The sequence below is a fragment of the Anabas testudineus genome, chromosome 9 (assembly GCF_900324465.2).
Source record: "Anabas testudineus chromosome 9, fAnaTes1.2, whole genome shotgun sequence".
Taxonomy (NCBI): Eukaryota; Metazoa; Chordata; class Actinopteri; order Anabantiformes; family Anabantidae; genus Anabas; species Anabas testudineus.
Window position 1 is genome coordinate 19302030 of NC_046618.1, and position 50971 is coordinate 19353000.

Below are 50971 nucleotides of genomic sequence, written 5' to 3' on the forward strand. Positions count from 1 at the left end.
CAGAGGGATCGCTGCTCAGGTGTTTCAGGAACAATGCTCGGCTTCAAAGTCCACCCTGAACTCCGAGGAGTCAGACTTTAATCAACGCCAGGGTGTGCTCGGAGCAGACTGTGCGGCACAGTGTGACGTTTATCTAATGATCAGTAAAATGGCAGCGTGCAGGTTCAATGAAAGGATGTTTGTAATCGTCTACAAGTTCCCCAAAACCAACAGACTCACATTGTGGTGCAGTAAAATTCCCGATTTGTGCCCATCATCCACGACAAACTACAGAATGCCGAGAGTTGTGCAAACTTGTTTTTATCCTCTATGTCTAATTAAACTTTATTGCTACATGTGCGTTAAAGGATTCAAAAGTTCTGCCAAATGTCCTAAAGTGACTGCTGCTTTTAAAGTACATCCGACTTTTGAAGACTCGGTTATACACAGGCTGACATTGGAAATACTGCTGTGCATCATTTCCCCCACAAAAACATTTACAGTGCATCCAGAAAGTACAGTGAACCTTTTGGACTTTTGTGGTTCTTCATCTAAGTCAAGAATGATAACAAATACAGTGTGCCTAAAGTAATCACACCAATCAAATTCTGATCTTTCATGTCTTTATTGAGAACAACCATAAAAACCTCACAGTGCAATGGAAAAAGTATGTGAACCCTTGGAATAATGAGCTAACCGAGTCAAAAAGATTACGCTTATGTGAGCAAAACCTCACCAAAAGGAGCTTTCAGAGGATCTATGATCAAGAATTGTTGATTTACATAAAGCTGGAAAGGGTCACAAAGTGATGTCAAAGACTAGAAATTCACCAGTCTACAATCAGGCCAACAACTGAGACCCTTTGGGACTGAGGCTACTCTACCAAGAAGTGGGCTGCCAGTCAAAATGACCCCAAGAGCACAACAAACACTCATTAATGAGGTAAAGAAACAACCCAGAGGGACAGCCAAAGATTTGAAAGCATCATTGGAACCGGCTAACATCTGTGTTCATGAATCTACAGTAGGTAAAACATTAAACAAGCAGGGTGTCTATGACAGAACACCACAAAGGAAGCTGCTGCTTACTAAAAAGTTTAAAAAGCATTGCTCAACACCTGAAGTTTGCCAAAGAGCACATTGACACTCAGTCTTGGCAAAATGTGTATGGCGGAGGAAACATGATTTGGGTCTGCTTTGGTGCATCCGGGCCTGGGCAGCTTGCAGAGATTGAAGGGATGATACGTTCCAAGGGTTCACTTACTTTTTCCACTATCACTATGACGTTTTTATGGTTAAAGACATGAAAGACCATCATTTGTTTTATGTCATTCATCAGATCAGATGAGATTTTGTGACAAATTAATGCAGAAAACCATGAAATTCCAAAGGGTTTAAATACTTTTTCTTGCAATTGTATTCCCATTAAATTAATTATTTCCTCAATATTCTACAAAAAAAAATCCTTTCAATGATAACATGATAGAGGTTTGTTTGAAATCTTTGCAAATTTAATAATATACTGCACCAAATTACTGCCACTGAAACTATTTCTCCGACAGTAGTCTACAGGCATGTGAAGAGCTGTTTACTTGTTCTGTCTGTCAGTGTGTGCGGGAAGGAGAAAAACATTGGCAAGTTTATGGCTGAGATACATGTGACAAACCAGATGTGGACCACAATAACAGCTCCAGTACATATGGATGAAGAAACACTTGGCAGGACACGGGGTGTTAAGAAATGTAAAAGCTGCTATCAAGGTTGCTTGAGAAAACAGGTCAAGACGGGTGTTAATGTTAATCCCACTGTTAATGTGATAAAATGCTTCCTTGCATCAATCATTTGTCATCAATAATGCAATATTGTGTTTATTGCGCAATACTGTACTGTGTTTAAGGTTGATTATACCATATGTGGTGTGCTAAATTCTCACCTAAATCTAGAAAAATAAAACCCAAAGACAAAAGCCACATTCATATTAAACTGTTTAACAATCAAATATCTAATGCACTGTCAAGTAATATCTAGGTAAGTAGTTTTACTTCAGTATTAGTACCTTATAAACTCTGTCATGAAGTGTAAAATACCCCTGGGACTTATTACTAACCAGGGACACTGGCTGAGGCGGCTGTAGCTGACCTTTTATTGTGTCAGTGAACCAAATCATCCCAGAGCACCAGTACTCCCTGTTTTCACTGCACATGCTCTTGTTTGTGTTTGTGACTCCTTTGCCTGCTCCGAACTTGCTCTGGCTGCCAGTAACTCATGTCATGATTTCTGGTGGGCACGTATTACGTTGCAGCTGCCTTCAAACATGAGTGAGCCATAAAAAATTTAGAACGGGAACAAAACATGTTTATACTTGTGACACAGCAAGGAACTGATCTTATTAGTTAAAGTTTATTTACTAGTTAATATTAAAGAAATCACCTGTGACTCTGTGTGTTTCAACACTATTAAAGCTCCACATTGTTTTCTGCTCTTGGCACTAATGTACTGACTAACAGGTCAAACCCGTTTACTGTACCTTTGACTTTTCCTATGTACTGGGGCAACTGAAAACAACCTGCAGCTACTTTTTATGCTGTTCATTCATCGGATTGTACCCATTACTGAACTGAACAACATCCAAAGAGTCAAATATAAAATGTTTTGTTTTTTGTTTAAACTTCTTGAAGCTTGGTTGAAATTAGGTCAAGGACAAGTTCTACAACCAGAAATCGTTTGAGTAAAGACACTTCCACAAAGTCATGCAGTCGTTTCTAGCAGTGCCCGAAATAGCTTTAAATCAGCACAGAACTCAATTGTAAAATGACGTGTATTGTTAAAATGTTTTTTCATTTTTCAGCTCGAATCAAACAAAAACTGTAGAATCATTGATATAAGGCCGGGTGCTGTGGCTTAGACCCTGCCACTATTTAAATTATCATCATCTGTATGTTGCAAAGGGTTTTTCAAGGTTTAGGAGAACATTTTTAAATGTTGTTTGCCTTCCCATGTGTTTTTTTTTTCCAAGAGTTTTTAAGAGTAATTGTTTAAACCTTCTTTCTATTGTTGTTTTTAAGCCACATAAATAAACCACAGCTGTAACTGAACTACTGCTGTAATTGTAAGGTTAGTCATTTTGGAACCAACTGTAGTAGAAGAAATATTCAGATCCTTGACTTAAAATTGAATCTTTGATCAGCCAAAAAGGGAACATGACACCCCAGGGTTTATGGGGCCAAAACGGAAACTTATTGTCTGTACTGATTAATCGTATGAGACTGATGATCGGACACTAGAGTTCCACATTTTATTCACGTGAGCAGCTTTTGGACGACAAATGGTCATCTTCAAGGCAAATTCCAGTGTCACACAATCTCTTACTGACAAATATCCTTACTGGCATAAAGTATTTTTTTAAAAAAAGTATTAAATAAGTAAAAACAAACGTCTGGATTTGCTGTACTTTATCTGCAAGCATCAAATTGGCATTTTGGTTGCTCCAGTTGCTGAACTATGGGTCAACAAACAGCTACCAGTACTGATAATGGTCAACAAAGGAAAAAAAACATTATCAGCACTATGTGATAATGATAAAGAAAAGGAATTACTGTCATGCAGATCACAGGTGGAATGGCAAAGACTGCCATCGTCCAGTCGCCAGGTAAAGCCAGTAGTATCTCACCTGTTAAATAAGAGGATCAGAACCAAACCTCCTGTCAGTCTCTTTGTTCCTTAGTCTGTGAAAACTGAATGTCAGTGATGGGTTTGTTCAACTGGCTGTGGGAGCAACACCAGTTTTTAATGCACCAGTGTTTTTCACTTCCATTTGCTTTTTTGTTTTATTTTCTTGTTAAATGGGGATATTTGTCCTTGACATACAGGTAAGTCATAAATTTATTTAGTGGTTTTATTATATACTAATCTACAATTTAAATGCGTCACGTAATTAGTGAGTACATCACAGTGTACTGGGAGTTCATCCAGGAGCCTTTATACTCCTTGATGGGTGGTGTGCCTGTATTTAAACATTCATTTCTGTCTACAGGTACCTGTTTGTTTCTGTCGGAGGATGTGTCCTGGCAGTTGTCACAATGGGCGTCTACAGCACGCTTCTGTTCGTCTCAGCGTTCGTCTTTGTTCTGCTCTTGTGCTCTGTGGATTCCAGCTGTATCCATGCCTGGGTGTTTGGTATGCAGATGTTGTGGCAAACCTTCTGGCACCTGTTCATACAGTACAGGGAAAATGACCTGCACGAGCCTGTCAGCATCAGGTGTGTCTACTGAGATCCTCAACAAAAGCGAAAAAGGTCAAACCAATAATGAATTGATTCTACAATATGAGGCTCCATTATTGTGTTTAACATGGACACTGTTTTTATTAATCAGTGACGTTAAAGAAAAGAAGAAAGATATGGTGTCATATCTCCAGGGCTGAGAATCAAGCTTAACAAGTTGGACGTTCTTCTAATGAGATTTGTTGACAGTAACAAAAATACAGCATAATCCCATGTGACAATCAGCTCAACATCTAAATAACCATTTGCATTTTTAGAATAAATCCATTTATTTTCAAACATTTAGAAAAGAGATTCAATTTCACAAAACAATCTCACCTCAAGCTGAGAAGTAGCAGCTTTTACCCATAATCGAGTGTTTTACGTGCATCATTCTGAGCAGTTCTGAGAATTAAACTGCTCAGAGACTTAACAGCTGTTGATTTTAACTTTTAACAATTAACTTTGATGATTTAATCAAAAACTCCAGAACGCTAACTGAACCCTAGTTATTGGGATGTTATTATGCTCTAGGTAAAAACATACAATAGATACAGCTCTTTAGACATTTATTCATCTCTTCTACTTTCAGATTGTTTTTGGCGGTTTCCTCTTTGATGCTACTCACTCAGAGAATCACCTCAGTGTCCATGGACGTTCAGGAGAAAAAGGTTACGTTAAAGCCAAAAGCTTCACACAGAAGAAGCGCCTGTGTGACGCCTCTGCCTCTCATCAGCTACATTTTCAGTTTCACCACTCTGCTTGGCGGCCCTTTGTGCTCATATGGTCGATTTGTGTCCCACATGGAGGGACTCACTCTCAACCCTCCACCCAGTCCATTGGGTGTGGTATTCCTAAAGCTGACACAGGTGTTACTGCTGGAGCTGGTAAAGTATTGTCTTGTCTGTTTTCTAAAACTATATATGTACGATCCCTATTCCTCTGCTGTTCTCTCCGGCATCCTGTGGCTCTGGAGTCTTGGATTAGTTCTGAGGATCCAGTACTACTCTCACTGGAGGATCAGTGAATGCCTGAGTAATGCAGCTGGGTTTGGCTTCTGGGGGAGTTCCTTAGGAGACACCCCAGACTGGAGTGGACTATCTGATGGAGACTTCTGGACCACTGAAGCCTCGACTCGCGTGTCAGAGTTTGCCCGTCGATGGAATGCCACAACAGCTTCTTGGCTGCGTAGACTGGTTTACGTGAGGTGCAAATGTTTCCCGTTGTTCATGACATTTGGTTTTTCACTGTGGTGGCATGGGTTACACTTTGGCCACTTTGTGGGGTTTTTGACTTGGGCAGCAACTGTGAAAGCAGACTACTATATACACAAGTATTTACAGCCAAAGCTTTCTTCTACATGGAGGAAGCTGCTAAACACTTGTTTATGCTGGATAAACACTCAAATGATCATTACTTGTATTGTTATAGCTGTAGAATTAAGAGATATATCCAGCCTGAGACTTTTGTGTGTAACATACATAGGTCTGTTCCCACTTTGTAATATAATTCTACTTCTTATCTTAATCAAGCTTGACACAGTTTGCTAAGGAAGACATGTGGACACACTCCGCATGTCCCACACTCTTATTTAATGTGAATAAATAGTATGATTTCTTCACTTATTAGCTTTAGGAAAAGCAGTAGCATACATAGTGCTGTGTGCTCTTGATTATAAGAGAATTTTTTTGTATGGCTTTTTTACACCACCAGATATTTACTGTAGAAAGTGTTTCTTGAATAATGATTTTTTTCATATTTTAAGTAAATGTATGCACAAGATTTGTTCTGTAATAGTAAAATATTAATTTGAAGACGTGTCCCTATTCCTAACATGAGTCATTGCATTTAACTTAAAAACTACCAACCTCTGCAGGCCTATGGAGTTTTTAGCCTCTTTATTAAATTGCTTTGGTTCCACAGCAGGTACTCAGAGAAAACTGACCAGTCCTACCAGTCCCTTATATCAAACTGCAGGCAGGTTCAAGTAAATAACTTCACACAAGGTGAGTGCATGCTACCTGGCCCACATGCAAAAGCATTTTAAACCAGTGACTCGTGAAGAAATAGTGACCTAGATATTTCGTTTTTTCTGATTAGGCCCAAACATTCATCTGGTGGTAAAGAGATCACACTGCCCCTAGTGGTAAAAGATTTGAAGCATGATACAAGACCACAGTACACCTTATTTCATTTAATCTCAAAATGTAACTGAGATTGTTTTTAGACTAATTTAATGTGCACAGTTTCCAGAACATCTAACTGTTCCACTCTTTAAAACGTCACCATGTGCAGCAATGTGTATGTAATGTCACATAAATGTAATAAAATACAGTGTGCACTGATTGTCTTATTTATCTGGAGGCTTCTGCATTTTGTAGCAACGTCTCTCGTCTTTCTTTCCACAAATTGCCAGCAATAATGCCTAAAAATAGCAATAGTCCAAGGTTTCGATTTGAGACAAATTTCTTCCAGCAGTCCTCTGGTTTGTTGATGTCTAATGTATAAATCTAAAACAAAGGAGATTAAACAAACCATGAATGACATTCAAGTTCATATTTACATCTGCACTTTGTTGGTGACTGTAACTACACTGTTACAACACTAGTTACTTACCTGCTGCATTAGGTGAATGGCTACTGTGGACACTACAGCGTAGTAAGGGACAGTCTGTTCAGCATTGACCCCAGCTACAATCAGTCCAGATATCATGGCCACTGTGAAACCACTCAGCCATGGTTTGGTTTGCTCCTGGAACCTTAGTGCTGTAGATTTCACTCCTACCTTGATGTCATCGTCCTTATCCTAATAATAAAAGTAAGAACAACGGAACCAATCTATTCTTATTATCCTACTTTAGAATATGAGACATTCCAAAATAGTACTGGTAACTGTAGTACAGTATACCACCACCTATGTAGTCCTATGATCAAAGTCAAAGCTTATAACGTACTCATATAGATATTTGATTTCCTTCAAAGGTTCATTATTCCATGTACAGTTCACAGACATTAAAGGGCTGAAACTCTATGTTGGTGTGTGCCAAAAATCCAGCAATCCACAGCCAAGATGCTACAGTATACAGTTTGCTATCGATAAGACATTATGTCTCCACTTCTTAGTTTAGAAATGCATCTGATGGTATTTGACTTTTTTTTTGTGTAAAATTAAATTTGGTGAATTCTAAACAGATTCCTTATTGTACATTCACTTCTGTATTTCATCAGTGTCCAAACATTCTGAAAATTTTCACGAGTTTCCAATTTTTCATGTCTAATAAGTAAGAACTCACCTGATGTGCATATATTGTGTCGTATATCAATGTCCACATCACCCCTGAGAAATACAGTGGTAGACACACGGACCAGTCACAGGATCCCTTAACAGCGGACCAGCCAAGCAGAGCTCCCCAGTTAAAGGTGAGGCCTAAATAGAATCACCAGATGAAACATGAGACACTGATGTTTGCTGATGTTTTGCTAACTGGAGAAAATAGTAGAATAATTGTATACAGATCATACCCAATACAAACTGTGGCCAATAAGTGATCCTCTTCATCAGCGGGTAGGTGACAACAAGGGATAGGGAAGCTGCACCCAAAGCAATGCTGTGAGAAGGAAGAAAACAGGAGTCAAACACATTAAAACCATAAAACCCAGAAACAACTCTACATCAAGCAATCAAATCTGTCTGCTGTAACATATTTCTTGCTATCGTACATATACACATTGTTATTGTTGTCTAAAGTACATTTTGCACTAAAAAGACTGGAAGAAATTCCCTTGATTGGATAACTCAGACTGCTGAAGCCTAATGTGGATGGAGTACTTTTTTTTACTTGGAAAGTAAACAAAAATTAATGGAAAATAGATCTCTTGCTTCTGTGAAATAATTACAGCAAGCAAAATACACACCTACACACTTAACTGTGTCTTAAACCAGTCACTATAGAAATCTAATATAAACATGAAGACCAAAAGGTACCTATAATAGTTGAGACACAAGAGAATCCCAAGTGCAAGTGAAAGCTGACCTCCCAGGAAGACAAGTGCCTGCCTTTGAGAAATTTCCCCTGAGGCAATTGGTCGAGTGGCCGTTCTGGATACCTGCACCAGAACTTTCAGTTAGTGCAGTAAGTATGGGACTATGTACTTCTAGCTGTAATACAGTAGTAGGTAAAGAGTTTTTGTGATTATGTGAGTAATGGTGATGGAGATAAAAACTGGGCACTGCAACACAATATTAAAAGCTACTTAGTGGGTGTTTGACTTTGACTTTGTAAATGCTGTATTTATGGTTCAATGAAGACATTGGGATCAGATAAGACCTAGACTATAAACTCGTTTAAAAGTTTATTATGCACAAAGTAAAACAGATACTGATACAAAAGCTCTGCAATAAATCCACTCTTCAGGGAAGGGAGACAAAATTCTTTACATTACACAAACTACTTGTCATTAGAGTGTTTATAGTTATAAATTAGTTTCATATACCTTTTTGTCAAAGTCCTTATCCCACATGTCATTGATGGTGCAGCCTGCTCCTCTCATCAGCAGAGCCCCTGTACCAAACAGAGTTAGCATGCCCAGATCTGGGAGGCATCCAGGGTCCGCAGCCAGAGCAATGCTCCATGTACATGGGAGGTACAAAAGCCATGTCCCTACAAACACACAGACACAGTAGGCCTCAAATAAATCAAACAAGACAAGATTATGTAAACTGCTGCTGATGATGATTACCACGTTAATGTTTGTATCTAAGACTATTTTTTACATATCGTAAAGGATTTCAGTAATCAGATATTTGCTTCTGCTTTAGACCAAACTATAAACCTTTCCATTTAATACCACCATCTTTTAAAACTGACCAATATACGGTTTACTATATAATATCTTCACATCATATATTAACTTAAAGATCTGATTTTCACTACAAACAAATGTACAAACCAATAGGTTTGTCAAGCCTCATCAGTCGAAGGTATGGCTGGACAGGCACTGGTGCTGCCTTCACAATCGTAGCAGCTGACAAACCAAATGATCTTCTCCCATAGTGCTGTACTTCATGTAGCCTGACTGATGGGTGGATTGCTCTGTGGCTGTAAAATACTGTCCCCAACATGTTGGTCTCTTTATGGATATCATGTCTAGTCCTTCTTCCTTCCTTGTGAAGGAAGCAGTTTGAGAGGGAGTAAACGCTGGGATACCAAGGTCCATGGTGAATCCTCCTCAGGACGTTCAGAGTAACCTGGTTAGTCAGCTTAGCTGAGAGCATGGTGTCTCTCTGAGGTCAGACTGACATCTTTTTCACTCACACAATGTCACCCTTGAACACACAAACAGAAACACATACATACACAATGGTCTGACAATGGCAGTACTGATTTGCAACAACAAGCAATTCTTTTGTGCTACACTGAAACACTGGCACACAAACAGTTATGTTCATGAATCGGAGTTGTGGCTCTTTCAGCTGTCTAACAGTATGTCTGATTAAGCCACATTGACAACGACACACACTTGTATTAAAATCTAACTTTATCCTCAAGGGTCCAGCTAAAAAATGTTAACGTTAGCAAGTAGCAATTTTGATCCATTCTCCAGTTAAACTTAGTAATTTCAACCTATTTGTATCGAAATTAACTTGTCGTTACTAGGATAGAGTGGTGTAACAACGAAACAACCTTACACTGCAGGTTACAATAGAGAAAAGATTATATTTAATGATACTCGGTTTCACACAGGAGGCTAACAGGTCACTGTTGCACTACTGTACCGCCTTCCTGTTGTGGTGCACCTGATATCATTCCGAGAGAAACAACGGCAGCACGGAACCAATGTTGAATGATGTTGACGACACAATCTAGTTTGACTTTAACATTATAAATATTGAATTTAATTGCCAATACTGCAGCTGAAATAAACGCCTAAAACTATTGCATATTTGGACAGGTAGTCTATATGGTTAATAATCATTGGAATAATCAAATATTAAGATAGTTGCATCCCCACTGGACTTTGTCTTAAGATGTGTGGTAGTGTACGCGTTTATTATTATAGGCGACATGATAAGGCTCTTGAAAAGTTGCCTCTTTGACGACATAATCACGTCGCACAGTGACATCTGGTGGTGCTTGTTGTATTTGTGGTCTCAAGTCAGCTATCTACATCAGATTCAATTAATATTTATTGAAAGTTCAGATGAGCAGTCTGTTTTAGCCATCCTGTTACAGATACTGTCTCTGTTAAGCACAAGCATATTCAGATCATTGTAATGACAACGAGGTTGCTAACTAGTTTATTTAAAAGAAACTGCATTGACAAAAATTTGTGCAAAAACGAATTCATTTATTTTAAAAGATAAATCCAACTGTGGTTCGTACGTCAACGTGATAGGTGGCGGTAATGCGCTTTAACGTTGACGAGCAGCCGTCATTAAAACAGTAGAAGAAGAAAAAGACCAGCCGGAGAGTCGCGGGAAAAATGGCGGAAATGTGTGGTTTCTTCAGGTTGTCACCGTCGGCGTTTCAAAACATTGCATCTTAAACAGCATCCTGTGCTTGTCTGCATGCGTGAGTATATAGAGTGTGTGCTTTGGCGATTTTATTAAGTTGTATATGTGCACTTTTTGTTTGGATTGTGCTGTTTAAAGAGTTTATTTGGCTTATTCGCCTATTTCCTGTTGAAGTTACCTGACTGAAAGTTAACGCTAAACCTCAATGTCGTAAGTAGTTCGTGTTGCGATTGTTGTATTTTTATTTAATACTCGAAGAGAACCGCATATGTCTGGTCTCTTATTCTGTGTAGAAACCTTCATTGGTGCAGATTACAATAGAGGTGACAGAAGTAATAATCAAACAGATAAATGGCGCAGGTATTATACTGGTTGTTTTCTGTCCTTTAGGAGAGTCACAGCTGTGTCTTCGTATGTGAGACTCAGGGTTTAGGAGGAATGCAAGATGCAAAAAGGTATTTACTTGTTTCAGTCAGTCAGTCAGTCAGTTATGACAACATTAACTGTTGTTCCAACGTAGTGCATTAAGTACTGTCTGTGACTTACTTTCTCAGAGTCAGAGTCCTGTTCAACCCCAGGCCACATGATGCACAATCAAGCAGTCACTGAAGAATCCAGTGTCATGTCTTTCCAGTGTAGTCACTGTCCGCTCATCTTCAAATCCAAGGTCTACCTTTTTGAACATCTTAACAATGTGCATGGCCTTGATGTCGATACTTCCCTCAGAGAAGCTGGTTTAAAACATGCTGGGATTAAGAACGTCAACCCTGACACCAACAGCAGCAGTTCAGGAAATGTTTTTCAATGCCAGCACTGTGATTTTAAAACTTGTAATCGGGATGTTTTAAATGAACATGAGAAACTGTGTCCTAAAAACGTGAAGGACCAAGAAAGTGTACATGTTTCCAAAAACCAGGAGTCAATAATAACTATAACTACAACAAACCAACACAAAGAAGGTGAAGGCTCAAAAGGGATTTCCTCATTTTTTTCAGTTACATCTGCCTCAAAAACAAAAGGCTCCCCTAATCCATCAAAGGATCTGAAAACATACAAGAGACCATTGCAAACCATCACAAAGTACTTCACAACATCATCTGGATCAAATGGAAAACTCCCAGTGAAGTTATCTGATAGCCCAAAGCTTCCAGAAAATACCAAAGGGACACTCATTTTGCAAGAATCTCCCTCCATCAGTAGTGGTGTGTTTAAAGTCACTGCAAAGTCCATGATTGATATCCACAGAAATGTTTCTGACCAGCTTCTGTTAAATGACCACCTTTTAATCCCAGACGTGAGATCGCAAAAGCCTAAGGAAGAGTCCAAAGAAACGGTTCCTAATAATTCCAAGAGGGCCAATAATGATAGCTCACAGGCCCCTCCTGCTAAAAAATCAAAGACATGTAAAGAAGAGACAAATGTCACAGACATCGAAAAAACAAGTAAACAGCAATTATCAAGCAATGAGTTTTCATTTGAAATTAGCGAAGATGATGAAGAAAGTCTTCGTGTCATTCATGGAGACACAGAAAGCCAGAGAGTTTATTTTTGTAAGCACTGTGACTACAGTGATGGGAGTGTCAGACATGTGTCGAATCATTACCTAAACAAACACCCTTATGTAAGATATACCTCTGTCTACATTCAGGATCCACATGATCAGACTGCTACTTTTCGTTGTCTGGAGTGTCCAGTTGAGTTTTTAAGTTTACCTGGGCTCAAGAGACATTATACGGAAAACCATCCAAAGGCTCCAGATGTATTCACGAAGCAATCTTGTGAACTCAATTTGGTTTTCAAATGTTTTCTGTGTCAGTTTAACACCAACGTATCTAAAGCTTTAAAAGAGCATTACAAGGAACAACACCCAACACATAAAATGGATAATTCCTTGTTGTACTGCAGATATTCAGTAACTCAATTGAATTCATGTGAAAAAGCACCTAGTCCAGAAAAATCGGCAAGGAGTTTTCCAGAGCAAGCCCATACACCATGTAAGGATATCAAAGATGCACCCTCACCCCAACACACCACCTCCAGAAAATCAGATATGGCTTTGTACCACTGCAACAACTGTAACTTTAGTCATAAATCAGTTGTTGTAATGCATGTCCACCATCAAAAAAAACATCCAGATCAACCTGTCACATTAGACAAAATAAAACAGTCACGGACAGCATCACAGATGACGCCTGAAAAATCTCCGGACTCTGTGACAATTATGGAAAACTGTACACCTGAAAAGAATACCTCAAAGTGTTCGAAAAAAGCAGAAGACAAAGCTGAGCTGTCGCAGCAGTTGTCTTTGAGCCCGAAGCACACACCGGAAACTTTTAAGACTCAGTCAAAGTCTCCCAAACCTAACAAAGTGGAATCTGCAGAGGACAGAAGCAAAGCAAGAAAGTCACCCAACAAATATGAATTGGAAGTGTCTACTGACATGGATAGTTCACCAACTAAAATGTTTTACTGCCAGCTTTGCAGTTATTCAAGTTCCAATGTCAGAAGCGTTATTGGTCATAATAACGCTAAACATTCTATGAATGGACCAACATCTGTTGAAGATGTCTTGTGCTTTAGTGCCATGTTGGAAAAAAAGAAACTTCAAAGTGAAGCTAAGGCCTCAGAAAGAACCTCACCTTCTGATTCCAAAAAGAGCAAACGAGTTGATGTACACACTAAAAAAGAACTTCAGTGTAAAGAAGATGACACAGGTGATGCTTCCGTGAAGAGAGTTAATGTTTATGAATGTGCAGAAAACTTGTTTTACTGTCAAAAGTGCAACTTTGGAAATCCGAGTCTGAAAGGAGTATTGAACCATCAAAGCAAAATTCACAGGCGCATCAATTCCAACTCTGAAGCAATTCTTGAACACACCGCACTGATGCGTGAAGAAATTAAAAAATCTAAATGTCACACAAAGGATTTGCCTTTTACTAGTCATCTACCTCTGCCAATTATAAATGAAGGTGATGAAAATGCCTTTTTCTGCCACTTTTGCAACTATAGGCACAGTACTATGGACTGGTTACTGAGGCATTATTTCAATAGCCATCGCGGATTTGAGGTCAAAGCTGAATATGTTCGTATGCACACTTCTCTGGTTCTTGAAAAAACACAAAAGATGCACCTGAAAACAGCTGAAGACAAAGACTTCAACCATGCAAACCATGGTGATATACAAAAGAAAAAGACAAAGAAACTTCAAAGCTATTCAGTTTCACTGCCACCTTCAGTGAGTGACTCGCAAACACAGAGGACCCTCAAGTGCCATAGATGCGCTTACACCACTCAGTATTTGTATATTCTGAGGAGGCATTTGTGGAAAAGCCACAGGTCAAATCGCTCATGCGGAGAGCTGCTAAGATTGTGTTTTAAACAAGGAAATGTACAATCGGGATATCACTGTGACATGTGTGTTTTCTCGCATAAGAATGCAGCAACAGTCTATAAACACTACCAAGAACAACACCCAGAACGTAAACAAAAGTTTGAGTATATAAGTACTCGGTTATATGTTGGACCTGACTCTTCCCCTCTTAAAAAGAAGAAACCCCAAATAAAAAGCTCTGATGGTATCTCACCATCACAAAGTCCTCTAGAAAACGAAACAAAGACTTATTCGTGCAAAGCGTGTTCATTTAAAGGCAGTTCAATGTCCGGTATCACACGACACTACCGTGCTGTTCACCCGTGGTCTGTGAAAGAAGATGGTTCAGTCCTGGGTGTCAAGATCAGTAAGAAGCGAACTACAAACAGCCAACTGAAAGACCGCAATGAAATATTGCCAACGTTTGACACCTACCAAATACCTCTTGAATCACCTGATTCACCTCATGAAGCAGAAGAATCTCCCAAAGAGTTCAAATGCTCTTTCTGCCCTGCAAGTTTTTTCACCGCGCGCAGCCTCAACGTTCACTGTGGAATGAAACACCAAGGTGCTGTAAGTGATAAGTCCAATGAACAGCAAGAGAAGCAAATCCAAGCACGTGTGCATGTCTTCAAGTGTTCACATTGTGACTACATCAACAGCAATTATCAAGGAGTTCTCACTCACTGCCAGATGAAGCATCCTGCCCTCACTGCCAGAGCAGACAGCGTTCATGTGGATAAAGCACGCTTTAAGAGTTTGGATGACAGCATGAAACAAAGTGGTCCTGGTGATACTGTGAAATACAGAGGGTACATGTGTAAAACCTGCCAACTGATCTATGCAACAGTGGAAAAGCTGAACAAGCACTGTGAGAAGTGCCATAAACGCACTGTGCTGAACCCTGCGTCAAACGTCCTCAAACCACCTCCTAAACCATCTATGAGTAAAATACAACAAGCAAATGCCTGCAGTGCTCAGGGATCACTATTGAATGCTTCTTTTTTACGTAAGAAAATATATGCAGTGGTTAGGTGCCAGCACTGCAATTATAGTTGCAGTACAAAAATTGCACTCAGTCGTCACTTGCGTGTTCATCACAGAAATCCATCCGGTTCAAAGGTTAAGGACTGTGCATACAAGTGTGCACTGTGTTCCCAGTTGTATTTTAGGAAAAAGCATCTTGCAAGCCATTATATTAAGAAACATGGAAAGGATGCCTTCTTCAGATACTATGTCCCACTGTACAAGCAGGTCTCACAGAAGTCAGCTCCCGACCGCACTTTAACTCCGCCTCCAGAAAGCCTGTCTGAGGCGTGCAAGTCTAGTACAACCACTGACCAAAACAAAATATTAGTCTACAAGTGTCCAGCGTGCCCCTATGTGAATGCGAGCTACCATGGAACTCTCACTCACTGTCAGATGTTGCATCCAGACCTCGTAGCAAGGGCGGATGAACTTCAAACGACTGAAATACTTGTAATCAATATGGTCAAATGCACAATGGGAAAAGGTTCCAATGAAAGAGGGTACATGTGTAGAAAATGTCCACAAATTTATCCATCGCTTGTAAAACTGAAAATCCACAGTGTGAGAGACCATGGCCAGGCTGAGCCAGCGGCTTCTGAGGATTCAGATGAAATAGAAACTGAAGAACAAGCTGATCACAGCTCTGTAAGTTCCTTATTGGAGGGTGACTCTGTAAAAATCGAAACAGCAGCGGCAAACGCCACAGAAACTGACCTCAGTCAAAAGCTGGGCAATCCTGATTCATATCCATCATATCCACTGTCAGTACAAAGCAAAGAACCACTGTACGAGTGCCACATGTGCACCTATACAGGCTCATGTCGTAAATACTTGTATTGCCACTACAAATATACTCACAAATTGGATGCACTTAGCATCTACAAGCGGCTGGAAAAGTATAACAAACGCAAACGCAAGTTTCCCAAGCTAATAAAAGCTAAATCTGAGGAGAGTGCACAGGTCAAATGTAAAAAGTGTCCGAATGTAACGTTTAACTCATGTCAGCTTCTTATTGCTCACTACAGTACTTTTCATAGGACAGATTGCAAATTGGACTTTACTGTGTTAGTACAAAGAACGAAGAGGAGCACGGGGAGTTACAAGTGTTCCAAATGCAAGAAACACATACATGGAATTAAGAACTTGTGTTGCCACCTTGATCGCCATAGAGCAAGGAGGATGAAGAAGGAAAAGGCTGCAGAGGCACAGGCGATCGTCCTTACAACAGCACAGGAGACCAAATCCAATGAAGTAAGCTGACTTTGCTCATTAACGTCCAGATGGCAAAAACAAATGTCTAATAATACATTGCAGGAAATTCTTACTTCATTAATGTGATAATGTATTTTTTGATAATTTTTGCACTAAACAGATGAGTTTGTATTTTTAGCATGGTCTTGATTATACAAATTATGTAGTAGTAATGCAGTATATTTAAACAGTACAACTGATATATATTATAGTTGAATCAACATCCCTGTGTAACAATTTCAACCAAAACTGAACTTTATCACCTTCATGAAGGGGATTTATTGCAGGACTGGTGTTGTAGAATGCGTTTGTTTCAGCTAGGTAAATCTGTGTAATGATATATACTCTTCATATTTTGCTACATGTTAAAAGTACAGTTGTGAGTTTAATATTTGATGATCGCATTTTTATTCGCAGCTGTGCAAGCAAGATGAATTGCCCTTGCTAGAAACCGTGGACGAGCTGGCCAAGTGGAATGTGACACCAGCAGGGACCTTCAATTTGCCAGCAAGTCCTCAGACATCGCCTTTAAAACCCACTGATGCAGAGCAACCCAAACTGGAATCAAGAGATGACAAACACAGCTGCAAACAGTGCAGGCGAACCTTCATGTCACTTGCGGGTTTGAGATCACATGAGAAGAGCCATGCAGCTCTGGCAGCCATCAAGAAACGGGACAGTCTGCCTCCATCAGCAATAAAGCACAAGTAAGAAGAAACTCTGATGATTTGTGGTTAACTAGGTTAGTCATTGCTTTACACCGTTTATAGCACCAGTGTGTTAAAATAAAAGTTGCTAATTTGTTTATGTAATAAACATATTAAAACATTTTATAATGGTTTACTTGTTCTTACATGTATGAGAGCTCTCTGATTGTCTTCAGTGTTTGCACAAGAATATGTAATATGTATAACAGCGATATGTACAACAATATTATCATTTGTATAGCATTATTATTAATTCTTTATCTAACAGTGATCTATCTATCCTATCGAACTCTAAATATATTTTTGCTATTTATCTCAACAGCATTAAACAATATGTTATTTACAAATCCGGGACTTTACGGCCTTTTCGATGTAGTTTCTGCTCTTATCAGACTACCGTCCTGGGCCTGGCAAAGAGTCATTTTATGAAAAAACATCAAGGTGAGTGACCTCTATTACCATTATCTAACTTTCAACAAATTGGTAACAGTGTCATGTTCCTGTGATGCTTTGTATGTTCTCTCATCTACCTGATGACATTTAACCCGATGGAATTCATGTGACGTTTTTTTTTTTCCCCTCAATCATTCAATTTGCATGCTGCTGCTGAATGCCCAGATGTCCTTATGGGAGCTGGTGAGACTATCAACCAAGTTGAGAAGACCACTCAGAGAGTCAGCAAGGAGCCTCTTTATTCAGCAGACGAAATGAACTGTTCGCCTGAACCTGATGAAGAACCTGAAGAAGCGGAAAGCAAGTTATCTGTCTCATGTTTATTAACTCTAACTCTAATCTACAGAACTGTTAAGATGTTTATCATTACAACAACATGAACAGTGCTAACAGACAAATGTGTTACACTTTGACAGAGTCACTGTACTTGGAACCTCCAGATGTGCAGCGGCAGTTGAACCAGTACAGTTTGATGGCACAGATTGGTGTGTCATCTAAGGCAAAAGTGCAAGGAACCATGTTACCTGAGAACAGTCTGATTCACTGTGAATTCTGTAACTTCAATAGTGGACACCTGTCCAGTATGCGAAGACACTACCTAAACCGCCATGGAAGGAAGATCCTCAGGTGCAAAGACTGTGACTTTTTCACGGGTATAAGGTACGCCACTGACACCATGATCATTTTGTTAATATAAAAAAAGGAATAGTTGTAGTATGTGAAATATTCTGTAATTAGAAATATATTGAATGTATTATACATAAATTAGATTCTGAAAACAGAAACATGCATACAAATGTTCTCCTGGAAGAAGACACCCGCAAATAAGGCAGCTCAGGACAACACCGCTAAAAACTATAAATTCAGATTTTGGGCACTTGGGGGCGTCAAGAGTATTAACAAATATAATGTGCCTAAAATAAAAACACAAAATGTCAATTTTGAGAAGAACCATAAACAAGAAGAAGACGCTTATGTGAGCCGTGCCTCACCAAATAAGCTTCAGTGTGTTATTAATTTCAAGGGTTCAGATACCCTCTTCAAAAGGACTGAGATTTTTATTTTTGTCCTTAATAAAGAAAATACTCTTGACTTAGATGAATATGAGATCACATTTTATGACAAATTAATGCAAAAATGGTTCACATACTTTTTAACATAACAGTGATTTTGGGCGTAACCTGCATGTTTTTATTCAGTAATTCTATTCTGTACTTGAGTGAACACAAGGCCTTTACACTGAAATATAATAATGGGACTATATTAATTTAGGTCTGTTCAGTTATGTATTGAGGACATATGAGTAAAGCACTTGAAGTTGAATTGTTTTTGTGACAAAAGTTGTCTCTAGACTTTATCACATTTTGTAACTGACATGCTCTCTCGTCATTCGTTTCTTCTCGGTTTAGAAAAACTTTGGAAATGCACATGGAGGCTGGTCACTCTACTTTCCAGTCAGAACCTACTTATCAGAAAGACCTCCGCTGCCCTTTCTGCCTCTACCAGACTAAGAACAAGAACAACATGATTGATCACATCGTGCTGCATCGTGGTAGGTTTGATTCTCCACTGTTTTCCACATTGGGGTTTGCTTGGCCAGGCCAACCGGGTTTATTAACAGCTGCATAAGTATATTTGGCCATCCTCTTTATTTAAGTTGTCCCGGAGAACACAGCTGTCTGCATTTAAATTATTAGAGGACAATGTCTTTTCACTCTATTGCCTCTACACCTGTTTGTTCTGCTGTACTGCGCTATATCAACAAACAAGCAGATGCATTTGCACATTTCAGTAGCAACAGTCTCCCTGTCTCAGTACTCGGTATATGGATGCAAAGTAACACCAGTGCTTTGAATACTCCTGTCTCCCTTCTTTCCCATCAGCTTTTATTTACTTGAGCTATAATCTGCACATTGTAAATAAGATAAGAAGTATCACTCTGTGTCTGAGTGAGACCTCTTCGTTTCAATATGCAGCAAGTGTTGCTCTGTCAGAAGACAACACCTTCCCCACTTGTGCACCCTCTCCCAGACCTCTTCCACCCCTACTCTCTTTTGCTTTGTGTAACTGTCAGTCTGCAGCCAACAAGGCTAACTTAATTCCAGCTACTGGCACTTACAGAGACCTGGATCACTCCACAGAACACAGCCACCCCAGCTGCACACCATCATTATCACCTTTTCTCACATTGCTCACCCTTCAGGACAGGGAAGCATCAGCATCAACAAAGAGTCTATAGTGATTGCCCCCACTAAGTCTGACAGAAACCAGGGAGTGATAATCAACTGAGCACATCTCATTTTTGATCAGCCAAAATGGACAAATACTTACACCACTTTTCAGAGCTCTGCACTGGCTTCCTGTAGCTGCCTGCATTAGGTTCAAAGCCCTGACCATTGCCTACAAAGTGGTCAACTCAACAGCACAGACTTATCTGAACTCTGGTCTACAATCCCTCTCACTCACTGTAGTCCGCATGGGAACAATGTCTTGTGGTTCCCTCACCTCAATTCAAAAGATCCCTGGCAGAACTTTTCAGCTCTGTGGTTACACGATGGTGGAACGACCTACCCACCTCTGCAAACTCACATGTACCTCACTCTCAAACACTTGAGAATAGAACTCTTCTGAACCTTTCTCACCTTTGCTCTTGAATCTTTGTCTACACCTAAATCTTTCTCTGAACCCTTTACTGAGCACTTTGAAGTTTATTTCTTAGATATTTGCTTTGTACTCACTTGTAAGTTGCTTTGGATAAACGCATCTGCAACAAAACTAAATGTAAATGCAATACACAAACTGATCTTGCATTAGTTATTATAGAATTTCACAGTTCAAAATTCTTTGGGAAATGCTGTGCTCCCACATAGTTTCTTCCTTATCTGCTATTTAACATTTAGTTGTCTTTTTTCCCCCCCAGAGGAACGTGTTGTGCCCATAGAGGTGCAACGCTCAAAGCTGTCGCATTACCTTAAAGGAATTGTCTTCCGCTGTCACAAATGTACTTTTACAAGTGGGAATGCTGGAAACCTGCGTTTACACATGATGAGGCACAATGACATCAAACCCTACAGGTGTCGGCTGTGCTACTTCGACTGCACCCAGCTGAGCGACTTGGAGGCACACCTGAATGATAAGCATCAGGTGAGGATTAAAGCTAAAGCCCTCTATGAATCCCAGGAATGCCACTGAAAATAAAGCTTCTTTCTTCTACATTTTTTCAATTGCTTAACATCATAAAGTTGTTGTTTTGTATTTCTTTGCTCTTCCTTTATGCAGGTTGTGAGGAATCATGAGCTTGTGGGTCAAGTCAGCCTTGATCAGCTAGAAGCAACAGTTTGTAGTATGCCAGAAGAGGAACATGAATCATTGTCTAACTTGGAGTGGAACAATGATCGTGGAGATGTAGAAACAGAGGAGCTAGATTCAGACTGCAATGAAGTTCTGCATGAGACACTAGCGGATAACCTGACAGAACACGACATCAGGAAGACACCCACACTACATATAATGGAAGTAGATCAGACGCATAAGCAGGATCCACAAGAGCAAGTAGGAGATGTGCTCTCGCCAGATACTGCAAGTGGACAGGGGATAAAAAATGATGGGAATGGAAAGAATTTAATCCAATTTCAGGGTTTAAGTTGTCCAGAGGAAAAGATCCAAAAAGAGAGCCAGGTCCAACCTGACAACCAACTGACGGACAGTGAGGACAGAAACATCAAATTAGTACCACCAAAAGCAGAGGCAGCGGAGAGGAGCTCAGCAGAATCTGGTGAAAAGGCTGCAAAGACACCACATATCAAAGCATTTCAGCATGGAGCGTCGAACATCAAGGCTTTGGTAGAAGATTATATTCTACATCATATCCAAGCAGTGGATAAAGAAGGTTGCAAGAAGGCCACTCAGGATATAACGGTTAAGATGGAGCAGTGCAGCAAGACTGAGGTTGCAGATAACGTGACAAGTGAGAAGCAGTTGTTGGATGAAGAGCACAACATCAGAGCCAGCAAATACAAAAGTCTAGTTAATGTAGAGGCAGTTTCAGGACTTCCTAAAGTTGAAAAGCAGTTGCAAACACTCATGCCCAGCTGTGCACAACTCAAAATAAGCCATAAGGGGAACTTTGGGGTCTCATTGGCAAACTGCAAAGAGGAAGTGCACAGTCAGAAAAACAGTGAGGCGGTAACAGACTCTTACAGAGAAATGCCGGTACTCGAGAAAGCATTTCTCAAGGAGGAAATGTCCCCTCTAAGATGTTGCAAGGAGGAAGAAGGGACTGATCATCTTGAGCAGATGCAAGACAGAGAAGATGAGATGATCACTGGACACAAGAACCGATGCAACGGTTGGGAACAGGAGGAGGGGACTGGGAAGAAGGAAGCTGACAATATGCCAAGAGGTGAGAAATAAAATAACAATGAATGTAAAAAAATCACATACCAAATGTTAGGTTTTTTTTATTTATTTTTTTATTTTTTTAATTAAATAATATGGGAGTCAAAGTGCATCAAAGGACACGAGTCAGTTGGTGTGTATACGTTTTTACTGTATCAAATACTACCAATTAGAATAGAACTCATTTGATTATGAGGGTTTTGTTCTTGTATTCAACATCCAGACACATTACACAATAGACTGTGTTCCTACATCTTAAACTCATTTCAGGTTTTTTGGGGTAATATTGCAAGTGCATTAATAATTTTGCCTCTTAGTTGTAAATGTGCTTTTGTCTAAATTAATCTGTCTTGTTTTTCAGATGTAGCCACATTTGGATCTGCTGACGTCCTGTGTCCATCAGTTGCCGAAAAGAAACTGTACACTTGTGAGTTTTGTGGGCGAAACCTCATGAACACCCATGAACTGACACGTCATGTTATGCGACATGGAATATAAAGTTGTTTATGCTGCGGGGGATAGAAGCAGCTTCTACTGCTGGATTTTTTTTTTTTGGCAGCAGCTAGATTTCTTTTCCTGAACCATCCTACACTCTCTTACTGTAAAGCATGTTTGTAAACTACTTGTTAGCAAAGTAAGTTTTCACGTTTCTTGTATTTTAAACCTTTTTAAAGAAATGTGTGGTTTTTTTAATGGTACATCTGTTATACATAATACTGAATTTCAGTAATTCAATAAATAAAACTTAAGAACCAAGATGGTGACTGACGCAAATCTTATTTAGATATCAAACCAATTGGATGCACATATGCGTCAGTCACTTATGTGAACTGGGAAACATACAAAACTTTGCACTGCGGCAAACCATATATTATCTTAACAGCTTCCCACTACCATTACATATAAAAGTTAAATTTCCATCATTTAACACCATTGAATGAAGTGCTTGTGGTGCCTTCCAGTGCTGCTGGATATTTGAACTTAACAAGGAAGGCAACAAGTACATTAGAAACAGTATTTGGTTTGATATTCTGTCTCACTAATAAACTTGTTTACTGTTTAACCTTTTTGTCAAAGGATATTATTCACTTTTCATGTTTGTTTGTTTTTTAAATAAAGTTCTACAGCCACATCATGTGTCGTGTCTTTTACTGTCATTTTGCTGCAGAGACATTCAGTCCAACATTGTACAGTCAACTTCAAGTAATTATTTTATCACAGATTATTATATTCATTATTATTAATAAACAATGGCAACAAAACAAAAAAAGTTTACAACAAAACATGCAGACAGACATATGAGCTGGGTCACCTGGGCAGTTGTGCACAGTGTTACAAATGATTTATTATTCATCAGTAACTCATAATTACTATTAAAACCAATAAATAATGGTCCCCTTCATTCTGTAGTCGTCAAATGAATTGTTTAATTTACACATAACACTTAATACTCAAAGTACTGCTGAGAACACGCTCAACAAAGCCGGAACTAGTGTGAAGGACGAAAGTCCGAGGTTTTTCGAGGATCACCTGAAGGCAGCATTTCGGTGTGTGTTGCCGGTTACGACACATTGTGTCATCGCAGTGTAAGTGGACCCCGCTTCCTGGTCTGGGCTCAATAATGAGCTGCTCGAGTCTGTGTGATCTGTCTGCAGAAGTAGGGTACGTAAATGTTTCTCCGCTTCTGTTTGTTCGGTTATAAATGTTCCCAAAGAAAAGATGCTTATCAGTGTTGGTCCTCCTCATTGGATCGATAATTTGCGGAAGCAACTATTTGTCGGAAAAGTTTTACTGCAGAGCAAAACTGGAGCGTCTAGAAGTGATCTACTGTAGGTGTTACAGAGGAAAAACGATAACAAACTTTTTACAGGAATTGTTTCCTTCTTCCTTAAGCAACACATTTTTCCTGGTCACTTACTGAAGTCAGTTTATCCTCACACCCTCTCACTGACTGTAAGAGGGTGTGAGGGTAAACTGATAAACTGCAGCTTCACTGGCTGAGACATCTACATATGAGCACGGATTTGTTTAGATTTGGTTTAGTAGTATCAGTAAAATACTCACTGGTGTGATTATACTGGAGGTAAGTGAATTACCACTGTACATTGTATATATATCCTATGTATGTAAGTGCTCATCAAATGTTATTTGTTCCACATTTGACATTTTTTGTTAAGTTTAGTTTTTAGTCATTATGTATGAAAAGTGCTTTCTAAATAAAACTGACTAGAATATATGAATTTATAATGTCTATATGTTTTAATACAACATATTGATAGATTAAACCTTTTTGTTTGTAGGAAGAAGGATGAAGCTGCTTGCTATAAAGTATTTCTGACTTTAGATGACTTTAAACAGAATGAATCAAATGATCTCATGTAGTACTTTACTGATGCTGAAAACACATATCACTGCTAATAGGTTGGTGATTTTACTCAAGTAAAATTTTGAAGGCAGAACTTTAACATTTGTTGTATTAGTGTTTTTAATGAATAAAGTAAATAAATAAAGTTTCCCATATTAAAGCTTAAACTTTTGTCCAGTCAGAAATTACATCGTTGTGTATTGTGGTACTTGATCCTCTTTCTTGAACCAAATATGGGTGCATTTAATGCATTTATTGTAATGGCAGTCCTACTCTTCAACAAGTACTGAATGTTTTGTTTACTAACAGGAACTGAAGAAACACTGTATTTAGACGGAGAAATGTCAGCCGTAAACAAAAATGCAGACGAAGGTGACTCGTTCTCGTCAAAGGTCATCAACATTGTGTTTTTTATCCTGCTGCTGGACCTGCTGGGATTTACACTGATTCTACCTTTACTACCTTCAATTCTGGACCATTATGCACAAACAGAGGTCAGTTGATGTTTTGTTCTTGACGTTTTCAGAAATAAAATATTATGACTATTGTATATTACTTAAAAGTGACATAATATAAGATATTTAGCAGAAAAAGACATGCTGTCCATATACACTACATGACATTTTCAAGCTCCTAGGTTTTGAGTTGTGTTATGTATGTGTTTGTATGTTTGCTTGGCAGGATGTTGTATATCAGTCTCTGCAGGCTGTCGTGGACTGGTTCAGGGAGGCTGTTGGAATTCCTATGGAAAAGAAGTACAACAGTGTACTGTTTGGAGGTAGAGTATACTTGATCTCACCGTCCATCTACAGAGGCTGTCACTTGTATGACATTATTATTATTTACATAAAGAAGTTAGGGTTATTGGTTTGACTTTGTCTCTTCAATTTGTCTTTCAGGTTTAATTGGGTCACTGTTTTCTCTGCTGCAGTTTCTGTCATCTCCTGTAACCGGTGCTCTGTCAGACCGTTATGGCAGAAGACCCCTGATCATTCTCACCACAGTGAGTTCAGTTCATATCCACCTGTGAAAGAAGCTGTACAGCCATGCCGTCAACACTGACTCATTCTGGCCTAATTGGGTGTTTTGTGTCTCAGTTGGGGCTGATGTCCTCCTATGCGGTTTGGGCAGTTTCACAGAGCTTCAGCATGTTCCTTTTGTTCCGGGTAATTGGAGGAATTTGTAAGGGCAACGTCAGCCTCTGCACTGCCATCGTAGCTGACTTGCCATCCCTGAAAGCACGAAACCGAGGAATGGTAGGTACAGACTTTTGTGGCCATGACAGAAAACATATTGTTGATTATCTTATATCTTGCTTGATACATCACTCGAGCATCACTATCATTATTCACACACACACACACACACATTTCTAGGCTTTTGTTTAAAAATTAAATCCATTTTATTCTTACCAGGCTATGATTGGTGTCGCCTTCTCCTTGGGCTTCACTGTGGGGCCTCTGATGGGTGCCTACTTTGCCCTCAACTCCAGAACATTAGGAAATGTCTTCTTCCAAACCCCAGCTTTGATCGCCTTGGCCTTCAGTACTGCTGATCTGCTCTTTATCTGGCTTATGCTGCCTGAGACATTAACAAAGGATGTCAAGGTTAGTTTATAGAAGCCCTCTTTCTGTGAAATGACAAATAATCTTAACAAAGCAGCTGTAGTTTTTGTGCAAGATTGCCCAAACATCTGATTTCTGTCTGAATCAAAAATGTAAACAAAAGACATTATGTTATCTGCTGACAAATACTGTATGTGCTGCACTGTATATTCCACACTAAGCCACAACAGAGTCAGTTAACTGTAAAATCAAACTGGACGAAAAACATTTTTAACTTCCAACTAAACTCCTCCTCCTGATCAACTTTTTGTGGAAGAAAACTCAAGTAAGGTTTTTTAATTTACTTAAAACATGGGAGGGGGAATTAATAGCTTTTGTTTCCCTCAGGGGAAATTTATAACTGGGTGAAATCAGGCTTGAACAGAAGATAAATAAACACTACAACATATCTAGAGCCCCTGTAGACCCACCCAGTCTTTTCTGTTATTATGGGTGATCAGTCAGGCTAAAGTCACAGTCTGTACAAGCCCAGACACGATTAACAATAGATCTAACCAGGCACAGTAAGCAAACAAATCACCATCCACCGCCTGTTATATTGGTGCTGTCTGTTTAATAATACAAAATATTTGTCTTGTTTTCATATAAGGCTTCATCTTCAGGGTTCAGAGACTCCAGAGACCTCCTCAGTCCATTGTCCTTGTTCCATTTTTCAGCTGTTACCAGGACAAAAGATCCGCCTTCAAAAGAAAGTGAGTACTGTGCACACTGGATAACAGTGTAAGGCAGAGGCGTACACCCATTTCACCCATTTAAAAGCATGAATGAAATTTAGTACACTAATAGAAAGTGGGGAAATTGTTTTACAGAAATGAAGAAGCTTCAAATGTTGGGCCTGGTTTATTTTTGCTACCTCTTCCTGTTCTCTGGTCTGGAGTTTACGCTGAGTTTTCTGACTCACCAGCGCTTCCATTTTACCAGGTATGAACCCAAAGGTAAAGCTCTGTACTCTATTGATATCACAAATGAACAGCAACCTTGCATTTTTCTCTCAACAGCATGCAGCAGGGGAAGATGTTTTTCTTCATTGGTGTTGTAATGGCTTTGATTCAGGGGGGATACGCTCGCAGAATCAAACCTGGGCAACATATCAAGGCTGTTCGTATGGTAAAGTAACAAAGTGTTACTGTACAACAAATCGCCTCTTCTGTGCTGATGGGACAAGATGCATCGCTACACAAATGTCTAATTGGTGAAATGGTATTTTTTGTTTTAGGCGATCTTAACATTGATTCCAGCGTTTATTCTCATCGGATTATCATGGAATATAACAATGCTTTACATTGGCCTGGCATTATACTCCTTTGGTAAGTCATGTTTACATTCACCGTATCTGAACTGGAGGCCCATTTCTTATCATACATATGTAAAAAGATTCAGACAGTGTAATGGCCATTTCAGGTAAAACTAAACAAATCCAATCAGTTTTCCTGATTTGTATATTTACTTTTACAGTGCAAATAGTATCCTGAATATATCTGGTTGTGCAAAAACCTTCCTTCAGGTTTGAAGAATTCTATTATGTAATATTTAATACTAATATTAAATATTTGCCAAACAGCTAAGTAGAAAGTACTAGGAATGCAGCGTGGTGTCGTTTCACAGGAAAGCTGCAGGGCTGTTTAATATGTGCCAGAATCACTCAGCGCAAGTTATAAAACATCAACAAAATGTTGAACTGCACCGTACGGCAAAGAGACTTTAAAAGAATTGGTTTTTTAAGAAACCAATTAAAACTAATGAGCCCTGTGTACTGTATGTGATGTGAGAAAATAATAAAGGAAAAGATAAAGAAAGTTATTAAGGAATAAATAAAAACAATGTCATGCCTTGACTATGTAACTATTATAATAGTCAGTCAAGTTCTATGTTATTGCACTATATGCTCTATTTAAATTTCATGTTTTTATATGACTGTGTTTTATCAGCTATAATGCATGAGACTCCCAGTGAGGTGAAATTTAAATAACAGTTAGATCCACAGACAGAGCATGAACATAATTAAACATTAAATATATCTAATATAAAAGATGTATTTTCATTAAATGCAGTATTTTATGTGTTTACATTTGTTGTCTTGTGTTACAACGTGTTTTTTCTGTTGTTGCAGCGGCTGCAATAGTAGTCCCATGCTTGTCAACGCTTGTTTCTGACCACGGTGAGCCACTTATTAATTCAGATTTTTTGGAACTTGTTGTTTTGAATAAACTGTTACTGATCATCCACCTTGGATATTCATCCAGGTTCAGCCAATCAGAAGGGCACAGTGATGGGGATTCTGCGTAGTTTGGGGGCCTTGGCCCGGGCACTGGGACCAATTGTATCATCCTCAGGTGAGATACATCAGATAATAAGACAGGACATAATGACCAATTTACAGTTTAGCTTTGTAGATATTTGTTCAATAGGAAGTTTTAAAAATATATTCTCTTAATGTTGCTATGTCTAGAGGAAAATTTTAATAAAATGAAAATGTGTAATTCACAGTCAAATTTTATATTAGCTTCAAGTCACTAAATCTTTTAATTATTAGTTACAATAAAAAAGTTATATAAAAGTTACATTTTAGCATATGTAGTGTTTATACTGTTGTGTTTGCTTCACAGTTTACTGGATAGCTGGAGCTCAGACCTGCTTTCTCCTCACGTCAGCCTCTTTCATCGTACCCTTAACTCTTCTGAGCATGACCAGGAGGCTAAAGGAAGAGTGAGCAGCAGAAAGACGTAAAAGAAACTCTAATTGCAGAGACTTTCTCTTGTTTAGCTGCCTAAATGAATGCTATAATGTTTACAACTGCTGGGAAAGCTGATTTCTTACTTCATTACATGGAACAACAATGAGGACGTACAGCATATAGTACTAGTTTATCTGCTGTTGGCCACAGATCATTACATTAAACACAGTAATACAACAAGATGATACATATGCCAAAACTGAGGGAGCGGTAGGAGCTGTTTTATTGCATAAGTGTGAAAATAATGCCATTTCTATTCACAGGAGGAACTGTGTGTTGTATAGGCAGTATGGGTTAAGGGTGGGTTACATTACTGATTATAGAACAAATATATACTTTATAATTTAGTATTTTATCAGTCACATATTTTTGTATTTTACAAGTCACTCACTTTGAAAAACTGGATATCTTTCTTTCAATAAAGAATAAACAAGTCAACATCTGCCTAATAGAATGATTTGCTTTATTTACTTAATTAATTTAAATTGAATGAATGGAACTGCTGTGGCAGAAAGTAGCTTACAAAGCGAACCTTTGAGGGTACTTAAATATTAAATATTGAAATGTACATATTTCAATTATGTACAATACTTTATAGACAACATGTATCTGATGGATTAATGTTAAAGAAGATGTCATGTAAATGGCAATAAATGGCTATAGGTGGAAAGTAACGTACATACATAATACATATGATAATCAGTGAATAAAATGTGATGTTATTATGGGTTAATCACATAGGCCTACAGAAAGCCGTTTCATATTAGATTCACCAGTTCACCACCAACATTTACAAATAAATGCACCAATAAGTATAATTTAGCAATATATGGGCCATATTATTCTACATTCTTTTACATTTGTTTTTTGTATTATGCTGCTAACCAACACTATAAAAGGGTACATTTCTTAATAGTGAAAATTATTTTGGATTATTCAAATTAATAATTGAGGAATTGTTTTTGAAGTCATTGAATCTGTGCATTAATTAAGCATAACAATGCCTGAATATCTGACTTTATAGCAGGAAAGATGTTTATGGGGCATGTTGAACAAATCTGGTCTAGAATAAAATGTTTGTTGTCAACAGCATAAGTAGTGTTTAAAAAATATTGTCTTCTACTTAAAGCAAACGTGAAAGCCTGCAGCTAATACTTCAGCTTGGTTAAAGAATGCTGTATGTGTACTTGTGCTACTTGTGAACTTTTTTTTTTTACATCAGTAATAAAAAATAAAAAAGCAGAACTGAAAACATCAACTGACTGGGGTGTGCGCAGAGATGTGTTATGACCCTTCAGCGCTTCCGTAGTCCACTCAGGAGCCGCTGCTACGCTATCAAAACAGGTTGCACAGCCTGGTTAGCCAACACACTGTTGGCGTGTATGTAGCACGATGTAGCTGTGACTCTGTTGTAACAGGTAGTTTGACAACACATGGAAGATCGAGTTGACGTGTGGAAATGTGACTGCCTGTAGGAAAACCTAAAGATGGACAAGGTATTACACACAATAATTGTTGTATTTAGCTAGCTAGTAACGCCAAAGTAGGTTAACGCTAAGTGTTAAGCGAAGTCATTCAGCAATCCTGGGTAAACTTTCAGCAACTTTAATCTGGTCCAACAGGGTTAGTTTATCCATGCAAGTAGGTCAGCAACTTCATTTAACACCCCAGTAGTCTGTTTGTTAAGACGTTTTGTAAGACATAAGCGTTAGTTTAAATTGGTTAACTGCCTTAAAGTTTGCACTAGCTAGCGCAACTGAAATTTAGCCAGCTAACGTTAGCTAACCAATTAGCGTTAACGTTAGGTGTTAATAGGAGATAATAACATCTAGCGAAATAACAGCTGCACTTAAACCAGGAATCGAGTGTGTTTAAGTTTAAAATATAAGCAAAGTTGTTGATATTAGACCAAGTGTGACAGTTATTTGAACTGGACTTGTTGCTTGGACTGTGGCCATAACGTAACTGTCAAAGGTCGCATTTCTGCAGACTGCTGATGATATTTTCTACTTTACCCAGGAGGGCAAACTGTCATCCACTGTCCAGTCTTTTGACCCTAAACACCACAGGAAACAGAGGAAGGAGCTCGCAGAGCCACACTCAGCATCATCATCTCCTCTGGTGTTACCAAATCCATATGTGTCCGACCAGATTTCAAGAGGGTAGGAAGATATATATAAACATAATACTTTTATCTTGGTCAAAGTAGTCAGTCACTTAACTGCGCTGTCTCTTAATTATTCATATTCATATACATATACTTGCTTTTGTAAATTCCATGCTTTCTGACTTAAGGAACCGCTCAGGTCTGAATTCAAAGCCAGCAGGGACAGGAGGAGATGTGCCAAAGAGCCATGGCTACAGCAGCAGCCGTCGTGTAAAAGAAACCAAGCATGATTTCCAACCGAGAGACGAGTCTGAACAGGATCCACAAGTAAAGGTTGGTTTCATTATAAGAACCAGAACAATAGATTATAAAATCTTCTTCATGAAATTAATTACAGTGATCTGTATTTTTCTCTCCGCAGATATCAAAAGTAAAAAATGACACCTCTGCTCAAGGAAAAATCATGCGCAAGAACTCTCTGGGTGCACAGAAAAGAGGTAGTAGTTCATCTTGGATTTCACTAGAAAGATTCTTTGCACATTAGTTGTTTAGTTTTTAGGTCTTTTCTAGCTTTCTAGCATTTTTGAAAACCTCATTAAACCTTTATAATTGATCCTCAGGTTTTGGAGGTGCCAAATCTGCCCCAAACTCTGCCAGAAAACCTGCACAGGCTGATTTGGTCCCATTTGAAGTGAAGATGGCTGATTTTCCACAACTAGCTGGTGTTTCCCCAGACAAAGCTAGTCCTCCTCTGGTTCAGAAAGAATGCTGGGGTCCCATTCCTACATCACAGAGCCCTCAAAAGCAGACGTCTGTGTGGAAGGTTAGCTCACTGAAAGAAATTCTCATGTTGCGGTAGCAGGGAAGACATTAAGACATAAACATAATAATAAAGAAAAAAATACACATCTTAACAGAAAAAAACTTCTGCAAATAAACAGATTATATTAGATGTGAAATTGCGTAGTTTGCAGTAAATGTGTTCTACTCTTAAATTTAGTAATTCTGTACTTTTCTTTTATAGTTTGGCAACAGAGGATCCCCAACACATCCTGACTCCCAACAAAGTGCTACTAATGGTGAGCCAGATTCCTCTGCTGCTTCTGCAAGTAAGTAAAACACCTAGGAGTTACTGATTATAAAGTAATGTCAGTAATATAAATATAAAATAAAATAAAACAAAGATGTTGAACATCTGAATTATTTATTTGCATCTTTATTTGTTTATGTATTATGAACAGGTCAGTTGGTGGTGACTTCCTGGGCTAGTGTTGCCTCCCAGCCTCCAAAGAAACCTGTCCCTGATAAGAAGACAATCAGTAGCAGCCACATGCAGGCATAGTGACATTTTGTATTTAGACTGTAATCATAACAGCTCAATTTCAGGCTGCTGGGAGAGGTTCTACATCTACATATTAAAAATAAGGCTTGTATGACATCAGATTGTGCCACAAGAGGCTCTTTAATCTTTGTTTGGTGTTTAAGTTGGCACCACCATACCGGTATATTAACAAAGACTTTAGCCATCCAGGTAAGGTTGTCAGGGAATTGAGTCATGGTCATTAGACTTATATGGATGCAGGACCTGTAGATCTAATAATGATATTGCTTAGAAATATTGGTAAACGCAACCTAATATATATTTTAAATGGTAAATGGTCTGCACTTATATAGCGCTTTTCTACCTAGTTGGTACTGAAAGCGCTTTACACTGCTTCTCATTCACCCATTCACACACACAAGCACACACACATTCACACACCGATGGCAGAGCTGCTATGCAGCTGACCTGACTCACCGGGGGCAACTAGGGGTTCAGTATCTTGCCCAAAAAGTATTAAATTGTGTTATGTAATATATTTACATTAAAGCTGCAGCCTTGTTTTAATTAAGCAAGAGATTTACAAGATTCTAAAAATCATTACCTCCTGCTAACTTGTAACCTGTATCTCCTTCATTTTGTCTCTCGTCAGATGGAGGAAGTGGAAGCCCCCGGGAAGAAGAAACGTAAGAAAAAGAAAAAGAAGATAAAAGTTGCTGGTGAAGATGTAGAAGCTGAGTCAGAAGCGCTGAAAATTTATCAAGAGCCTCCAAAATTTGAGGTAAATAGATCCAAATTAAGTTATAAAACAGAATGCATTGAAACGCATTTTGAATGTAAGTGTTTTTAAAGTGTTGTATGCAACATCATTTTTGTTGTCTTTTGTCTTCAGGATCAAGAGGAGTTTCCAGGTTTGACTCTTGCTTTGACGAGAGCTGATGGATTGACAAGTAGCCGCAATGCAGCAAAACTATGCAATGAGGTACATAAAGCCTTCTAGTGTTTTCACATTAAAAATCCAATAATAGTACAGACATGGCAATGCCTACATGACAGTGCAATTTTTAATTAATTAGTTTTTTTCTTTTTTTCTAAACTTGCCAATTTGTTGTTGTTATGATTTAATTTATTTAATTTTATTTCGTGTTTTTATTTACTTTTTCATTTATTTTCAGGAAAGCCAAAGACAAATGGAACAGCATCCATCTGCTGACCAGAACAAGGAAAAAGCACTTGAAGCAATCCTGTCCACTGAGGTGGCTAAAAAAGGACAGGTTTGTATTTTCATACACTTAAATAGATTTTCCTTTGATATTATCCAGGTGAAAACCATATAGATTGATCATGGTGTGTACACCTGTTCTTGATTTTCCAATTGCTAGAAAGCTGAAAAGGTCTCTGGGAAGAAGAGCAAAGTTCCTGTTCAGCTGGACATAGGAAACATGTTGACTGCCCTGGAAAAAAAGCAGCAATCTCAAAAACCCAAGCAGGATGCAAAACCAGTCATTCTCTCAGGTGGGTTATAGTTGGCATATTGACTTTGCTTTTATTTCTCTGATATTTACATTTTTATTTGGGCTAATTACACTAAAAAAGCATCCCGGGGACTATGCTCACTTATCCATATTTTATAGTATAAGATATTAAAACCTAGCCATGAATAAATCACTTTGAAAGGATTTCTTTGTAGTTGGTGGAGGACTTCCTATCATACACAAGCAACCATCAATTCAGAAGAAGCCGCCCTGGCAGCAAGATAAAATTGCACATAATCCCTTGGACTCCACAAGCCCTTTGGTGAAGAAAGGAAAGCAGAGAGAGGTCCCCAAAGCCAAGAAACCAACTCCTCTCAAGAAGGCAAGTCCACTCAGACAGATCCACCAAATTTGGTAAGAATATGTTTCCTTAGCATTGCAGCCTTGTTATTTTCTTTCTATCTGATTCTCAGGTCATTTTGAAAGAAAGGGAGGAGAGGAAACAGAAACGCTTGCTGGAGGAGAGAGGCCTTCTGCCTGAAAATGAGATCAACCCTGTCAGTGATGCTGCAGAAGAGGAGCAGTGTGACACAAATACCACAGGTATAAAAATGTTCCCAACTGCAAGTCATCCTGACTGCAAGTAGTTAAAGTAAATCTTCGATTGTATTCATTATTTTATTTGGGTTTTTGCAATTCTACAAATTCAGATGAGGCTGGAAGTCCTACAGAGGACCTGGATCAGTTAGAATTTAATGAAACGAACCAAATGGGGAAAGAGGAGGATGAGGATACAGATAAAGACCAAGAGGCCGTGGAGCAACAAACCACATCACCTGTGCCCTGTCCAGTCAGTCCACCCAAAATCCACAGCAGAAAGTTCAGAGAGTAAGGCTGTGAAAACCTCACCCTTCATTGTATTGTATTGTATGTCAGTTGTACATTGATTGTGCAAAGTTTACAAATAAGAACATGTTTAATTTCACATTCATTCAATTTGAATTGTTGTACATGTCAGTTATTGCAGTCAGGTGCTGAGCAAAGACATAGATGAGTGTGTGACGGAACTGCTGAAGGAGCTGGTCCGTTTCCAGGACCGCTTGTACCAGAAGGACCCCATGAAGGCCCGCATGAAAAGACGGATTGTGATGGGGCTCAGAGAGGTCTTGAAGCACTTAAAACTAAGAAAGGTCAAGTGTGTCATCATATCTCCCAACTGTGAACGAATCCAGTCCAAAGGTACTTTATCCACATGAAAACTTCAAAATGTGTGACATAAGTTTTCAGGAGCTAATTTTATTAAGTCTTAATTTGTGGAGTTTCTGATCTCATTAGCACAGTCGTCCTTGCTTTGTGGATCAATGGTCAAATGCAAATGAGATACTGTCTAGTTGAGTTTAATTTAGTTTAAGCTAAAGGTCGTGTTTTACATAGACTGACTTATAATTTTCTTTATAAAACAGAAACTGCTTCTTTTTTTGTTGGATTTTATTTCCGAGGACAGTCTGAGCTAATCTACTTCTGTAGAGAAGTCAGAACTTTAGGTTTTGTCTTCCAGTTTTGTTAAAGCAACTGTACAAAGCCTAAATATGCTCCATTTACTATCATTTGGACAGAGAACCCAGAAACATTTGAAACTGTTGAATTTGTGTTTTTGGATGAGTGACGTAAACTATTTTTTTATCAAGACACATTGTGTTTGTAAAGATCCACATGGAGGCACTAAAGCTAATGTTTTATTTGATTGAGCATACTGTGGGTTAGGAGTTACAAAACGTTGGTCAGCACTTAAAATAAGAAGCCCAGGTGATCCAACCCTAGGTCTCTAGGTTTTTCTGTATTGAATGTTTTCTTACTTTGGGCATGTGGCCAAAATGAAGAGAAGATATTTTCAGATTTACCCAGAATTCATAGGTAGTGTGACCATTTTGGAAGGCCTTGTGTCTTTCTCAATTAAATATGTGAGCAACTAACTACAGATGTGAACTACCTAAAATCAAAATGCTTGATAATACTAATGTATAAAAAATATCTTCCTCCACAGGTGGCCTGGATGAGGCTCTGCACACCATCATTAATACGTGTCGTGAACAGGGAGTGCCATTTGTGTTCGCCCTCTCCAGGAAAGCTTTGGGACGTTGCGTCAACAAGGCAGTACCTGTCAGCCTGGTGGGCATCTTCAACTATGATGGTGCACAGGTCAGGTTTCATACACACAAACAAGACATATGTTTTTGATATTACCTCTAATGCTATTACAATGCATGTATCTAAAGCTAAACACTGCTTTTGTTATTTACAACACAGGACTGCTACCATAAGATGATAGAGTTGTCTTCTGAGGCCAGGACAGCCTATGAGGTGATGGTGTCAAGCCTGGAGCAGACAGGTCAGCCAGAGCTAGAGCAGGCAGCAAACACTCAGGAAGAGCTGGAGGTCAGCAGCATGACTAAGGAGGCTGATCCCACTACAGACACCACACAACCAGAGGAGCCAGCATATAGTAAGTTACTTTCCCAGCTGCATATTTATGTTTTTTCTATAAACTGTAAAGGTAAAACTAAGTGAAACCTGTGACTTTGAGTGGATTGATTAAATATTAGGGGTGTAATGGTTCTGAAACTCTGTCTGTTGGAGACCTCACACCTTGCTGATAGCGGAGTATCTCGCATCTTAAACTCTGAGGTATAAACTGAACCGTGGCTTAAAAGTTGAGGTCTAAACCAGAATCTTTACACCCCTAGTTGAAATGCAGTTGAACTAGATATTACCAATGTTACCACTGAAAGTCAAATAAAAAATCATATAATTCTTTTTTATGTATTTCTTATTCCAGTAAAAATTTGGAAGAAAATGTTGGAGAAGGAATACAACCATAAATTGCTGAACTTTGAGGAGAAGCTGAGCTCCATGCACTTGGACAGTGAATGTACAGAAAACACTGAAGATGGGAAGAGTTGACATTGGTGAAGCACTGCGTGCCTAACAAAAAAAAAAACACAATCAAACACTCATGTTGATCTCCAGCACAGAAGAAATTAGAATGAACTTGAAACCACGTGCAGTAAAAGAGGAAGCTCTGCTGTAGTGGTTGTCAACCTGGAGAGATTGTCAGGAAAATAATTATGTTGCTAATATTTGTAGAATCTTCTGATTTTTTTTTTTTTCTTTTTCTTTTAAAAACAAACCTTTAAACATAGTTAATTTAAGAGGTTGTAAACTGGCTAGATTAACCACTGAATTACTGGGACCAAACTACTGATTTGAAGAGAACTCACAATATGAATTTTCAACCATGGACAACATGTGAAAATGATAATAGGATGTGTAGGACTCTGTGCAGTGAATGAGTCTAGAATATCAATCAGTTATTCAGGACTAATGAATCCTTTGACCCTGTGGAAATTGAAAAGGGTTTTAGATATAAGCTTGGGAGCCATTGTCTTATTACTGAGATTCAGTTTAGTTTCATTTTCAATAATTTCTTTCTGGCAGGTTTGAAAGAGCAGATTGAGCCTTTAAATGATTGTTCACCCTTTTGTAAGACAGTGGGGAAAAAATAAACGAGAAATGTGTTTGATTAACTTGGTGCTCAAAGTTCCCACACTGTGCACAACCCCCTGCTTTTGGCTTTTGTAGCAAGTCCAGCATGTATACGTTGAATTGCTGTGTGTCCCAATTCCATAGCAACTGCACACTATGTACTATATATTATCTTTATAGTATACTACTATTAGTGTACAGCCCATAAAAACATATTAAAAAATTTTTTTTTCTTTGTTTTTTTTTTACTGAGAAAAAACAATAGCAAAGTAAAATAGCATTATGACAGAATATAAAAATCTGAAGTGCAATCATGGTAAAATAAGCAATAAATAACAAAGTAAATTCTTTTAACAGATTGTAAAGGATAGAAAATGGTCATCACTTATGAAGATGAAAAGTAATCTGGTAAAAATGTTCCAAATCTTTAATGTTGGAAAATTATCTTGCTAAATCTTATTGTTACTAGGAGTTGAGGAGTAGGATTTAAGAAGAAATTAGAACTTGGTATCTTGCAGGTGAGTAGCTTATTACAGTAAACCTTGGTACAGTCCTGCTGGGAAGGTTTGTCATACAAACAAATGCAGTTTTCATGTCTGATGTTTTAACATGTTACAACAGGAAAAACACAGGTCTGACTAACAACATTAATTATGGCTGCTCTCCATTGTAGTTCTAGGACTGACAGAGAACAGAGCCATCGTTAATATTATCAGTAGCACATGCTTTTTATGCTATGGTAAGTCTGAATGTAGTCTTATGTAAATGTTAAACATTTTAAGGAATATACTTATTCACTCTCTGGCAGAGAGTTGGGTGAAAAATGACAGCACTTAAATAATTCTCATTCTGTAGGTTCTACAGTTTTGGTACAAATTAAAAATCAAATGTGAGGTGTTAATGAGCTGTAGATCTGCTGCTGGAGCGATCTTGTTTCCTTAAGACAGAGCCAGGCTATCACTTACTGTGTAGATGCAGTATTAGTGGTATCAGTTGTCTTACCTAATTCTCTGCCAAACAAAAACTGCTAAACATATTTCCAAAACTATTCTTTTAAAAACTCTATTTGGTTTAAGAAGCTCTGTGGCGGTACAGTAGTAGTCCAAACTGTGAAAGACAAGATTTTAATTGTTGAAATGTTAAATGAGGAAGAGACAAAGGAAGTTAAGATAAAGCCTGATGTTGTTGTAACTAAAGATATATTTTGTAATCCAGCTCTTTTACACATTGTTGAATAAAGCCTATTTATGAATAGTGAAAGACACATTTCAATGAAGAAATTAATAACATTTACACTAACATCTGGGTCATTTTATTTTTATACCAATCAAAGGTCAGTGTTTTATCATTTGTATAAAGGTCACAAATGCAGCATTTACTTTAAATCAGTGGGTTATTAGGATAAAGCAGAAGAGTCATAGGCTGAGTACACTTCCTTGAGGAACCCCAATATCACAGAGAGGTGGCATTACAAAACTAAACTTACAGTATGTCCTGAGATCTTTTAAATATTTTAAAAACATTAACAAGAATTTTAGGGAGCTTAAGCATATTTATTATTTTAGAAACGGGTTCTTTAGAGAGATCAATGAAAACAATAGTGCAAAAATAGACCTGTTTATGCTTTATGCTATTTCAGACTGACATTGTCATTTACCTGACTTAACAAAATTAGGTGTGGATTTAACAGCAGGTGTGGATTTAACGTGTCATTCAAATCCCAGCATGCTTAAAATGTATGAAGAATAAACTTACACATCTTTGTTTCTGTGACAAAAGAAAATACAAATTGATTTGATACCACCCATGCCAACTGATTTGAATTAATTACTTTTTCTTTCCTTAAATGGTAATGTATGATTTCTTTATTAATCCATAATGTTATTTGATTTAATGTAGACTGTGCTGGTTCTACATCTGAAATGTTTCAATGTTATACAGTGCAACATCATTTATTAGCATTTTGAAATTTCTTACTAAAATACATTTAAAAAAAACTAATAATTTGTCATTTTAAATAACTAAGAAAATGGATAAAAAGGATGGATCTTTTTGGAATAAAACCTAAATAATTTAGAATAAAGCAATTCATTTAAAATCAGATGCAAGTCAAAGAACATAGATTATACTAGTAGCATACAATAGCATCTACAATAAATAAATAGTACTGCTACTTGTCCTGCTATTATGTTTAGTTCCATCTTTTTTTCCTTACATTATAATATACTGTATATCGCCTGAAGTTTTTATTATATGAATTTGCTGTTGCAGTGATACAGTCTCTTTGTTGTGGGCACATCACAGACAAACCAGTATGACCAGAATTTACTTGCCTGAGGCAAACACAACATATGGCAAAACCATTATCACTACCAGCTACTCTTAGAAGCCTCATGAATCATCTCTTTGTTTTCTTTATGTCAACAAATCACTTAAAATGACTAAAAAGCGAGTAACAATGATTCTGTGCAGTTAGAGCCCTAATGTCAGTGGGGAATGTCTAAAGTTTACAAAACATTTGCCTGTTACATGCTAAAGTTGCCAATTAGTTGTCTTGGAGATTAAAGCATTGGACAAATTGAAATGATAAATGATGAAATTGACCTGATAATAGTGTTGAACGGGAACTCACCAAAGTTATTAAGCTTATCCTCTGGGGACACTCAATATACAGTATGTAGTGAATTGCACAATAATAAGTTCAGTGGATGTTAAAATATGTCACTCCAAACCAAAAAATGTCCACCTCATAGTAAAGAGAAAAAGTCAAAGGCTCACAAAACTGAGCAGTTTCATGCTGTAGGGAACACAAATGTGCTAAATGTTGTGGTAATCCAGCCCATATTTGTTTAGATATTTCACAGCCAAAAATCTCAGCAAGATTCAATGCAATGCCAGAACAATAGTCTCTGCCCATCGATCAGGCAGATGTCAAGCACTAAAAACGGACACACTTGACCTAATAGATGCCGTAGAGGGAAGGTCAGAGGATCACCAGTGTCGGTAAAATATATCCTCAAGCAACGCTGAATATTTGTAGCACATTTTACAGCAATCCATCCAATAGTTGTGACAATATTCCACTCTGAACCACAAAAGGTGAAGTCTGTGGTGTTGCCATAAGAAAAGCCACAAATGGGTGTACCAAATGTCACGGTAATCCAGCCTGACCAGGGACATCTATCATTTGCATTAAAGAAACCTTACTGTACATTTGTGGTGATGTAGGTACAGTCTCTACATACCCGCTACTGAGATCTGTGCACCCACCCACTTTACTGGGCGTAATAACATAAGCATTTCTTAGCTTGACATTGGCGCAGTCTGTGTCGTGGTTACCATTTTCCCTAAATGAAGAGTCCGCTGAGGCAGTTTGTTTCTGCAGGACGACCGTATTGTCACTGTGCACCTCTTTCACCCTGCTGTAGTCCTCTGTTATGTTCTCCTCTCGCCTCAGAATGTCCATGTACCCCGGGACATCTTCTCTTTCGATGATAAGAATATTGTCACCTTTCACTTCTTTCACTCTGCTGTAATCCACTTGTTTCCCATCCACCTCCACAATATTGTTTTGTCTCTGAATATCCACATAACTGCTGTTCCCGAAAGGTTGGGTGATGTTCTCAGCTGCACTGTTGCAATATGATGAACTCTGATCTGTTATATCCATGCTTGTAAAGTTTATACTTGGACAGAGCTGTTTCTGTGTTGGCTCCATTTTAGATAAACTCTCCTGTGAGAGAGACTTATTGCTTTTCACAAAGTTGTCCTCTTGATCATTGTTTTCTTCAGGTTGGATTTCTAAGTGGAAACCAACAGGAACAATCAAGCTTTTTTTTCTTTTTTGGAGACTGGGCGTGCCTGGCAGGAGTCCATCATCATTATCACACACGATTATGAACTCCTCAATCTGATCCATCAAGGCCACCATAGGAGGAAAATTCTGGTTGATGATCAGGGCATTAGCAACATCTTCAGATCGACCAGCCTGGAAAGGTTACTTATGGTTAATTTAGTACTGTTTTCAGGAGTTTTTGCATGTGTTGTAAATTCAAGAGAAATGCAGTGTTACCTTGAGAAGTTGAACATCAACTCCTTTTATCTTTGGACCAGGAACAGGGGGCAGAAGATACTGCCTTACACTGAGGAACAAAAGCAGATGAGTGGAGAATCGGATTAGCTGTCTCACCCTGACTTTATATGGGGAGCTGTATACCTTTCTTTTCATGAGATACATACTATTTTCTCTTGGTGATCAAAATGCACATAGCTGTTATAAATGAAACTGCAGTGACGATGGAAATCATTATCCAGAATGGTTTCTCGTTCTGAAAATCTAAGGAGAAGAAGAATTTTTAATTTTATTGCTAACAATTGTCACCTCGTCATAGAGTTAGACTTGGAAAATAACATCTGCAACTTACAGTTAGGTATTTTTACACAGGTGGAGTTGCTCCAGTCGCTCCAGGAGCCATGGTCTAATCTACAGCGCACCTGCACCGTGTAAATCATCCCAGGACTGATGTTGTACAGGATAAAATTGGTTTGTGTACCTGATGTGTATTCCTAAACGGAGAGAGATAAGAAAAAGAGAAAAGCACAAATCACCATATGAAATGATCAAATTTGGTTAGGTACATTTGTTTTATCAGAAGTGGTGAATCAGATTGTTCAATGATATGCTGATTGCAACAGTGAAAATCCACCAAGAGGATTCACTGAGGTTATGTGACAGTCAGGTTAGAAGATGTCAGGTAATAATCAATATAACAAGATTAGACTCCATATAGTCAACCTATAACCAAAAATGTGCTATTAGCCACATAGGGCGTAGAGTTAATGCTGCTCCAGTGTAGTACCAGATAATCACCGTTTCATTTACACAGTTTATCTAAATCTACACTTCTCTAGCAGGCTGGCTGGTCTCAGAAATTTACATGTATATCAGGGGTCAATAACAAATTTTTGCCCTGGACTCCCCTGACAGGTTAAAATATGTTACACACTGTTAATGTTTAGTATGGAAGTGAGTCACTTAGCTGGCATGTTGACAGTCCTGGAGGCAGTCCTGTCATTGCCTTCTATTGGCTGTCTACACAACAACTTGATTGTTTGCCTGACAATCAGATAGGTTTATAGGTTGTTTCAGTTTTGTCCTGTTGCAGCAAATACCAAAACCAGCTTCGGCAGGTCTAAAAGCCACCACAAGGCACTTTTATTATACACTATTTAAGTAAATATGATTCATTAAAATCTTACTGATAACCCTCAAAGAAAAAATAGGCTTGGGCCTGTACTTGTTAACTTTTAACTCGTTATGGACCAGATGGCAGCTTTAGATCCTCCAGCAGGGTCCTTGTGCTTGATGCAAGGTCATGGCCAACAGCAATCCCAATTAATATTGTACTTAACTGCATTTATAACCTCTAGTTTGTTTCCCATTATTATACAGCATGTACATGTTTTTTGGCATGTATGGGAGTGCGTGTGTTGAAGGTAATAAACTGTACAGTTGTTCTTTTTACAGGAAATTTACAACTGTCTTTTCTGTCGAACTGTCGTAGGTGCGGTTTGTTTAACTTTTTTACTATACGAATGAAATGACAGTTCATAGAAAGTCAGAGATCTGTGTGATTATTTCAAAAAAAACATTTTGTTGTTTCATACAAACATAAATGTTATGAAGAAAGTGGGATTGCAAAATTTCAAAGCTTTACAGAGCCAGGAATGATGCCTCTAAATGTCTTGTTTTCAAAAATGTAAACGTGCTGTGTATGATCATGTCGCAAAACAAAAAATCTGACCATATGTGGACGTGTACAGTAATACATTTAATAAGTAAAAAAAAAAAACTTAATTGCAACACAATTGTTATGGATTTTTTAAATTTAAAATCAAGTCACTGTTTCAGCTCCAAAATTATACTAAATGTGAAACAGCTTTAAACACATTCTTTGAAATAATAATCTGAGTTTATTATGTATTATGTAGTGTTGGCCCCTGTAAACACATCCTGTCAGTCCATTTGACAGGACTTGAAACCTTGCTGCACAAAACAAACATAATAAACAATACTATCAAGGACAATACTATATTATACTAACTGTACTCTGTTAATCGGAAAATTATTTCAGAGTTTCTCAACACTCACCTTCCACTGGTTGCTGTTTTCTTGTTTTACTCTTAATTCATATTTAATGGTGACCCAGCCAGACTTGGTGTCTGTGTTGTGGGGAGGTTCCCATCTGACATTCAGACATGGGCTGTTCTCCCTCTCTTCCACCAGCAGCGTAACGTTTTCAGGAGTGTTGGGCTTTACTGTCAACACAAGACAGTACAAGACCCAGTGTTTAGCATGTTCATATCTTACCTTACTATGTGAGCATTTTAACGTTTTCTAATTAGCAGTAAAAGCTGGGTATACCTTGGGCTGTCATGATTGTTTTGTGATTTGTTTTGCAGGTACCATCCATAGAACCATGCTTTTACCAAAGCTAAAATAAAAACGCACCATCTCAGCCAGGTGCCATGTGCAGTAATCTGCATGTTGGTCTGTGCATACTTTCACACATGCAGGTTTAAAAAGTAGGTCGTGAGACACCAAAGACTATAGGATTGTAAGACATCACAAAAAAACAAAACATACCTAATTAATTCAATAGTTAATTAAATAAAAAACAGTTTTAAAAAATCTGATCCAGAGTAAGTTGAGATGACTGGGACAAAATCTAATGTTGTGCAGTTGCTATTTTGGTATATGGGACAAGACACTCCTCCAGATGTATTGTAGTACAGTGCATTGAGATCACCTACGCTGTCTTCATAACCAAATAAAAGGTGTGAAATTTGATCCGACAGCGTACACAAGTTAAACACAAGGTAGAAACCAGTTCCGCCTCATTCTGTTTTCATTTGTGCCTTATGTCTGTCAGTCAGTATTTTTCCATTCCTCACCGAGTTCAAGGAGGCTGCACAGTCCATAAAAGTGTGCCAATCATTAGCTGAATGAATACAGATAATTTTCTGTTGTGTCAGCTTTTATCCTAGTATTATTCAGTAGTTCAAAGTGGATCACTTTTACTACAATACAAAAAGCACAGTGGAGTTAAGGGATTCTGGATATTGTTGATAATCCTAAATACTATCTCAAGAGTTTGAAATTTTGAGTTAATAAGTGATTTGAGTCACAGTTAATCAGTGCCAGAAAATGCTAATTATATCTACTGTGGGTCTGTGCTGTAACACAACAATACAGGAGAAAGTCCAAAGAAGGTCACGGCTTTTTGTATGTGTTGTACCATAGGTAGTTTAGTGCTCAGCCAAACACAACACAATGACTTATATTCTACATATTTCTCATAATATGTAGATCTCAGATATATAAAATACTAAAAACAGACTTTTTAATGGGACTTGTGACATGATATTCCACAAAATTTTAATAACATACCAATTTCCATGACGTCCATCTTGAAGGGGTCTGAAGTGGCGTTCCCAAGGACATTAGAGGCCACCACCATCACGTAGTACTCAACCCAGATGGAGGTGTGGCTCTTATCAAAGAAACAGGAGTTTCTCCCTGCCGAGTGGTAGTCAGGACACTCGTGTATTCCCTCCAAACTGTACAAAGACAAAACAAGACCTTTACTGACCAGGATATGGGTTAACACTGTTTGGGCTATTTTGCTGACATACCTACTGCAGATGACGAAGTCAGCATAATAAAACTGCTGTGGGCAGTAAATACATATAACCATTCAAACTGGGTTTAACTGATGGTGACTTGATAATCAAATAGGAGTAAAGTGTGGTTTCCTAACTGACCACGGCAACATGATACCAAATGTCATCTTCTAAAAAACTAAGAAATATATTTTACCTGACAGATTTAATGAACCAAAAGTGTGAACCTAAGCTGTGATGTAGCGTAACAAGAGCTGTTTCACTTTTGGTTATCGTATTTAGGACATGTGAGGAGAACATTTGCACAAATGGTACAGCAAACCATTACTCTATTATATAAATCTAGGCAGTAAATAGACATGGGAGTAAAATATGTGACTGTGATTGCGACTTTTGACCTTCAAATCAAAATCTAATCAGTTCATGGTTGAGTCCAAGTTGACAGTAAAGTTTGAAGAAATAAATCCAAGTGTTCCTCAGATTTTGTGTTCATAAGAATTGGGTACCAGTATGAATGGACAACCCAAAAATATGATGCCTCTGCACTCGTGAAAGCCAGAGCTGGAGGCATTATAATGTCAGGTTGCCCGTCCGTCGGTCTGTCTTGTAAATTCTTGCCAATGCTGTATCACAAAAACACCTGGAAGGAATTGGACTAGGACTGATGCATAAACGTATTAGAATATGAGTCCGGACAGACACACGTGAACTACAGCATCACATGTTAGAAGAGGCATGCAATGACAATTCTAGTTCATCTTCAAACCAAAGACACTGTATCCACCAAGTGACCGATCGCTTTCCTCAGTGTTGGCATTTAGCCTTCAGGCCAAGGCAAATGAGGGTCACCCATGTGAAGCGTTGGTAAGCTGCAGTTTTACTTGCACAGCAACGAAGACGTGTGCTCACCTGACTGAGCACAAGTGTGTGAACAAGGGAGCTGGTAGTTTTCCACTCGCTTGTCTACAATGCACCACTGACAACAACGACATCTTACTTCTGCTCAGTAAGACCACGGCAAAGCACAAAACAGTAAAATAATCAAACTAACTAACTGATTGGACTTACTTGTCTCTTTCAAAGAAGAGCCGATGTGTGGTCGGCAGTCCTCCATCAGAGCCCGGCTCCCACCAGCAGGTAAACGTCTCCTTCTCAGGGGACCTGCAGCCAAGTAGGACTGGTTTCCCTGGTGGAGACATGCCTGGCAACACGTGTGACAAACAAGCATCAGCTCCCAGTTCCTACTTTGGCAACTTTGGCACATTGAGGCTACGATTTAAAAGGTTGGATTCACTCAAATTACATTTTAAAAAGGCATATTTACCAAATGTGGTATTGTAAGTATGTAAAATTTAAATTCATTAAAAAAATGTTGACATTAGAAAATTGACGTGAAATGCGAAAGAGAAATGCTGAATATCTGGTGAATAGTTTCATTATTTTGGCAAAGTATATAGCGTGCAGGATGGAAACATCCAAGTTTCCCCACCTTGAGTTAAGCTAAGCTAACGTGCTGTATTTACAGAAACCCTTTCTTTGTTTGATTGAGGTCACAGTATTGGAGAAAGTGTTTGAGCATTAAGAACTGAATTATATACACATATATAATATACATACATATCATCTACATACAAAACAGCCGAGTCGAGTTAAGTGAGGAGTAATAGAATTTTTTTCTCTTTAATTAATATGTAGTTCATTCTCCCAGTTTTTTATTTATTTAATTCATTTGTTTTTTTGTTGTTAATTTTACATTATAAATGGGACTAACATTTCTCTATGTCCATATTAAGCAATCAATTTAATTACTAAATGTAACATCGTTTTACATATTTTCAAAACTAAATAATTTTATGACATTATTTTTTTTATTTTCTTTCTCTATATTAGTCCCTATATTATATTTTATTACATATGATGTTTTTACTTGCTAGTTTCTTGCAGCACAAAAAGTTATTTTTATTTTCCAATGCTGTGTGCAGTGATAAAAATAAAAAACACCGCTGTCTACATGTGCAGGTGCTATAAGTGATTTGAGTTGTTGTTTGCTTTAGTTTGTTTGCATTCTGAGTGAACCACCCCATTAAACATCATGTAATTAAACAAGGCACATGTCATGCAAGCCTTTTAACTTACTGTTGCACCTCACAGTTACAGACAGCAGCGAAAGCAGCAACAACCCAAGATCTCTCCTCATCCTGGCACCAACTGTCACGTCGTGTGCCCTAAAAAACAAAGTGACATCGCCACCATGTTGTTAATCTGGTGATTTAAACCCGCGGCTTGGCTGTGTGTCTTGTTCCTACTTAAAACAAGGGCAAATGAAGGGAAAACAAGCAAAAAAAGTGCTTGCACGTTTAGCTGACACGTACAGGCCGTCTCCAGACATCAAGAGCAGATGAAACATGACGTTAGCTGAAATATTACCTGACAACATACAGGCACTTTCATCAGTTTCCATTCCATCAAAGAAAGAAGCTGCAACGTCACCTAAACACTATGTGAGGGTGATAAATTATCAAAGGCGGATCAAAGGTAAGGAGTTACACTGGAGCGGCTGGCTTCAAAAAAAGAAACTGGATTTACCAGAAGAAGTTACAGTGTCGTTTGGCAGGTTTCTTATGCTATAGGCCCATCTGAAGGTATTGTGTTAAATCTGCAAAATAAACCTTGGATCAGCTCAGGGATAATTGTAGGGAATCAATACCCAACATGTTTAACTCATCTAACTCAAGTTAGCCTCTGACTTAACCTTAACCTAATGCACATTTTGATGTACTTCCTTATTCGTTGGGAGTTCATTCTCATTCAGTTTCAGTGACACAGATAAGGATCTCACACATGCACACACAATTTACAGACTTCAGTACATGTTAGACTTGCATTTCAGAGGTTTAGGCAACAGAACAACAACACACCGTCCGCAGTTTTTACTCACTGGTGCTGGATTTTCTAATGTTTGACTGTTAGGAAATTTACAGGTGGTGAGTAGAGCCAATTTACCATGGTTCACGGTTCAGACTCTAAAACTGCTTTTTCCTGTAGTCCTGCCCTTTGCTACATAACGCTGAAATACTTTATTCAATCGCTGAAGAAGTGAAGCAAAGCTTCCTTCACTTGCTACTGGTTGATAATTTAAAGGATGCGATGCCACCAGGGGTTACACCATTTACCAGATTTTTTCGTTATTGTTATGTACAGTTACCACAGCAACAGCGAGCTCAGTTTCATGCTACGGCACCTGCTCCGACAAGTTTTAACAGGATCACTTGAGCAAGCTGCAAACTGGACGAGTCTTATTTCTCAGTTTTTACAAAAGACTTAAGCTTACGCATCACATAATGCCAAAAATAATTATTTAGCTTTGCAGTCAGACTTTGCATGTCTGAGGTAAAACCCTTTTATAAGTGCACAACATTTTATTTGCAGTGCACATATTTTATTACAAAAGAAAATTATAAATTACATATTTTTATTTATTACATAAGTTTTTTATTTAATTGCATATCTAAATGAACAAAGTTAAATTAAATTCACAGAACAGCACAAGCTAAAACTTTGTATTATGCCAGTGTGTTAGTATGTTGAACTGTTGAATATGTTACCACAATATTGCTGGGCGGGTACACAGCATACCATGAGGGTTATGAAATCCTATGACAACATAATTATCATTTCTATAAACGAATATTGTCAGTGTAAATAAGTTAAGTTTAGCAGAAATGCATTGATGCTTATAAAAATCTCCATTAATAATTTAAGTCATCTGACAAATAAAGGAGGCAGGTGACAATTAAGGTGCTTCTGTCAGATTGTTCGGTTGTATGGACAAAATAGTGGAAACACTACAACCCAGTAGTCACATGGTCACAAAACGTAATGTAAAAAAAATATGTTTTAATAGAAATTGAGTCTAAGTTGTTCAGGTAGGAAGGCTGCTTAATTATTACACGGTATTGAATTACATTGCACAACAAGGAGTTCATGTTGTGGCTACTCCCTGCTGACCTACCTGAGCACACACACACACACACACACACACACACACACACACACACACACACACACACACACACACACACATCAAAATTGAACTCTGAGAAACTGCGTTGAATACTGTTCAGCAGAAGTAGTTTTAAATGCATGTTTACCTCCAGCTGCAAGAAAAGTAAAAGGAGGAAAAGTATGAGGCGCAATTAAAAGTTCCCATAACTCAGCTGCTCACTCACCAGCGGACGGACGAGTGTCGATCTTCTTTGGAAATGAACTACATTTGACTGACACAGACCCGGAGGAGCAGCAGCAGCGTCCTTCAGTCATGACATCGCCGTACGTGAACCTCCTCACACCTGGCAGCTGCTGCGTCTGACACCTCAGGTGTGACATGAAATGAGGAACTGCGATGTCGTCACAAAAGGGGGAGGGGCCCGGCGGCGTCACGACTTGCCCACCTGTGTGCAGACAAAGAGCGAAGCAGAGCAGAGGTCTCACTTCGACAGGATTTCCAGTTCTTAAAAACGCCAATTTGCTCTGTTTTGTTTTGTTTCCTCATTTTTGTTTGTGTGAATTTAATGTCACTTTGTTTTACTGACAAACATCAGTCTGGTCAGAGGTTAGATGTAGTTGTTTTGCTCTAATAATAGATTAATTAATGGTTAGTACATACATTTTTGATGCTGTACGAGTTGTTACAAGTGATTTATTTTTATATTGAGTTTTATTATCCACATATAAGAACAACTTATGTGGTAGAAATCCTCCATCTGGACATGTTTTAACAGTCTTTATAACTCTTACATTGATTAGTAAGACCTTACAGTCGACACCAAAATCATTATTATTAAACATCTTATCAACATTTACAACTGCGGAAATGTTAGATTGCATTTTTATAAACATTTATTAATGCAGGTGAGCAACATTTTTATGGCTAAATGCCATACTATCATTCAAGCCTACAGCTTCAGGCCTGAACATCTAATAAAATTTATAAAAATCCTATCTATTAGTGGTTTACCAAGATTTCTAACTGTATTACTCCATGCAGACACACTGAATAGAAGTGGAATAGAAATAGAAAAGATATGGAAACCATTTATAAAACTTATTTTGAGTTCAAACGACACTACATTGAATGTCTCTAAACTAATATCAAAATTAGACTAACATCATAACATGTTACATCACTTTTTCCTTTGTCTTAGCTTTTATCAAGTGTAAAAAACAACCAACCTGGCATTTATTATATGATTAGATCTTTCTGATGTACAGTGGAATAAATTGCAAGTTATGGCAGCTGCAGGGATAACCTCTATGTCTGATTGTTTGTTTCTAGTTTGCATTTGCACATATTTGCTATATGTGGGAGTATGTGAATAAATCTGTCTTTTAGCTCGCAGTGAGTAATTCCTGAGAGGAAAAAAAAATTGCTGTTTATCTTGAGGTCTGAATCATCACTGTACTGAGCTGCCTTACAAAAAATGAAACCTCACAATCACCTAGAGTGGCTCATTGTGAGCAGATACCATCTTCGGTGGAGGCGAGACAGCAGTAGGTGTGTCTATATCAGTTTCTTCCAGGAAGCTGTTTTTTTTTTTTTTGTCTGGAGGAAATTGTTGGGTGTCAGGTGTGAAAAAGAAAGGAGATGCAGCCGGTGTAGACAAATTGCAATGAGACTGTTCACGCCATAGACAATACTGGTGGTTATACAAGAGTCTTTGGCACTTGACTGTGTAAACTAGTTTTTGTTTTGTTTGTTTTTTATCTCTCCATGCCTTTTACATTATTCACGTAGATTAAGTACTTAGTCAATCTTATGAGGAAATTATTAGTTACAGCAACTTAGTCACACAAGAAACTTAAATAAGTCAGCACTAAAAGTTTAATAATTAAAAAAAGCAATTCAGTACGCTTTTACCCCCTTTATACACAATAACTTCAAAGTCACAAATAACTTAAAAACTAAAAAACAAAGCCTTGAACTTTTACTTTAACTATGTGTGGTTATGATAATTAATATACAAACCATTATCAGCACAAAGATCACAGGGTTATAGTGAAAACCACAATTTCTCTATTTATGCTTGTTGAAAGATCCAAGAAACAAATCAAATTAATTGATTAAACGTGTAATAATAATAATATGTTGTTTGCATATC

General features: G+C 38.2%; 6 protein-coding genes across 7 annotated transcripts; 4 read left to right on the plus strand and 2 right to left on the minus strand.

The window, feature by feature from the left end:
- The first annotated feature begins 3553 nt into the window (after window positions 1–3553).
- Window positions 3554–5957, plus strand: mboat4 (membrane bound O-acyltransferase domain containing 4). The gene is made up of 3 exons (XM_026343047.1): window positions 3554–3627; window positions 4012–4236; window positions 4832–5957. Exons 1-3 carry the CDS (start codon window positions 3554–3556, stop codon window positions 5787–5789), a joined length of 1257 nt encoding a protein of 418 aa, XP_026198832.1. The 3' UTR covers window positions 5790–5957.
- A 173-nt stretch (window positions 5958–6130) lies between these two features.
- coq2 (coenzyme Q2 4-hydroxybenzoate polyprenyltransferase) lies at window positions 6131–10029 on the minus strand. Its single transcript, XM_026342315.1, has 8 exons — window positions 9928–10029; window positions 9189–9564; window positions 8733–8899; window positions 8224–8345; window positions 7761–7846; window positions 7532–7665; window positions 6856–7044; window positions 6131–6749 (listed from the first exon to the last, which is right to left on the minus strand). The coding sequence occupies exons 2-8, from the start codon at window positions 9511–9513 to the stop codon at window positions 6594–6596; spliced, it is 1179 nt and encodes a 392-aa protein (XP_026198100.1). The 5' UTR covers window positions 9514–9564; window positions 9928–10029; the 3' UTR covers window positions 6131–6593.
- Window positions 10030–10715: 686 nt separating this feature from the next.
- Window positions 10716–23092, plus strand: LOC113150619 (zinc finger protein 462-like). The gene is made up of 11 exons (XM_026343199.2): window positions 10716–10810; window positions 11143–11207; window positions 11307–16402; window positions 16820–17109; window positions 17432–17550; window positions 17728–17862; window positions 17979–18222; window positions 18972–19114; window positions 20483–20706; window positions 20842–21964; window positions 22322–23092. The coding sequence occupies exons 2-11, from the start codon at window positions 11198–11200 to the stop codon at window positions 22456–22458; spliced, it is 7521 nt and encodes a 2506-aa protein (XP_026198984.1). The 5' UTR covers window positions 10716–10810; window positions 11143–11197; the 3' UTR covers window positions 22459–23092.
- A 423-nt stretch (window positions 23093–23515) lies between these two features.
- Window positions 23516–29122, plus strand: mfsd10 (major facilitator superfamily domain containing 10). Of its 2 annotated transcripts, none has more exons than XM_026344333.1 (13): window positions 23516–23622; window positions 24635–24819; window positions 25007–25103; window positions 25225–25328; window positions 25423–25581; window positions 25741–25932; window positions 26540–26642; window positions 26760–26871; window positions 26949–27057; window positions 27167–27257; window positions 28061–28108; window positions 28194–28283; window positions 28557–29122. In XM_026344333.1, the coding sequence occupies exons 2-13, from the start codon at window positions 24667–24669 to the stop codon at window positions 28658–28660; spliced, it is 1362 nt and encodes a 453-aa protein (XP_026200118.1). In that variant the 5' UTR covers window positions 23516–23622; window positions 24635–24666; the 3' UTR covers window positions 28661–29122. The 2 variants fall into 2 exon arrangements, with proteins under 2 accessions (XP_026200118.1, XP_026200119.1); XM_026344334.1 differs by lacking the exon at window positions 23516–23622 and adding an exon at window positions 23793–24043.
- An 879-nt stretch (window positions 29123–30001) lies between these two features.
- Window positions 30002–36778, plus strand: LOC113150320 (selenocysteine insertion sequence-binding protein 2). The gene is made up of 18 exons (XM_026342777.1): window positions 30002–30180; window positions 30704–30846; window positions 30980–31124; window positions 31213–31288; window positions 31412–31614; window positions 31816–31900; window positions 32033–32127; window positions 32765–32893; window positions 33005–33094; window positions 33288–33386; window positions 33495–33627; window positions 33803–33969; window positions 34061–34190; window positions 34298–34475; window positions 34606–34826; window positions 35632–35786; window positions 35895–36090; window positions 36424–36778. Exons 1-18 carry the CDS (start codon window positions 30172–30174, stop codon window positions 36546–36548), a joined length of 2379 nt encoding a protein of 792 aa, XP_026198562.1. The 5' UTR covers window positions 30002–30171; the 3' UTR covers window positions 36549–36778.
- A 1462-nt stretch (window positions 36779–38240) lies between these two features.
- prlrb (prolactin receptor b) lies at window positions 38241–49194 on the minus strand. The gene is made up of 9 exons (XM_026342778.1): window positions 49043–49194; window positions 46950–47038; window positions 45882–46014; window positions 44581–44750; window positions 43282–43448; window positions 41555–41696; window positions 41370–41466; window positions 41203–41272; window positions 38241–41118 (listed from the first exon to the last, which is right to left on the minus strand). The coding sequence occupies exons 2-9, from the start codon at window positions 47008–47010 to the stop codon at window positions 40282–40284; spliced, it is 1677 nt and encodes a 558-aa protein (XP_026198563.1). The 5' UTR covers window positions 47011–47038; window positions 49043–49194; the 3' UTR covers window positions 38241–40281.
- Between the last annotated feature and the right edge of the window lie 1777 nt (window positions 49195–50971).

What these genes read in the sequence shown, in the direction of transcription:
- coq2 (XM_026342315.1), bottom strand. Translation starts at nt 9,513, where the DNA reads ATGCTCTCAGCTAAGCTGACTAACCAGGTTACTCTGAACGTCCTGAGG. An exon ending in ATAAGGACTTTGACAAAAAG is followed by an intron (nt 8,346 to 8,732) that starts GTATATGAAACT and finishes GTTCTGGTGCAG; the next exon opens with GTATCCAGAACGGCCACTCG. An exon ending in TTGGCCACAGTTTGTATTGG is followed by an intron (nt 7,666 to 7,760) that starts GTATGATCTGTA and finishes GATTCTATTTAG; the next exon opens with GCCTCACCTTTAACTGGGGA.
- mfsd10 (XM_026344333.1), top strand. Translation starts at nt 24,667, where the DNA reads ATGTCAGCCGTAAACAAAAATGCAGACGAAGGTGACTCGTTCTCGTCA. An exon ending in CCTGGCATTATACTCCTTTG is followed by an intron (nt 27,258 to 28,060) that starts GTAAGTCATGTT and finishes CTGTTGTTGCAG; the next exon opens with CGGCTGCAATAGTAGTCCCA. An exon ending in AACGCTTGTTTCTGACCACG is followed by an intron (nt 28,109 to 28,193) that starts GTGAGCCACTTA and finishes ATATTCATCCAG; the next exon opens with GTTCAGCCAATCAGAAGGGC.
- LOC113150619 (XM_026343199.2), top strand. An exon ending in TTTTATGAAAAAACATCAAG is followed by an intron (nt 17,551 to 17,727) that starts GTGAGTGACCTC and finishes CTGAATGCCCAG; the next exon opens with ATGTCCTTATGGGAGCTGGT. An exon ending in TCACATCGTGCTGCATCGTG is followed by an intron (nt 19,115 to 20,482) that starts GTAGGTTTGATT and finishes TTTCCCCCCCAG; the next exon opens with AGGAACGTGTTGTGCCCATA.
- prlrb (XM_026342778.1), bottom strand. Translation starts at nt 47,010, where the DNA reads ATGAGGAGAGATCTTGGGTTGTTGCTGCTTTCGCTGCTGTCTGTAACT. An exon ending in TGTAACTGTGAGGTGCAACA is followed by an intron (nt 46,015 to 46,949) that starts GTAAGTTAAAAG and finishes ACGTGTTGCCAG; the next exon opens with GCATGTCTCCACCAGGGAAA. An exon ending in AAAACAGCAACCAGTGGAAG is followed by an intron (nt 41,697 to 43,281) that starts GTGAGTGTTGAG and finishes CTCTCCGTTTAG; the next exon opens with GAATACACATCAGGTACACA.
- LOC113150320 (XM_026342777.1), top strand. An exon ending in CACAGCAGAAAGTTCAGAGA is followed by an intron (nt 34,476 to 34,605) that starts GTAAGGCTGTGA and finishes TGTACATGTCAG; the next exon opens with TTATTGCAGTCAGGTGCTGA. An exon ending in TCAACTATGATGGTGCACAG is followed by an intron (nt 35,787 to 35,894) that starts GTCAGGTTTCAT and finishes TTTACAACACAG; the next exon opens with GACTGCTACCATAAGATGAT.
- mboat4 (XM_026343047.1), top strand. Translation starts at nt 3,554, where the DNA reads ATGATAAAGAAAAGGAATTACTGTCATGCAGATCACAGGTGGAATGGC. An exon ending in TGCCATCGTCCAGTCGCCAG is followed by an intron (nt 3,628 to 4,011) that starts GTAAAGCCAGTA and finishes TTCTGTCTACAG; the next exon opens with GTACCTGTTTGTTTCTGTCG. An exon ending in CACGAGCCTGTCAGCATCAG is followed by an intron (nt 4,237 to 4,831) that starts GTGTGTCTACTG and finishes TTCTACTTTCAG; the next exon opens with ATTGTTTTTGGCGGTTTCCT.